At 46.7% G+C, this 71668-nt stretch overlaps 2 protein-coding genes and 3 long non-coding RNA genes across 5 annotated transcripts; 1 reads left to right on the top strand and 4 right to left on the bottom strand.

Annotated features, from left to right (window-relative positions):
- Positions 1-16848: 16848 nt before the first annotated feature.
- On the bottom strand, positions 16849-17523 carry LOC100282953 (40S ribosomal protein S17-like). Its single transcript, NM_001291552.2, has one exon. It carries the CDS (start codon positions 17433-17435, stop codon positions 17007-17009), a length of 429 nt encoding a protein of 142 aa, NP_001278481.2. The 5' UTR covers positions 17436-17523; the 3' UTR covers positions 16849-17006.
- A 4397-nt stretch (positions 17524-21920) lies between these two features.
- LOC103637924 (nucleolar protein 10) lies at positions 21921-37151 on the bottom strand. The gene is made up of 16 exons (XM_008660932.3): positions 36687-37151; positions 36461-36559; positions 36263-36354; positions 35747-35847; positions 35292-35382; positions 34951-35009; positions 34740-34863; positions 34587-34655; positions 27150-27202; positions 26627-26735; positions 24623-24793; positions 24376-24534; positions 23959-24051; positions 23701-23877; positions 23103-23293; positions 21921-22771 (listed from the first exon to the last, which is right to left on the bottom strand). The coding sequence occupies exons 1-16, from the start codon at positions 36820-36822 to the stop codon at positions 22330-22332; spliced, it is 2166 nt and encodes a 721-aa protein (XP_008659154.2). The 5' UTR covers positions 36823-37151; the 3' UTR covers positions 21921-22329.
- Positions 37152-43569: 6418 nt separating this feature from the next.
- On the bottom strand, positions 43570-44719 carry LOC111590111 (uncharacterized). The gene is made up of 2 exons (XR_002749194.1): positions 44544-44719; positions 43570-43609 (listed from the first exon to the last, which is right to left on the bottom strand). It is a non-coding gene; the product is annotated as an uncharacterized lncRNA (long non-coding RNA).
- Positions 44720-45041: 322 nt separating this feature from the next.
- On the bottom strand, positions 45042-45856 carry LOC103637925 (uncharacterized). Its single transcript, XR_558467.3, has 3 exons — positions 45379-45856; positions 45216-45291; positions 45042-45124 (listed from the first exon to the last, which is right to left on the bottom strand). It is a non-coding gene; the product is annotated as an uncharacterized lncRNA (long non-coding RNA).
- A 3008-nt stretch (positions 45857-48864) lies between these two features.
- Positions 48865-50848, top strand: LOC103637927 (uncharacterized). Its single transcript, XR_558469.2, has 3 exons — positions 48865-49225; positions 50264-50336; positions 50421-50848. It is a non-coding gene; the product is annotated as an uncharacterized lncRNA (long non-coding RNA).
- The last annotated feature ends 20820 nt before the right edge of the window (positions 50849-71668 follow it).

Consider the following 71668-nt stretch of genomic DNA (forward strand, 5'->3'; position numbering starts at 1 on the left):
TTCACTCAAGTATCCGTTTTTGGCGATTCATGCCAAAGGGGGAGAAAGTATTAGCCCAAAGCAAAAGGACTGCACCACCACCAATTTTCAAAAATTTGAGTTAAGAAAAGATTTTTCAATTAGTGATTTTTCAATCGGTATCTTATTAGAATTTCAAATTGGTACAACCCTTTCAAAACTAATACCTAAAACCCTCTTGAACACTAAGAGGAGAATTTTATTGAGGGGGAGTTTTGTTTAGTCAAAGGAAAAGCATTTGAAACATGGGGAGAAAATTTCAAATCCTGAAAATGCTTCTCAAAATCTTACTTATTTACCTTTGAGTATTTGCAAAAGGACTTTGAAAAGAACTTACAAAAGAATTTGCAAAAACAAAACATGTGGTGCAAGCGTGGTCCAAAATGTTGAAAATGAAGAAATCAATCCATGCATATCTTATGAGAATTAATTGGTTCAATTCTAAGTAACCTTTGCACTTAAATCATGTAAACTAGTTCAATTATGCTCTTCCATATTTGCTTTGGTTTGTGTTGGCATCAATCACCAAAAAGGGGGAAATTGAAAGGGAAATAGGCTTACACCTTTTCCTAAATCGATTTTGGTGGTTGAATTGCCCAACACAAATAATTGGACTAACTAGTTTGCTCTAGATTATGAGTTCTACAGGTGACAAAGGATCACAACAAACCAATAAAAAGACCGAGAAAGGATTCAAATATAGAGAGCTAAAGTCAGCCGAAGTGTGCCCTGGTCTGGCGCACCGGACAGTGTCCGGTGCACCAGGGACTCCAACTCTGAACTGCTCACCTTCGGCAATTCTAAAAGCCGCTCCGCTATAATTCACCGGATCATCCGGTGTAGCACCGGACAGTGTCCGGTGGCGCACCGGACTGTCCGGTGTGCCAGCGGAGCAACGACTACTTTGCGCCAACGGTCGTCTGCAGAAGGCATTAAATGCGCTACAGTGCACGCCAGAGTCAGAGCAGAGCCAGATGGCGCACCGGACAGTGAACAGTGCCTGTCCAGTGGCCCAGAAGACAGAAGCTCCAACGGTCAGAATCCAACGGCTGGGTGACGTGGCAGGCGCACCGGACAGTGTCCGGTGCGCCATGCGACAGCAGCCTTCACCAAACGGCTAGTTTGGTGGTTGGGGCTATAAATACCCCCAACCACCCACCATTCATTGTATCCAAGTTTTCTAACTTCCCACACCTTACAAGAGCTATAGCATTCAATACAAGACACACCAAAGAGATCAAAACCTCTCCCAAGTCCATAGATCATTCCCAATCAAATAGTGACTAGTGAGAGAGTGACTTGTGTTCATTTGAGCTCTTGCGCTTGGATTGCTTCTTTTTCTCATTCTTTCTTGTGATCAACTCAATTGTAACCGAGGCAAGAGACACCAATTGTGTGGTGGTCCTTGCGGGGACTTTGTGTCCCGTTTGATTGAGAAGAGAAGCTCACTCGGCCTAAGTGACCGTTTGAGAGAGGGAAAGGGTTGAAAGAGACCCGGTCTTTGTGACCACCTCAACGGGGAGTAGATTTGCAAGAACCAAACCTCGGTAAAACAAATCATCGTGTCTCACTCTTTATTTGCCCGCGATTTCTTTTTCACCCTCTCTCTCGGACTCGTTCATATTTATAACGCTAACCCGGCTTGTAGTTGTGCTTAAGTTTATAAATTTCAGATTCGCCCTATTCACCCCCCCCCCCCTCTAGGTGACTTTCAGTGTTCGAACCCCCTAGATGGTGGCTTCAAGTACTAAGACACCTGCCGCAGGCGGTGAAGTATGCAGGCTCACGGTACGGGACCAGGCTGAGCGGCTACATGGCCTCCGGACCCCCCCCCAGGAGACAAGTGCATGTTCTTCAAAGCCGGACCTCTAGGTTGTTGGACGCGTAGGACTATAGTTTTAAATACTAGGACACCCGTCATGGAGTGGTGGAGTGTGCAGGATTTTGGGTACGGGACCAGGCTAACCGGCCACATAGGCTCCGGACCACCCTACGGAATGGGCATCCGTTCTTTAGAACCGACCCCAGGCCTTCCCCTGTAAAGTAATAGATATTATCTATTAAGAAGTATTTAACACTTATCTGTGTGACGCCAGTTCTTGTTGTGTGCGATGTTGTTGACTCCTCCTTAGTACCTGGCCCCCCGCCTGGGATGCAGGCTTAATGTGTTGAGGTTGGATACCAGCGTTTCTGAAAAGGTTGTCAACAATCCTTGGGAGGCAACTCGTCGGGATCTGGATCTATACACAGCTTTTAGCTAGGAAGCATTAGTAGTACACCTCATAGGGTTCTCCATCTGACATTAGTCGCCCTTTGATACATGCTCGGGACCTGTAGGTTTTAGTCTGGGTGGCCAAGTTGCGTGTCCGGACCCCCTTGGGTCGCGGTTCTAGATACTAGGACACCTGTCGCAGGGTGGTGGAGCGTGCAGGCTCACGGTACGGGACCAGGCTGAGCAGCTGCACGGGCTCCAGACCACCCCAAGAGGCTAATGTCCATTCTCTAGCTCCGGTCCCGAGGTTGTCGGACCCACAGGACTTATAACTCTAGATACTAAGTTCCCAACACGGGGTGGTGGAGCATGTAGGCACACGGTACAGGACCTGGCTGAGCGGCTACACGGGCTCCGGACTACCCTATGGAATGGGGTCCCGTTTTCTAGAGCAGGCCCCCAGGCTGTCGGACCTCCCCACTTTCGTGTCAGGGGCCCTAAACTGCAAGCCTGGCTGTTCAATTCGGATGTCGCCATGTCAGACAGATGGAAACCGTACGGGTGGGTTAGCTGAAAGGTATTATCTGAAAGACTGCAAGGTGGGACCATGGAGCAGCAACATGGAACTATCACAAGACCACGGCTGAGGGGGCAGTTTCTTCTTTATAACTTGTCGTGCATGTGTGCAGACCAATAGTCCGGGTTCATGGGGGCAGACCCCACCAGGTTATTATACACGTATGCGTCATTTAGTTATAAAAAAAGGAAACAGACTCGACCCCTTAGTTTTGCTCTATGGATAGAACTTACGGAGATATTTGGCATCGGGGTAAGGTACTCCTCCAGTCGTAGCTAGATGGTTGCCCCTGGGTCGGGCACTCCCGTTACCTTGAAGGGTCCTTCCCAGCTGGGGGAGAGTCGCGGAGCACCTCTTGGTATGGCACTTGCCGTGGGGCTAAGCCCCGACACAGGGTTCCTAACTGTATTTGACACGGGAGCCCTTGTCTCTGGCTGTGATCACTTCTGCATGTACATGTCTGCAGCTCGGACCCGTGGGGGTCCGGAAGGGCCTCCGGAGGAAGGCGTGCTTCAGCTTCGTAGACAGGGGGACACAGAGTTCCCCCGAGGTCCGTCTAGTTGTCTTCACCGGAGTAGGAGCCTTCGGCGAAGATATCCTTCAGGTCCCCCTCGGGCGACTGATACCCGAGGTCTCATCCTGCCGCGGCCACCTCGCTGTCGTCCACCTTTTCCTTGCTGGGCCGGCGGCGAGGCGGGGAGCCGTATTTGGAGGACTGCTCGCGCCGCTTGCTGACATGTTTTGCGAGGTCAATGATCTCGCAACACTCTGCGGCGTTGTGGCGACCATGCGGGTCAGGGCATGAACCGCTGCTACCCTTCTGCGGTCGCGGACGTTTGTTGCGGTCGCCCTGGCCCCCGGTCGCTGTCGCGACCACCAGAGCGGTGGACCGCGACTTCTGGTAGTCGCGGTCCTTCTTCTTTTTCTTCTTTTCGTCCCGGAGGACGGCCCCCGAGCCACCCGACTGGGCAGCTCCAGTTTGTGGGGCCGAGTGCCATGCACGGCCCTCGGCGGCTCTAGCGCATTTGTCGGCCAGAGCGAAGAGCGTGGGACAGTTTCCACGTCATGTGTGGCCAACTTCTCCAACATTTTTTCATCACGTACTCCCTGTCGGAAGGCGGTGATGATAGAAGCATCAGAAATACGAGGTATCGTACCTCGTACCTTGGTGAAGCGGGAGATGAACTTTCGGAGGGTTTCCCCGGGCTCCTGCCTCACTGCATGGAGGTGGGCCTCCACACCGTGCTGCTGGTAAGCACTGGCGAAGTTCACCACGAACCGCGCACAGAGTTCTTCCCAGGAGTAGACTGATCCCGGTGTTGGGGGCCTTCGGCTTACGAAGGTCCTCAAAAACAGGATTTAACAGTATTTCTGGAGTATAATGTGTGAACAGGTATCTTCGGACTCGAGTCGGTATCACAGCAGGAGAAGACCAAAATAATACGAAGGTTGATACAGCGCCGAAGATGTGAGCGGGAAAGCTTCGGCGTGGTAGCAGAAAATGAAACCGACTTAAAGATGAAAAGGCTATTCAGACCTCGGTGGATTACTATAGAATTGTTATCAAATGTAAAGGGCATGAATGTAATTTTGTATGGGCTGTGTCCCGTGCCTATAAATAGGTGAACAGTACCCCCGTACTGTTCACGCTGATTTGGCATTCGCTTTTGCGTCATACCTGTACTTTCATCTCCTTCAAACTGAAGGTACATTTGTAATTCGATGTTATTTCTGTTTCTTCATAATAATAATGCAAAAATAAGTTGATAATAATAAATAATTGTTTATGTTTTCCTTCATATTCCTTATGATTCATCCTTCGTCATTGTATGTTGTGTTTATGAAGATACGTCCTTCATAACCTTCGTCCGAAAATCATTATATCCTAAGGGAAATAATGCTTCGAAAGACGAAGGACTTCATCGATTAACATTTTCTATGTTGCCTTGTTCTTAACTCATAGCATTTGAGAACAAGTACCCAACATTGGCGCCCACCTCCGGTGAACTCACTTCCACTTTTTGAGTTTTTGAACACCTTCGGCGATCATAAACCTTTGTTATGGCGCCGAAGAAAGCTTCAGCAACTGGGGCTGCAGCTCTGCAACCGCTGGACCATAATCAGGAGACAGTCTCCCTTCGGGAGGCCCGAAGCCAGAAAAGGAAGGCTGTTAGCCCGACACCGCCAGAAGATGAGATAGATCAAGAAATCAGAGATATGGAGATGCTTCATCAACAGGTGCAGAGGAAGAAGGAAAAGATGGCCAGGCTAGCTGAGCTGCAAAGGCAGATAGACGAAGCCTCTGAAGAAGTTCGTCATCTTACTCAGGATGAACAACACCGAAGGCCTCAGCACCAAGACCTTCATCAGGAGGGTTTCCTCAACGAAGATGACTGGTATGACAATTTCCATCATGGGAATTTTGTTTTTGATGATGCTTCTCCTCTGTCCGCTGAGCTGCAGGCTACACCTTGGCCTTCGTCCTACAAGCCGCCCCAGCTTCCCATATTCGATGGCCACTCAGACCCGAAGCAGTTTTTGATGAGCTACGAAGCAATAGTATCTTCGTATGGTGGCAATGCTGCAGTCATGGCCAAATCCTTTGTTATGGCTGTCAGGAGTGTTGCTCAAACCTGGTATTCTTCCCTTCGACCAGGAACGATCACTTCATGGCAAAAGCTAAAGGATTTGTTGTTAACCAGCTTTCAAGGGTTTCAGACGAAGCCGGTCACTGCTCAAGCTCTATTCCAGTGCACCCAGGATCACGAAGAATACCTTCAGGCGTACGTCCGGAGGTTCTTGCGTTTGAGGGCACAGGCACCAACAGTGCCCAACGAAATTGTCATTGAGGCCATGATCAAGGGGCTTCGACCAGGACCTTCAGCTCAGTACTTTGCTAGGAAGCCTCCTCAAACTTTGGAGAAGCTGCTCCAAAAGATGGACGAGTATATTCGAGCCGATAATGATTTTCGTCAAAGAAGGGAGGAGGCTTTCAGGTTTTCTGAAATGACCAGGGGCTTCGGAGGGAGGTTCTATCCGAGGCACGTTAGATCAATTCACAACTCTACTCAAAATGATGATAGGGGGAGCCAGCAGCAAAGGCCACAGGGCTCCTCACAGGCTTCGGGGCAACAGCAAGGCTCCTTCTGACCACCAGCTCCGAGAGGCAGAGGTGCCAGGGGCTTCGGCGGAAGATTTGGCGATCAACCAAGAAGAATTTTTTGCTTGTTCTGTGCTGAGAACAAAGGCCATACAACCAGGATGTGCCATGTTACCATCCAGAAGCAAAAGGAAATAGCCGAAGCTGCAGCACAACAGGCTCAGCCGAAGCAGGTCATGCACACTGCTTCGTATCATTCGCCTTACATCCCAGAATATGTAGGCAACCACCCTGCAGTTTCTGTTGCTTCGGCGAGTCAACCTCAAGCTTCCTGGCAACAGCCTCCGCCTCCACCACCGCTGCAACAAGGCCAGCAGCCAGAAGGGAGCCAATATGCTCCACACCAAAGGGACTTCAGAGAACAGTCCGAAGCTCGCACAGTCAACAGCACTATGCCAGAGTCAAAGCACATCTATTGACAAATATCCTACCTTAATAGTAGTCTTTTTCATTCAGTTTTATTTTCTGTGTAATAAAGGACATTGTTTAGATTTCATGTAAATAGTTTCGTTGTTTGCCACAAAGAAAATATATTTTCTTCACAGGCTTAAGTTGTTGAAGCTTAAAGATTTGCGATAACAAAGAGGACCTTCGAATTATCAAAAATTCTTCGAAGCAACAAAAAGTCGTTCTAAGGAACGCAGAGTAAGTTTGCCGAAGTCACAAAATGTCGTTCCAAAGGGAGCGCAGTGTAAGTTTTCTGCTCCAAAGTCGTTCCAAAGGGAATGCAGAGCATACAGCGAAAAGTCAACGCTGATACCGCCTAAAGTAAAAGGCGAAGCGCGAAAAGTCAACGCGAATACCGCTGAAAGTAAAAGGCGAAGAAGCTCCTAAGGGAGGCTTACAGCGAAAAATAAACGCTGATTCCGCTGAAGTAAAAGGCGAAGAAGCTCCTAAGGGAGGCTTATAGCAAAAAGTCAATACTGATTCAAAAAGATTATGTGATTTATCACAGGATGTGTCTGTACCTTCGGAATAAACATCATTTTACATAACATAACATCATCGCATCATTTCGCATAGCATAAGCATCATACATCATGCTGCATATGGCACAAGAGGGGGACACAATATCGATCTTCAGAAGAATGTTTTGAAAAAGGGGAAAATCATGCTAAGTTGCAAGGAAATACACTATTGATCTTCGGAAGTGCAGCTTCGGAAAATATCTTCACAAAGCTTGGATATTATTTATCAGAATACTGCGGATATTGTTGTGACAAATAAAAGTCCTTCTTCACGAAGCATGAAAAGAAGGGAAGGTGTTTTTTCGTCAAAGACTCAAAAACGGTACGTATGTAAAATTTCATGCATCGTAAAGAATTGAACAATAAAAGCAGGTATATTACATTCAGGGTTACAAGATGTTACACATGTTACATTTCAGCAGTTTTTACAATAATACTTAATCTTCTCTCAGAACAACTTCCGCAGCCTCGTTCAGGAGCCGATTAACAACTTCATCCATGATAGCTTCAGCCATCTTTTTAATTTCGTCGTCTCCTTTCAGGTGAGGGCCCGGAGACGCTTTAGTAGGATCTGAAGGAGGACAGGGTACGGCTACATTGCTATTACAAATTGCGAGCGAAGTTTAAAACCAAAAATTACAACACAATAAAAACCATTAGTTAATACCTATTTGCCCTTCGGGCTCTGCGCTTTTTTCGGCAGCCTCAGCTACTTCTCTAGCATCGTGAATGCCCTTCTCGCTTTTCTGGATAATTTCTCGAGCCATTTCTCGACCACCATTATCCCAGACATCAGTGAAAAATTTCCCACCAACCATGCTAGCTTCGGCTGAAGGATCTCTTGCATCTTCGAAGGACAAGGTGTCTTCGGATTGCGCTAAAATCTTTACATGATCGCAGCCTTTTTCTCCAAAATGGTGGCAATTCCCCTGGCACCCGAGAAAGCACATATGTCTCCGCGGCTATTTAAAATTTCCTCGAAGGCCTCAGCTTCGTGATTAATCCATTCGATGGGACCTTCGGGGTTGCCACTTGTAGAGTTTTCTTCGCTCGAGAATGCGCCAACGCTGGCGAAGCTAGCTCTCAACTTCTTAACACACTCTATAGATTTGTTATAGCATCTTTTCTTGGACGAACGAAGCTCTTCAACAGTTCCCTCTAAATGATTGGCCCATTGGTCGCTGAGTTCTCGCTTCGTTTCTTCAAGTATGCGTTCCTCTTTGGCTCTGGCCAGTTGTTTTCGAAGATCTTCAATTTCACGCTTCTGTGCCTCAGCTTGACCCTTAAAAGTAGCTTCGTCTTCTTTTATTCTATTTATCAATGAATGTAATATTTTATCCTTTTCGAGACCTTCGTTCCTCAGTTCAATTACTTCGGAACGAAGGTTGCTCAGGGCTATAGAACACCCTTCGTCTTCGGCATCTTTTTGGGCCCTAAGGGCATTGCTAAGTATAAGGCCCTACAAAGAAAAATGTATGTACGTCAATAGATTTAAGCAAACGAAAAATTTTGGTTTCAAGAAAAAATACAAAGATCTCATTTTTTGCACCTTTAAGCTATTATATGCCAGGCTGTCGGCCAGGTCGTTTTTCGATAGTACTGAGAGCTCGTCTTCTAGTGTTGGAAATCTGAAGCTCTTGCTCATCTCCCGACAGACAGAAATCTCCTTGCTGTCAGGGAGACAATACAAAAAGTCTTCTTCTCCACTGCCGTTGAATATTAATGCCCCCTTTGGATACTTCAGTTTTTGGGCGTAAAGCTGGGCCTCTTGTTTTTCTTTTTCCGATAATTTTTTCCCCGAAGCATGACGAACAATATAATCAAGGACTTTGGGGGATGCTTCGGGGGCGACGGCACTGATTTCTTCAACAAGAATTAGCTCCATTATTTTTTCTCCCTCGGTTTCCAAGGATTTTACTTTCGTGGGCTCTGAGGGTTCAGCTTCAGCTTCAGTTTCTTGCTCTGGAGCCTTAGTATCAGAAATTTCAGTTTTTGCTTCGGAAGTTGCAACAGTCTTCTTCGGAGTTATGCTTGAAGACTTAATTGTTTCCAGAACATCTAACACATTGACCATTCTCTTTCTTTTCGGAGTTACCACTGGACCCTTTTGGATTTTTGTTGACTCAACATCTGCTGAAGGACTTAAAATCTCTAATATTTTTTATCCTTCAGCTGGTCCTTTTGCTTCTTCCATTTTTCTGTCGATGGCGCTTCGGCCATCTCTTTGGTTTCTGATAACAAAATTTTTGGTTCTTCCGATTCTGTTCTTGTTGGCGCTTCGGCCATTTCTGCGACTTCTGGCAGCAAGGTTGGCTTGGTTGGCTCTTCAGCTTCGGTAGCCGAAAAGGTCTCTCCGGTGAACTCAGGCACCGAGGCTGGTTCAATATAGCGTGGCCGGTGTGTGAGGACCTTTATCCTTTTTCTTTTCGGTGCTGGCTCACTAGGAGCAGGTGTAGCTTCTTCTTTCGAAGAGGTTGTGTTTTTTCTTTTCTGCCCTCGAATGGGATATTGATAGTCGGGGTAGACGAACCTGATTGCATCAAACACCCGGTTCAGTCTTTTCTTCTTTCGGCCTCCGAAGGCTGCTGACAGTGCAGTATCTTCGGCCTTCGAATAAGCCCCAAGCAGTTCATCACTTAAATTTTCAATGCTTTTTAACCAGTCATCATCTGGCTCAACGAATTTATCTCCGAACTTGAAAGTATACTTCAGCCTGATAAGTCCACCTTCGTCGGCCTCCTTTATGGTTTCTTGCGGCATTTCCCATTTCTCCGCGAGCGGCCATACTCTGAAGGCAATATGCTCTTGTACCAAATCTCTCGTTCCAATAAAAGAACAAATAACACCGAAGGTTCTCTGGCATTCTTCGGCAGCTTCATTCATTTCAACCTTCGGCCTCCGCAGGCCGAAGCTTTGCCAAATAGGGCGCATAATTATACCTTTGATATCTTCCCGTACTGTCAGGTCATTCTTCACATAAAACCATTCTGTCATCCAGTCGCCAGGCCATCTCTTCCGAAAGGTTGGCACGGGACAGCTTGACCCAGACCGAGAAACGAAACTGTAGCAGCCAAAATTATTATGATATTGTTCTTTACCCCAAGGTTTTGTCTCGTATGATAATTCGTGTATATTGCAGAAACTTTTCGCATCAGGCTTCAGACCTTGGCTTCTCACAGCCCACACGAAGATATTCAGCCTTATGATTGCCTCGGGGGTAAGTTGGTGAAGATAGACTTCGAATATTTTCAGCACCTCTACGACAAAGTTGCTTAGGGGAAATCGTAGTCCAGCTTTCAAAAAGCTTCGGTACACTACGACCTCATTCTCTTTAGGGTTTGGACAAGTCTTTTCTCCTTCGTCGGCCCTCACAATGGACAAGTCCCAGAAATACCTTCCTCTCATATTGACAAGATGATTTTCTTTGATAGTTGATTTGCCGAAAACCGCATGGCTTGGTCGCCAAGGGCGATCTTCGGAGTCTTCACCACCACTGTCCACATCATAACTGTCGCTGTCACCAGTATCTTCAGACAAACCTTCTAAAATCTCTTTGATGATTTTTTCTGTATTGGTCTTCGACATTGCTATAAGAAACCCCAGATTCTTCTCTTCCTCGAGACTCAGCTTCATCTCGGTAGCAACCTTTTTATCTTCAGACATCTTCGGAAACACTAAAAAACTGTTTTCAATGCCGAAGCTTCAAAACTTAAAAGCTAAGCAAATTTTGGTGCGCAAGAGCTAAAAATTGAGTGAGCGGGAGCAGATGGCAAGAGAGCGTGCCAAATGAGCTTGCGGTGTGATCTTATTTATACGCCCAGTGCGTTGAAAATTGAAAGACCCCGCCTGTCAGTGAATGTTGCTATTCTAGCAAAGGGAAGGTGTTTTTTCGGACCTTCGGCTTAAAGCCTTCGTCCATGTCGCAATCTAAATTTATTATTTTAAACAAATTAATATTGCGAGGGGCTACTGTTGGGGGCCTTCGGCTTACGAAGGTCCTCAAAAACAGGATTTAACAGTATTTCTGGAGTATAATGTGTGAACAGGTATCTTCGGACTCGAGTCGGTATCACAGCAGAAGAAGACCAAAATAATACGAAGGTTGATACAGCGCCGAAGATGTGAGCGGGAAAGCTTCGGCGTGGTAGCAGAAAATGAAACCGACTTAAAGATGAAAAGGCTATTCAGACCTCGATGGATTACTATAGAATTATTATCAAATGTAAAGGGCATGAATGTAATTTTGTATGGGCTGTGTCCCGTGCCTATAAATAGGTGAACAGTACCCCCGTACTGTTCACGCTGATTTGGCATTCGCTTTTGCGTCATACCTGTACTTTCATCTCCTTCAAACTGAAGATACATTTGTAATTCGATGTTATTTCTGTTTCTTCATAATAATAATGCAAAAATAAGTTGATAATAATAAATAATTGTTTATGTTTTCCTTCATATTCCTTATGATTCATCCTTCGTCATTGTATGTTGTGTTTATGAAGATACGTCCTTCATAACCTTCGTCCGAAAATCATTATATCCTAAGGGAAATAATGCTTCGAAAGACGAAGGACTTCATCGATTAACATTTTCTGTGTTGCCTTGTTCTTAACTCATAGCATTTGAGAACAAGTCCCCAACACCCGGTGTGAAGTTCATGAGCCAGGTCCAGGCAGGTCCAGACAAGGCCACATGAAAGTATGTTGCCATCACAGTGGTGTTTCCACCTGCTACCGTGATGGCGGTAACGTACACCTGCAGGAACTCTGACGGGTTTGATGTTCCGTCGTATTTTTTCGGCAGGTGCGACCGGAACTTGGGTGGCCAGGACACCACGCGGAGATGGTCCGCTAGTGCGGCGCAGCCTACGCCGGCCAAGGGGACACCCGTTGGGGACCTAGTGTCCATTGGTGTCTGCGGTGCTACTACAGCGAAGTCCTAATCGAGGTCGCGGCCATCGATGTTTTGGCGGCGCTCGCGCACCCTTTCCAAGGAGACCCGGGCGTCTTCTCCCGTACGCCTACGGTTGAGCTCTGCCCGGAGGTCGTCGGTCTGTGCACCCCTTACGGAGGGCGAGCGCACAAACGTCGTCGCCTCGCGTTGGCGCCGGGATGACCGAGGCCTCGACCTGGTTGAAGTAGAATGCGCCATGCCGAGCAGCTGGTCGACGTCGTCGCGCCACTGCTTCATGGCCCCCGGTGATGCCGTGGAGCTAGGGGGTGGCGTAGCAACTCTCTAGCCATAGACAGCGCCGTAGGCGCTGCCCTCGACGGAGTCCGGGACGCCTGCGCTGGTGTGTGCTGCTGCACGGCGTGTACGGCAGCAGTCCCAGAGTTCGGGCGGTCGGCCACTCGTGGCGCGGAGGATGCAACCTCTTGCTCCATCACGAAATCCTCCGAAGTTTCGGCGCGGTGCTCGATGATCCGCACCATCATGCTGAGCGAGAAAACCAGCAAAAACTCGAAGCCTAGCCCCTACCTGGCGCGCCAAATGTCGGAGAGGAAATCCCCAGCCGGGTGGCGGAGTGCACCCGCCCTAAATCCTAAGATGAGGAGGGGCTTAGGCGTTTTGCTTGATCGTTGGAGTGAGGGGGAAGAACTCAAGAACACACAAGGGTTTAGAGTGGTTCGGGCCGCCGGAGCGCAATACCCTACTCCACTGTGAGTTGTATTGCTTGAGAGCTTGTATGAGCTTAGTGAGTCTAAGATTGTGTGTGTGTGTAACGTCGCATGCCTCCCCTTTTATAGCTGAAGGGGGGTATGCACAAAGGGACTGGGCCCCGACATGTGGGCCCAGGAACATAAGGAATATAGCACTTGGAGCTACTAATGCCTGTTGTCGAGACAATCTTCTCGTCCCTGACGCCCGAGATATGCGTATCCTTGGCGTACAGAGGAAGCTTCTTGTAGGAGAGATGTTGAGTACAGTGTGCTGCTTGGCACGACCGTACTGTTCGCCAGCAGACCCAGCAGGCATGCCGCCTTCTGGATTACCTTGACACTGCCTGCCAGCGGATGGGACAGGACGCATTAAATGCTGAGAGGGCACGTCGCCCGTCAGCGCGGTGGCAGGCGGCGCGTCCTTTCTTCAATAAATGCAGGGGCTGCACGACCTCACGTCAGGTTCTGCCCGATAGCTTATGTCATGGGCCACAAGCAGCGGGTCTCCACCTGAGCAAGATGTGAAGGGCAAGGCCCACACACGTGTCAGCACCGGACCCCTGCTCATACCAGAGTTCTCCTCGTTCTGGGACCCTACTAGGGTTCTGGCCTCCGGGGGCTCCGGACTTATATGCATAGGGGTCCGGTGTCACTCTGTGGGAGTCCAGACTTACTGAGATGTGTTGTCTCTCCTTGCCACGTGGCGCCCTTTGGTCTGCCCATACAGTGGGGTCAGGCGTCGTTCCCTGCGTGGCTAGGGGACGTCGCATGGGTGCGGCGTCTTCATGCTGTATAAGAGGATACCCCTAATTTAGGGTACTGACATTTGTATACGAAATATATTTGTATACTTTTATTTGCAATATGTAGAAGATATTTATATGCTACAATTTTACAGAGGAGTAAGCTGAATAGTGTCTTATAAATTGTAGAGTAGAAACATATTCCACTAATAGACAAAATCATTTTCTATTGTTCATCCCATGAATTTGAGATGAGCTTATATCGGATACATTTTGGGTAGCCGTTTTCAAAACCCTATTTTTAAAAAAATGAATTACTCAACTCATTTTTTTTGGTAACTCAAATGTCCACCCTTATATGCTAGGGTGCACTCCGGCCAAAGTGTTGAAGTATGCAAAGCAACATTTTCTATAGACTAAAGTTTAGCCGTGCCACATCGGATGTTTGAATACCTATTGCTTGTATTAAATATAATCTAATTATAAAATTAACTACACAGTTAAAGACTAGAATAAACAACTCGACAAAAAAATTAAGCTTAATTAATCCATAATTAGCAAATATTTAATGTAGCATTACATGATCGAATCATTGACTAATGAGACTTAAAAGACTCGTCTTACTGTTCACTCATTATCTATGTAGTTAGTTTTGTAATAAGATTATATTTAATAAATCTAACTTGTAGTCAAACATAGGATGTGACTGGGCTAGCCCCGCCAAACCAAACACGGCCCAAATTAGGCAATTGTACATTAACCTGATGTGACCCTCTTTAGTTTTCTTATGAGCAGATGACTAGATCTATGGTGCCGTAAGCGAGGAATGAGGCGCAGAGAACAGAGCAAGGACACTGGGCAATCCGGCCGGCCTTGCCGCGGTGCTAGCGCCGACAGCCGGACGACCGACGAGAGTAGGACGCCACGGCGAGAGGCGGCGAGGGGCGCAGGCAAGTTGCCCGTGAGCGCCACTGAGGCGGAGACCTGGAGTTGACATGTAGTCGTCGTCTCCTCGACACCAAAATTTGGCCGGCAAGCCGAGTCGAGTGGAGAGCACCAGCAGGCCGCAACATACCAATCATTTTAGCAAGAGAGGATGTCAAATATTGTTACAATTCACCCATAACCATAATCGGACTGGATTCATCCAACGCTTGAAGCATCCGTGTATAAATGCACGTGTCAAGCTGTATACGCATTTGCAGGCCAGCGACTGTGCAGAACACTGGAGACCGTTACATTTCAACAGTCAACGAAAAAGACAGCTTTCACATGTCAGCAGCCAGAACAATACATACACATGAATAATAGCAAGTGGCAACATCTCATGCTAAGTTACCAAAGCATGTGCGAAGAATATGTCAATCACAGACCAAACCACTCATGGTGTGTTTGGTTTGATAAATCAAAACATCCAAACTACATCCAAATGAGGTGGTGAGATTAACTCATATTAGTACTAACTAACTAACTGAGGAATAAGGTGGTGATGGATTAACTAGGTGGTGATGGATTAACTTATTTCATTCCACAAACCAAACAAAAAAAGTGAGGAGCGAGAAGATGATGGATTAACTTATTTATCAAACCAAACAGTCCATTAACTTTAGCATAACAGGTAAGTTGAACTCTCAATCACAACAGAAGCAACAAAAGTTCTAACACTGTTCTACATGTTTTACTTCCCATAATGAAGCAAACAATAGGAACCATACAAAATGCAAGTTTGGCAAAATCAAATGTTTTCTGACGCAACTTGTGTTATTATTAATTCCATAATTACTACCTCACCCAGCCCTTCGACGATCATCTTTGGTTCCTCTAGTCTGCGCCCCCCCCCCAAAATATATATATATATATATATATATATATATATATATATATATATATATATATATATATATATATATATATATATATATATATATATATATATATATGAACACCTACACTGTACCCAAATAATAAACGGTGGAACAGATTGAACTAAGAATCCAGAGGACCCGAATGCTACCACACCGAGTGGAGTACTGGAGTCTAAAAACTAAGGCAACCGTTCCCAGCGAGAGTCTAGTTCCAACCTGAAGCCAGTGAGACAGGTCTCACCTACCAAACCTGCCCAGAGGAGCACCTCTTTTCAATTCTTGCTGGATAAAATGAATTATGAGGCTTGTTGATATAAAAATGGGCGATAGTTTTCCATCAGTCCAGAACAGGCAGGCCCCCCATTGTCATATTCAACATCTGCTGGCCAACAGAAATGAAGGCAGCAGGTTATTTCACATGTATGCCTTGTGAAACTAATGAGGCCGAGATTCACAAAAAAAATCTAGAAGGTGTCCAAAATACAGCATCACTACACATAAATTTCAGTGATCAAAGAAAACAGGTGGATAAAATTACAATTAGGATTGATTTGGTGACAAGGGGATCACGGGTCACCAAATCAGCCCTTAGAGCTAATGAACTAATTTCTCCCCCAATCCCCTCCAACCCTGTGATCCCTGGTCACCAAATCAGCCCTTAGAGCTAGTTTATAACTCAAATCCCCTCCGGGATTGGAAGGGATTGAGGGGAAAATAATCCTAGAGAGGATTTGAATTTCAAAACTAGCCCTTATAGATTTAAGAAGCAGCAAGTTGAACAATATTAATAAAAAACAGTAGAAACATTCTACAACAACATCTACTGACGAGGCTTTGTGTGGTTACATTAACAAATTCTCAAATCAAAGTACTAATAAACATTCCATTGAATATACTTCAAACGTATGCTACAAAGAAGGACAGAGAAAAGCACATATAATTCAATTCGCATGACATACAAACAAACAATATATATTGGTATTCAAGGGAAAAATCACTTTATCGTTGTTCTAACAGATCACTATTTACTTCTATATCATAGGAACGTTTCAGCCTTTAACAATGAGTTTAAAACCAAGTTATTTAAACAACTACATCAATAGAACACAATTAAAACAAGCCAAGTTTCCTATAGAAACAAAGAAATGAATAGACCACACAGTGCTGACAACATGGAGGACAAGAATACGACAAATATGAAAGTGAAAAATGCTATAATCTGAAGTTGTTGTAATGCTACAGAGTAAACCCAATTTCAAGTAATAAAGAAAGAGTTCAGTAGAGGCTAACAGATATTGCCAATTCAGTACACTAAAAATGTACTAGTTGAATTGAAAATGCATAGCTAAAGTTTCATTGGATTGATAAGACTTCATCGACCGACCCAGATCATATTGGCTCTAGCTAACAGCCAAACATCTAGGCAGCATTGAACTGTATAGCAAATGAATGAAAATAAAAAGAAATTTAATCTGCACAGTACACAATGAACCTAACAGCAACACCAAATTTGAATTACATTTAAAAGCATGCAGCATAGATACAAATCCCTATGTCGCATGCACATATTCAAGATAACTAGCAGTCAAATAAAAAAATATGAGCATCTCATAGTAACTTATAAAGCGCAAGAATATAAATTATCATGTTCATCACACGCAGAACCAAACACTTCAGAATTTATACCATAACAGGCAAGTTCAAAACTTAACCGCCACAGATGCAACCAAAGATCTAAAAGAAGTTTAGCATAGTAGGACAACAACTACGAATAGCAGTGCGATCAAGAGGCAACCACCGCGAAGTCTAAACGCGGTCACGGCGGGGACCACCGTACTGCGGGCGGCCGTAGGCGGGGGCGTTGGAGACCTCAGCCTGGCGCTCAACGCCGGGCAGGTCGGCCATGCCGAGGGCAGCGAGCATCTCCATGGTCTCCTTGTCGACGCGGATCTCTTCGACCTCGAGCGCGGACTTCTCCGGCACGAAGTCCATGCGGCGCTCGCGCTCCTCCTCCTGCAGCTTGAGCGAGATGCCGCGGACTGGGCCGCGCTGGATGCGGCGCATCAGGTGGGTACTGAAGCCAGCCACCTTGTTGCGGAGGCGCTTCGAGGGCAGAATCGAGACCTCCTCGAGCACCTTCTTGTTGGTGTGGAAGTCGAGGGTCATGCGGGAGTAGTACTTCTCGATCACCTGCCTGGAGGTCTTCTTCACGGTCTTGGTGCGGACGCGACCCATGGTGGCTGCGGCGGCGGCGCGCTGGGGCAGGTGGCGGTGGCGGCGGCGGCGGCTGGGGTAGGCTTGGAGGAGAGAGAGTGGAGCTACTTATAGCAGAGGCGGTCGAGTTTGGGCTAGGGTTTCGCTATTTGTTGTGGATCTGAGCTATTCATTTGATATGGGCGGACAGATATAGATGGTGCGAGTGTTGGGCTTTGTTGCCTGGCCTGCTTGTGTCGGAGCTTTGGAATTCTTTTTGGCCCATCAGTTCATACCGGGTTATGTTTGGTTATTTCAATTCTATATATATCAGGGTTTTCGATTTGCTCTCGATCCATATGAATTGAGTGGGATTTGGTGAGTTTAAATCCCAAACAAGTCAAACTTTCTTAATTTTTTTCTAATCTCATACAATCCATGTATAATAGGAATAATCGAATAAGACCTAAATTGTAGTGTATTGGAATAAATAGGGATAGATTTTGACTTACTATGGATTTAAACCAACTCAATATTACGCAATCCATATGGATTAAGGGTGAAACGAATAAGCACCTTGTTCGGTTATTCCAATTTCATGTGGATTGGGGTGGATCGGAGGATTTTGACTTATTATAGATGGGTACAGGTTCACTGTTGATCTCAAGTTTGATCTTTAGATCACTTGAAAGGGGTTGAGTGTAACCCTTAACCAAAAGAGGTCACCACAACGTAGAGTAGGCATTGGCCGAACCACGGTAAAAATCGTTGTGTCACATTTTCCTTTCACTTATTACGATTACTATCTTCTTGGGTTCTCCACTCTCTTGCAATATTGATTCTAAGTTTAATACACATCTTAAAGAAGTAATCAAGAGAAGAGTTCTCTCTCCATCTATCTTCTCATCCTTTGCTAGATTGGAACTGATTTGGATAATCTGCCAAGAAAGTATGTCACCACTTTGCTAGATTCCCATCTAAGTGCATGGATGCTGCCCCATCGTAACCCATAGAGTTGTAGGAATGCTGAAAATGGCGAAGTAAATTGTGACACTTGTCGATCCAAGCAGCATCAAATGAAGGGAACGGCATCTTTGGAAGGATGTGGTGAGGTGAAGTGTCTTTCTTTGACTGTTCATGTGTTGATTTGTGGCGTGTATTGAAGAAGTTTCAGCCTTGTTGACGCTCTCGCCTTTTGCAAGCACATTGGTAAACGGTGCCTCCTCCTCAAAGACCACTGATGAGACAGACCAATACCAACAGATTTTGCTTCGCCCTCAAATTGCCTGAGTGCCAACTGTGACACTCCTTGTCCGATACGCTTGACCGGTTGAGCAATGAACTACCTGCTCTGCGAAGACGAACCTGTTGGAAAATATGCTCGCCACTGGATCCCATCACGCCGCCACCGTATCAATGCTTTTGTCGTTCTGTTCCTTCTGCAATATATTCGTTTCGGTGAGAGAGTGTAAGAGGTTTTACACTCACTAGAGGCTTGTTTGGGTTTAAGACTGACTCCAACAAGATACTTTAAAAGCTTCTGTACCATAATATAGAGGATCAAACGGTTCTCTACGCTCTCTAGCAGTGTCCTCTTAACGATCCTCTATCCATTTGAATAGGACGGGATGGGATGGGACGATCCCTCAAATTAGGTTGTTTGGTTCTGGGTCAAGGGTTGGGACAGTACTATCCTGTGTTGTCCCCTGTTGTCCCTCAAAATTGGAGGGACGAGAGAGGACGTCAGGGGACGATCCCGTCCTAGCTGTCCCACAACCAAACACACCCTAAATTTAGAGGACACTGCTGGATTCTCTATATATAGAGTTTTTCTAGACGACCCTCTATCCATTTGAATACTTAAAATAACTGGTTTAGCAAAACTAAAATATGTATAATACATTTGAGAGTATGATAAATACGTATGTACAAAAGTAAAAAATGTCTTTAATATAGATATTTACGTATATAGGACGTGATTTAGAGGATGTTGTTAGAGAGGAAAAAAATATAGAGGATGAAATCTTTTAGAGAAGATTGTAAAAGACGAATATAGAGAATGAATATAGAGGACGTTGCTGTCCAGCAACCTAAAGATATCAGAGAAGATTGAATGAGTTAAAAAATCTTGTTGCTATTGAATTTTAAATAGCCGGTGAGGTCGTTCGGCGGTAGGAACTAGGAACTTACTTAGCTCCGTAGAGGGTGAGAGCCATGACCATCAGGCCGACTAGCGCCGCCGCCGCTCCAGCCGCGACCTTGGTGATGAGGAGGCGCAGGAACCCCTGGATCGGCCCGTCTCCGGCGACGACGGCACCACCGCCACCACCCTCGCCGCCGGCGCGGCGGTGCGCGACGATGATCAGCGTCATCCCTGAAAAGAACGGCGTTTATCATCCGCTTCATTTCCGAAGATCTCCTTGGATCGGGCTCAGCTATAGCCCTCTCAGTCAAGACATGCTTTATCCGGCACATTGATTTCTTTACCTAAAATTATGCAAACCAAAAAAGATGTTAAACGTCAGTTATAGAAAAATAAATAGCATGAGGAGAAACATATGATATGACTGACGCACAGTGATGAGAAATGCAGTGCGCATCAACAAGAACATTGTTTGTTCACATAGATGGGGGGAGGGGCATTTCTCCTTGGTACATTCTTAAAATGTTAATGATTATTTTTGCATGTCGAGGTCACCTTGCACATGCTTCTGATATTTTGTTTTTAATGGTTATGATGCTCCACAGCCAAAATTTAGTTCTCAACTGTTTCTGTATATGCCGGGAGGATACTAATGTTTTAGTTGTTATGAACCGCTGTCTTTTGATACATGAACTTGTGGATTACATTGGCTACAGGGTTCAGTGGTGAGCAATTCAAGAGTATTCAGTAACACACATTATACAAAGAGAACCGACTCAGTTTTAGTCTAATGTATTGGATTATGCATTGGTCAGGGTCAATAAGGGAAAAAAATATTTAGTATGCTATATTTACAGTTATGTAAGGCCAATAATAACTAGAAAGCTCAGGAAAGTGAAATCCCAAATGTAAACAATGAACAACCAAGAAACAAGGCAGGGCCAAGGAAAAGTGGAAAATGACTTCGATTTGCGAAGGAGAAGGAATGATACGTGGAAGAATTGCAATGGCACGGCTTCACACCAACATATTAAACAACCTATCATCTTACAAAGCATGACATTGATATTTGATGAAATCAAAGCTACTTTAACTGTTGTTACACATGGCATCAACATGATTCTGTTGCGTGAGAAAATGTGCTGTTGTTGGCAGTCAGATACCTTGGAAATTCGTTCTGGATTTGGGAACCCATCTGATTGCAGCATCTGACGCTGTGTCATTAGCATGTTCTTTTCCTTTAGAAGAACATACCACATCTTCTGAAGATCATCCCAAGATTTTAGTCGCAATTCAGAAGCCTTCCAGCTGCGACCTAACGATTGATGCAACAAAGAAAAGGGGGACAGTAAGATTTCTAGAGAAGCAATGTTCAGACAATAAAAAAAAATATGCAGAAACAACAGCGTATCTAAATGACTAAATCTATGAAATGGTCATAAACCTGTCAACAGTTACATGAGTAGTACTACCTCCGTTACCTCCGTTCTTGAAAATTTGTTGTCCGTTAGTTCATTTTTTACTAAAACGCGACAAATCATTTTTATACTAAAACACGACAAATAAAAAAGAACCGAGGGAGTATTTGTCGCAAGAACACAGGCAGGTACAAACATTTCTGTAACGCAACCAAATAAGCCCTCTCGATGACATGTGCATATCCTGACTCCTGAGGGTTACTTGAACAAAGGCAACAGCAGGCCCATAATTTACCCAGACCAAACAAAGCCCATTTGCCAACACCACATTAGAAGTTCCTCACACACAGGACATAATCTTCAGGTATGTCTAGTGTTTATCAAAGGAATAGATAGAAGCATACGTACTGCCCTAATGTAATGGGGCCTGCAACTAATGATTCAGATATAGTAAATGCCAGCCAAGTATACAGCTACGTTTACAACTAGTGATTCAGATATCGAAAGTCAGCCAGGTAGACAGGACAACAACGTTAATTCCCCAAAAGAACGACCTATGGGCATACTTGCTATAGATTAGAGCGGATGCAAATGAGTGAGCATTGGCCAAATCGAACTCACATCAGGGGGCAACGGTGCAATTAATTCAACAGCATACAAGTGAAAAAGGTTGATAACAATAGCAACAATATTAACGCGTCTAGAAAAGGAAGGAATATGACTCTTGTTTTCAAAATTCAGATTCGACCGACAATGTTAACGCGTCTAAAAAAAGGAAAGAATATGACTCAGTTTTCAAATTCCGATTCGACGGTTTTTTCAAACAGTTTTAGATTCAATCAAATCCATACAAAAGGTATACAAGTATATTTATGACACCAAAAGGTATTATCAGATTGATCATATAAAACACATTATTACAGCAAATCTATTTCTAGACAGAAATGTCGATACTGTTTTTCCGCATTAAGTTAAAGTATCTTTTTATAGTAAATCTATTTTTAGATATTAATATTGGTTCTGTTTTCTATGAACGAATGTCTACTAATCATGGCTTTGGAGAGCCTTCAGTACTCAAAAATGAAAATGCCAGCAGTTATGTTGCCTATTACAAAAAAAAAACGCTATACCGTACCCATAGACACCCACCAGAATGCAACAATCCGTTACAAGGTAGACCAAAAGATATGTAATATTGTCTTCTAACAAAGTTCTCTTCCCAAAAATTCTGAAGCAGCAATCCTCAGTTACTCTAGCTCTTGCCTATGTTGTGAAGGAACACACTTTCTACCCACTGCATGTGCAGGATCCATCCATTTCAAGCTTACCAAAACCCCTGCAAAGGCAGGAACGGGGTCAATGTTACAGGCCCCATTCATCCTCTGCCCCTGCCCCTACCTCCACCTCTTCCTCCTCCACCTCTTCCTCCACCTCTTCCTCCTCCACCTCCACCTCCACCTCTTCCTCGGCCGCTTCTACCTCTGCCACTACCGCCTCTACCTCTGCCACGATTTCCGCCAAACATATAGAACTCAGCTTTTCCCTGCTTCAAGCCCAGCGGCTGCACAGCTCTCTTTTTGACACCCTTGGGTTCGTCGTCGCTAGACGACTCTTCCTTGTGCCTTCTCCGGCTTTTAGAGAAAAACGAAATCTCTCGTGAGCCACCAGGCCCGTACTTGACCGCATCAAGTGCTTTGGAGTTCTGTTTCCTTTCCAGGGCAGCTATCCTATCCTCAAGGGGAGCAGCATCCTCGTTTGATAAAGAGACGCTGTTCAAAAATGCTTCCGCATGGTGTTCATCCTTGACCTCGTATAACCTGAAATATAAAAAGCAGTAAGCACATCTTCTGTGTACCGGTCAAATAAGACAGAATAGTTTAGCTACTTCAAATTTTGAAATGCAACAGGTAAGCACGAGACTGGACCAAGAACTCTGTAAATGAGAACTGCAGTTTTTGTTTCAGGAGGTTAATATTTGTTCATGTACTTTCACTTTCTTTATGAATTGGAGATATGCACTGAATATACAAGAAATGCTTCTTCTTTTTTAATAAAGATCACACCTTCTAGTACCACAGGCAAAATGGCAAAAGTCCAAAATGGGAAATGCATAGTTCACGTTGTAACCAAAATGAAGCAAGATCTCACCTTATACGCTTTGAATTATGCATGACATCATCACTGTCAGATTCCGCTAGAGTGTCAGATGTGTTACCATCAGATTGTTGGTCGTCCTCGCTAACACTATCAAAATGTTCTTCAATCAGGCGAGGCTCCTTTGTGGCTGCCTGAGGATGAAGTGCGAGGTATTCTTTTGATTCTTCATCAATTTCAAAATCCTGTACATAAGATCAATGGGATTAGAAATCAAGTACCACAAAAAATAGTACTGATTAGCTTACAATATTACAGAAAATTAAATAGCACAAGTAGGGCATAGACGGGTTAGATCCAGAAAGTAGTTAAATTACAGCTCAAATTCTCCATATTCTGTAAAAACTAAACATCGCATCATCATCAGCTCAAAATTAAATAAAGAGAATGTGTACACGAAGTTTCACATGCTAAAACAAACAGCAGCAGCATTGCACAGGCATAGGATAGGATCAGATAAAAATCAGGATAAAAGGATTGAGATATGTTGTAATTTCTTTTTATATACAACTACCAACATGGACAGTACAAATCTGTGTGCAAGACTGCAACCTAATAGCAGTACGGAAAAACAACCAGTAAAATTCCACACCTTATTCTCAAACATTTCTTTGAACCGATCATCATCCAAAATGGCCTTATTCAGTTCTAGTTTTCTTTTCTTCTTCTTAATACTTGATTTATCAACATTCTCCATATCAAGATCTATTTCATCTTCCCTTATACTGTCCATAATCTGCCTGTTAACCTTCGGTATTTTGACGACTTGCTGGACGAGAAGAAGAAAAATGAGAGTTCATCAGGTTTGAGATATAAAGCCTGTACCAAAGATAAGCAGGTGAAAACATACCGTTATACGAGATTTTCTCTGAGCTTCTAATTTCTTTTTCTTTATCTCATCTTTAATTGTCTCGTATTCAACAGGAGCAACTGCTGCCCGTTGCTGCAAAGAAAGAGAAATCCTGGTAAATACTGTTTTGCGTCTTTTCTGTAACTCATCTGATCATACAGAAAAAGAATGTAACCAGTCCATGATGGAGATCAATTATATAGTTAGATGCCTAACAGAGTAACAGAGATGAGAGATCTAATTTACAAAGAACAATCTAGTGTGTCAAACAAAGGAAAGTACCTTAAATTCAGGAATTCAAACACCTAGTCGTTGGCAAAACTAAATGAATTGCTAACTATAAAAAAATCCAGCACAAGATAAATGTGTAATTCATGTAATGAGTTGTATGTAAATGTGTAAAGAAGCCAAATTTACCTTCTTGTATAGTTCATAACGTACAATAAATCCATGTAAATATGCTCTTACAGCACTGCTGCCAATGTATTGAGTAAGGTTCAGTCGCTCCATCTCTTCTTTAGTCAAGAACTTGTACTCATCAAACAGTGTTGTATCTGGTTTCTCTTCCATCTCCTCCTATAAATGGAGGAAGGCAAATGATGAAATGTTCAGTTAAAAATTATTAGATCAATTACTAGAAGCCAATTGATGCAGTCTCACGCACAGTTAAGTTATCAAGATGTGAACACCACTTTGGAGCTGGGCCGAGCGCAGGAATGAAGTGGGCAGGTATCTGGCTATTGTCCAGGGCTAATAGCACTAAACCACTATTCCGGAAGACACAGACATCATTGATAGCACCACCATCTGGTTCAATGCTAGTCATGTTATTTCCCTGCAGAAAAGATTTGAGGGCATCATAGCACCATCCAATAAAGAAATTCAAATAATGAAAATGCATAATGCAATTGAAAACATGTAAAGGAATGAGTTTCACCAAAGAAATTAAAAATTAAGAAATTATACAGGTTTATAAAGGACTATGGCAGCCCATGAGATATTGTTATGTTATTTGCAAATTACGGTTAAAAAAGACATGAACTTTTTCAAGCATATTGGCTAATTTCTAATAAATCACATTGTCTACTGATGGTGTGTTTGGTTTGAAGAATGAGGTGATCCATCATGTACTCATGATTCCTCACCTTTTTTTTTGGGTTTGTTATGTTATTTGCAATAGAAAGGAATGCTGTCACCAGGGTGGGTGAACTCTCATAGATATCAGGTGTCCACATATATAGAGTCAAGAGAGAGATTGAGTCCGAGGGAGAGGGGGGTTTTCTTGGGGCTCGAGAGATTGAATAGATAGGGCCCCACAAGTTGGTTAATTCGCCGCTGGGGAATTCACACAAAAGGGAAGGACTTATTCTCAACGAAAAAAGTGCTCTCTGAACCGAACGTGAAAGTTGTTTTCCATCAGACGACTGTTCACGTAACTCCACTCTCGGCTTGGATTATATATCCATTTGGTCCGCTCTCGGCCATTCCACACGCTGCCTAGCAGAGACGTGGTTATCTGAAGTGGATTCTCTCTTTTCTTTTCTTTGGGTGTAGTCGGACATTCCACTTTGTTAAGTTCTTTTCTTTTCTTTTCTTTTGTATTCTAGTAGATGCCGAACCTGCTTCTCAGTGGGCGGGCGCAGCAGCTACATGGACCCTCTCTTTATGTTGTTGCCAGTGCTTTCCCGGGCCAAGCCGGAATTCTTTATTAGAACGTCGGCAGGCAAAGCCCGAAGGAAGGCTGCTATCCCCTCAGCCTTCTTCCTTTTCGATGAAAAACAAATCAATCTCCGAAAACGTTTGGGGGGGGGGGGGGGGGGGGGGGGGGATGAGTGCTCATTCCACCAAATTAATGTAATGAAATCATGATGCACCACCTCATGAAGCATGGGGTGATTCCACAAACCAAACGCACTGTAAATGCATAAGAGCTCCCATGTCCTTGAACGGTTCAGAGCAAGAGTCAAACAGGTATGAAGACATAAAAGTGTCATTTCAGTTTTCCTATCGCTGTGTTGTAAAAAAAGGTCATGTAGTTCATGTGTAAAATAAATATTCCAGAATACAGACTATCAAATTTAGTGTTATAAAAAATGGAATAAAGTTTAGTGCCGTGAGAAACATATTCCTCATAGACATAAATGTAGCCTGGAACCACAGATAATTTGGTAAAACTGATAACTCACATATTCCCTAAGAATTTGCAGATATGTTGGAAGGTAGCTGGGTTTCAAGTGCTATGCAAATACATGCTTCCCAAATAAACCCAAAGTCAAACAAGGGTAAATAAGGAATAAAGCTGTCAGCACAACCTAATATACAAAAATTGGGTTCTATGCTAGTAACTTCCCTAATTTGCTTCAGATAGAGGCTATGGCATGCATTACCAGTACGGATTCAAATGTTACAGCCTTACAGGAAGACTTCAAGATACGTTCAGAATTTCAGATTGCACCATAATAGAAACTAGCTTAAAGCCTTTTAAGGTATAACCACGGCCATGTTTTACTTCAAGAAGGCGAGCAAACCAACACCCAATGGATCATAAAATATCAGTAATGTCTTAAATTAGAGTTTGCTTTAAATCCACATCAAACCCAATATATATGTAAAATTACACCATGAATACTAATAAACATTTGAACAAAATGGAAAGGAAGAAACTCACTGTATTAGGATCCCAGATTCTCACTATGTGCTTATCAGCAGTGATCAGTTTAGGTTCAGTAGAATTAAGTGTCTGGTGCCATTTGATATTTAATATTGGGCTACCATACCTGAAACAGATAACAGCAATTACATGCCCAGTGAAAGGTAGTAAGGTACAATATGTAACTCAAGAAGCATTCAACTATTGATTGCATTTCAAAAGTAATAGAGATTTGGACCCGCTGTTTACAGCTTATTCTTCCAAGACACATTAATAAAACATACAGATTCAAAAACTTATTGCAGCAGTTGTATCTGTTTTTTTAACAAAACAGGCAGAATGTGTGTGAAATGGCATGATATTAGGATGGAGAACCAAGAAAAGGTAAGGCCCTGTTTGCAGAAGGAAGTAGAGTAAGAAAAACCCATCCAATGAGAGAATTCCTTCAGAAGATTTATGTAGAAATGGTTGATTGGCTGGAACTAACTTTTCATAAAGATTAACAAGTGAAAACCCTTCACAAGAGGAAATAGAGACTTACATGTGATCCTTAACTCTCAGAGGAGAAGACATGCGTAAATCATATATTGATATCTGCAGAAAATCCCAAAAATGTTGATGCATACTGAGATTAAAAAATTAATGAAATAAATATAGAAAATTTTAAAGGGATAGCTGTCATGTTTATATAAAAGAAAAAGTGTTAGAGGTAAATAATTGTATATCATTAGGGCTAACCCTAGAGGGTAGCTATATAGTGTTTGTACATGGGCCATATGGGCCTAGCCACATGGGCCTAACCACATATAATCTAACACCCCCCCGCAGTCTGAACATCCGTCGCAGCGGAGTTTACAGACTGGATCCAAAAAGAAGAAGTACATCACACACTAGGATCCCCCCACAGACTCAACTAGCCACTACTGATGTTGAGGCTGGAGCGAAACTCGGCGAAGGTCGAGGACGGGAGACCCTTGGTGAAGATGTCGGCAAACTGGGAGGTGGTCGGGACGTGGAGGACCCGAACATCACCGACGGCGACCAGATCTCGGACGAAGTGTAGATCGATCTCCACATGCTTGGTCCGCTGGTGCTGCACCGGGTTGGTGGAGAGGTAGACGGCGCTGACGTTGTCGCAGTAGACCAACGTGCTCCTGGAAAGGGGACTGTGGAGCTCGGCGAGGAGCTGCCGGAGCCACGCAGCCTCCGCCACGCCGTTGGCCACGGCACGGTACTCCGCCTCAGCGCTCGAGCGGGAGACGACCGGCTGGCGCTTCGACGACCAGGACACCAGGTTACCGCCTAAGAAGACGGCGTAGCCGGAGGTGGAGCGCCGAGTGTCCGGGCACCCAGCCCAGTCAGCGTCGGTGTAGACGACCAGCTCGGAGGAGGTAGAACGGTGAAGAAGCAGCCCGTAGTCGACAGTGCCCCGGAGGTAGCGGAGGAGGCGCTTGAGAGCCGCGAGGTGGGGCTCTCGGGGGTCGTGCATATGGAGACAGACCTGCTGCACAGCGTAGGAGATGTCCGGCCTAGTGAAGGTGAGGTACTGAAGGGCACCGGCAAGACTCCTGTACCCGGTGGGGTCCTCGACAGGGTCACCCATGGCCTCAGAGAGCTTCGCCTGCGTGTCGACTGGGGTAGAGCAGGGCTTGCAGTCAATCATCTTGGCCCGCTCCAGAATGTCAAGAGTGTACTGCCGCTGGTGAAGTAGGAGTCCTGAGGGGCGAGGCTCAGCAGTGACCCCCAGGAAATGGTGAAGCACACCCAGATCCTTGACCGGAAACTCCCGCTGAAGTGCGTCGACGAGGCGGCGAAGAAGTGACTGACTGGAGGCGGTGAGGACAATGTCATCCACGTAGAGGAGCAAGTAGGCAGTCTCTGCTCCATGATGGTGGATGAACAGAGACGTGTCTGACTTGGCCTCCACGAAGCCCAGTGTCACCAGAAACGTAGCCAGTCTGGAGTGCCACGCCCGGGGGCCTGCTTGAGGCCGTAGAGGGACCTGTTGAGGCGGCAGACCATGGTAGGGCGAGAGGAGTCGACGAACCCCGCTGGCTGACAGCAGTAGACGGTCTCGGTGAGAGCGCCGTGCAGGAAGGCGTTCTTGACGTCGAGCTGGTGAACTGGCCAGGAGCGAGCAAGGGCCAGCGATAGCACCGTGCGGACGGTGGCCGGCTTCACAACCGGGCTGAAGGTCTCATCGTAATCGACTCCGGGGCGCTGAGTGAAGCCCCGAAGAACCCAGCGAGCCTTGTACCGCTCCAGGGTACCATCGGCCCGCCGCTTGTGCGTCCAGATCCACTTGCCGGTGACGACGTTGGTGCCGGGCGGACGAGGCACCAGATCCCACGTCTGGTTGGCGACGAGCGCCGCGTACTCCTCCTCCATCGCTCGACGCCAGTGGGGGTCCAGCAGGGCGGTGCGAACGGAGGAGGGTACCGGAGAAATCTGCGAGTCTGCGGTCGTGGCCGCCAGGACACGGGGCGGCAGGGTACCAGTCGCGTGCCGTGTCACCATCGGGTGGACGTGCCGCGGGTCGCGGTGAAGGAGCGGTGGGTGGTACACCGGCGTCTCGACACGGGCCGCGGGTGGCCGAGGCGGAGGTGTGGGTGTCCCTGGCGGGGACTGGGCCACCGGCGGTGACAGCGGCAGGGGCGGCGACGGTGGAGGTGCGAACCCCGGCGGCGGCAGCCGGCGCTGGTAGACCCGCACCGGCTGGGCGAAGCGGGCCGGAGGGGTCAGAACCGATGGCCCCGTAGGCGGTGCAGTCCCACCACCCTCACTCGGCCCGGGGGCGATCGGAGACGGGGCTCCGCGGAGAGGCGACGACACCGTAGGCGACACCACCGGACCCGAGCAAGGTACCGGGCCGGGGGTAGGACCGACAGGTGGTGAGCGAGTACCTGCAGAGAGAGGAAGGAGAGGTGGCTCGACCACCGTGTCAGTCGGAAAGAGAGTGAAAGGGTCAAGGTCAGGGTCGGAGGAGGGTGGTGTGGTGGACTGGTGGTGGAGGAGTAGGGAAATACGGACTCATCAAACACCACATGGCGAGAGAAGAGGACCCGGCGAGAGCAGAGGTCAAAGCAGCGGTAGCCTTTGTGGTCCGGGGAGTACCCGAGAAACACACAGAGGGTGGAACGGGGTGCTAGTTTGTGAGGAGCAGTGGCAGTGGTGTTCGGGTAGCAAGCACACCCGAAGACACGGAGGTGGTCATAGCGCGGAGGGGTACCGAAGAGTGCCTGGTGAGGAGTGGGGGCCGGACACGCAGTGGAAGGGAGACGGTTGAGGAGGTAGGTAGAGGTGTGGAGGGCCTCGGCCCAGAAACATGCCGGAAGGTGCGCCTGGAGAAGAAGAGTGCGGATGGTGTCGTTGGTCGTGCGAATCATGCGCTCAGCCTTGCCGTTCTGGGAGGAGGTATACGGGCAAGACATCCGCAACTGCATCCCGTGGGAGAGAAAGAAGTCGCGGGAGGTGGAGTTATCGAACTCCCGACCATTGTCACACTGAACGGCCTTAATGGTGAGGCCGAACTGAGTGGACACCCAGGCGAAGAAGTGGCGGAGGGCGGGGAAAGTCTCAGACTTGGCACGCAAAGGAAAAGTCCACACATAATGAGAAAAATCATCAAGCACCACAAGATAGTATTTGTAGCCTGACATACTGGTAATGGGTGAAGTCCACAAATCGCAGTGTACAAGATCAAAAGCATGAGTAGCATGAGAGGAAGAAGAAGAAAAAGGAAGACGAACATGACGGCCTAACTGGCACGCATGACAAAGATGCTCATCATGGGATCTAGTACATGGGATAGTGGCACTACGAGTAAGCTGCATCAAGGCATCGCGTCCGGGGTGACCAAGGCGACGATGCCAGGTGGTAGAAGACGTGGCGGCAGCAAAAACAGCAGATGTGTCAGGTGACGAAGACGAAGAAGATGTGGCGTGCGGAAGCCGAAGGGTGTAGAGGGGGCCGGTGCTGTCACATCTGAGGAGGGGGCGCCGAGTTGCCGGGTCCTTCACAGTAAGACCAAAAGAGTCAAACTCGACAGAACAAGAATTATCAACAGTAAACCGACGAATAGAAAGAAGATTGTGGACCAAAGAAGGAGCGACAAGAACATCGGGAATGCGAAAAGAGCCGGGAGGGCTGGCGGCACCCACAGATGTGACAGGAAGACATGAGCCATTCGCCACCATGATGGACGAAGGGAGAGAGGAAGAAGGAGGGCGAACAGAGGTGAGTATACCAGGGTCGGGGGTGGTGTGGTAGGTAGCACCGGTGTCCGCGATCCACTCGGGACCCATCGGCGGAGTCAGAGTAGGAGTCTGAAAGGCAGCCAGGGTGGCCGCGTCCCAACCAACCAGCCCGGACGGAGGAGTAGCCGGTGGCGTGGGCCACGACGAAGCGGCAGGTGTCGAGGTCCATGGTGACGGGGAGGCGAAGGCGAACCCTGGCTGCGCACCAGCGAACATGGCCACCGGGGACCGAGCCTCAGAGCCTGGCCCCTAGAACGGCCACATGGAGATGCGCCCTGACCACGGGTGGTGAAAAGTGGGCCAAGGCGCACCCTGCTGGGGTCCCGGCGTCGGTGCGTGGCCACGGGCACCACCCCCGGAACCACCACCGCGGCCACCACGGCGGCGACGACCACCACCGCCCCCGCCTCCGCCACCTCGACCCCCGCCGCCCATGCTCGGCCCGGGAGGGCGAGGGCCAAGGGCAGACTGTGACGGAGTAGGAGGACGGGTCGGGGTGAAAGCCGCCAGTGCTGTCGAAGAGGACGAGGACCCCGTGCCGGAGATCGATGCAGCCTGAGCGCCCAGAGTGATCTCCTCCAGGGCGAGGTCGTCGCGAACCTGGAGGAAGGTAGGAAAGGGGCGCTGGCGCATGATCAACGACCGGAGGTGGGTGTAGCGATCGCCGAGGCCGCGGAGGACGTTGAGGACTAGGATGCGGTCCTCCACGGGGCAACCCAGATCGCCAAGAGAGTCCGCCATGGTCTTCATCTTGCGGCAGTACGCACTGACACTGAGGTCCCCCTGGACGAAGGTGCGAAACGCAGCGTCGAGGCGGAGAGCCCGGGCCTCGGCGTTGCCCATAAACTGGCCCTCGATGGCAAGCCAAACAGCCCGAGCGTGAGGAAGGTTCCGGAGGAGGCTGTGGAGGTCAACGGAGATCGTCCCCACGATCCAGGTGAGTACGATGCTGTCAAGGCGCACCCACGCGGCAGTCGGCGCCATGCCGGTGGGGTCGCAGAGGACGTGGTCGTCCAAAGCGTAGCGACGAAGGGTGAGGAGGAGTAAGTCCCGCCAGCGTGCATAGGACGGCGACTCGGGCTCCAGGACGACAGGAACCATCAGGCGAATGTTCTGGACACACCCAGCCTGAAGGTGGAGCTGAGCCACTAGCGGGTCAGCCGGGTCATGCCAGAGCACCGTGGGGATGGTGCGGGGCCCGGTTCCGACGGTCGGTGCGGTCGGGACCCCGTACACACCGCCCATGGTGGCAGCAGTGAGAGCGGCGACGGTGTATCCCTGGTGGGTGATCGGTGGAGGAGGTGGCTGATCGACGACCGGAGGCGGATCAACGACCAGGGACGGGGGAATTGGCGGGGGAGGGTCCTCCGGACCGGCAACCCTCGCAGGAACTGCATCCGCCACAGCCGCAAGGGCCGAGGCGGTGCGCGCAGCGGTGAGGGCCCCACCGGCGGCGGTGGGCCCGTCCCCCCACGTCGGCCCGAGCGCAGGGGAGGCGGGCACGGACCCCCACGCCCCTGCCACCAGCGCCTGCGCACCTGCAGGGGAGACAGCGGCGGCGGCTGGGAGGGGGTGGGGAGGGGCCAGGGGGAAACGCCCACGCACGGTGGCTGCAGCAGCGGCAGGAGAGGCGGTGCCGGCGGGCCTGCCAGGGGAGACAGCCCGCGCCCAGAAGGAGAGGGGAGGGAAAGTGGAGGGGGATAGAGGAGGCTGCTCGCCAGCCATGGGAGGGTCGCTGGCGTGCAGGGGCGGCGCGCGGACGGCAGGCTGGAGGCGCGGCCTGGCGCGCAGGGACTCCTGGCGGCGGCCGCCTGGCGCGGAAGCACAGCCGGACGGCAGGACGCAGACGGCGGCGCGGATCCCTGGGCGGCGCCCGGTCGGCTGGCTCCGGGCGCGGCCTGGCGCGCAGGGGCTGGACGGCGGCGCGGAGTCCTGGGCGGCGCTTGGTCGGCTGGCGGCGCGGCCTGGCGCGCAGGGCTCCTGGCGGCGGCGACCAGGCACGCAGGGGCAGGTCCCGACAGCGGCGCTGGGGGCGCGCGGCCTGGCGCGCAGGGACTCCGGGCGGCGGCCGCCTGGCGCGCAGGGCAGATCCCGACGGCGACGGCTGGAGAAACCCTAGCAGGGGCTGCCAGGCGGCTGGAGGAAAACTAGGCTAGCTGATACCATGTTAGAGGTAAATAATTGTATATCATTAGGGCTAACCCTAGAGGGTAGCTATATAGTGTTTGTACATGGGCCATATGGGCCTAGCCACATGGGCCTAACCACATATAATCTAACAAAAAGATCTACAAACACCACTAGAATAGCATACAACACACTGCTGTTAAGTACAATAGTCAAACTGAAGAAATGGGAAGTTGTAGAGCACATAACTTCTGTTCAGAGTTTTGCTTAATGTAAAAATATTTTCCTCAAAACCCATTGGGATCTAAATCTCTTACGGTTTGTGGCTGGCCGTTGTCATCTATTGCCTTGCATCAAGTTGATTGCATAAGGCTGTTTAAGTCATCTTTTTAGTGGTTGTTTTGGTCACGTAAGGTTGTTCTGGTCATGCATGGTCATGTAAGGTGTTTGTTCTGGTTGTCGTGATAGTGTAAGACTTTAAGGTCATTGTACTTTGCTATTTTGGCCTTACTTTCTCTTAATGCAATGACATGCAGTTTTACATGTTCAAGGAAAAAGAACTAAGCTAGAAGGTGCTGACTGCTAAGTAAATATGGTCAGTTATTTGACTGCCCAAAAAAGCTGTCTTTAAGACCAAACTCCCCATTTCTATGTTGGGTATTGAAAACAAATAGGATGGCCTGGCCAAACACCATGTAAGGTCCACCCCAGGACCCCACTGTCTGAACAACCAGTAATAGCAAGAGGTGAATAGAACAAAGGAAGAATGCATGATGCCATCCCCCCCTCCTTTTGGTCCTTAACCAGAAGCTATGAATACAACACGTGTGAAAGGGCCTCTAGAGTTGGTTAGGTGGTCTGAGTAGCACTCTTCGGGTCCTAAATTCGAGTTCGAATCCTAGTGGGAGCGAATTTCAGGGCGAGGTTAAAAAAGGTCACTCGTTGGTTCTCCCGGTTGTGTGCACACGAGATGGATTGATCTATGGAGGGCGGATCCTCGTGTATAGGCTGGGAGGGCTCAAAGCACGAGTAAAGATCTAACCTATAGGAGGCGGGCCATAATGATGCACGAGGGGCCAACTTTCATGACCTTTCTCAGTCGGGGCTCCGATTGAGCTTCTTCTTGATATAATACCGTGGGGCGGTCTTTCCCAAACCGGTCGAGTTTTATAAATACAACACATGAAGTTGTATTGTCCAACTTTGTAGGTTACAACATCAATTAGCACACTTCAGAAAGAACATAAAGGTCAAACATGCAATAGCCTGTAATGGCACAAATATCATGGCATAATTTTATTTGAAGTTGCAAAGGTCAAACAAAGTAGCTATCACAAACAGGTGCACAATCAAACAAATGTTAATCTACATAGACTTAAAGCAGAAAACAGAGGCATAAATGGAGCAAAACGAGTTAAATTGTTGTAATAAGGATAGAAAAGGCACAAAATGTACTATGCATAATGCAAAATACTGGCACATGGTACTTAGATTCTGTCATGGTAGTAGGGGAAATAAAAAATAACTAGGCAGATTAAGAGAGAGAGAGAGAGCAGTGAAAATCAAGCAGAAAAACAGCTCAGGACAACATATACCTTTCCTGTACTGGTCCCCACTGCCATAAAGTATCCTTGATCTTCATCAAATTGCAAAGACGTGACCTCCTGCAGTTTTAAGCATGAGAGAATGTTACAACTTACAAACTTAAGCATCAATTTACTAACTTGCTGTCAAAGTAAAATGTGAACCTGAGAATAATCTTCAGAACTAACAGCTGGAATATTAATTCTGCCAACAGAAGTTTTTTTCCTCATATCAAAACACTCAACTGCACCATCCTCACCACCGCAAGCAACAAGCCCATGGATCTTACTGGGAGCACAGCAATTAATCTTGGAGTTAACAATACTCGATAATCTAGTCACTAGCAAGCCATGTAAGTTAATAAAAAAATATTACCTTCGTGTAACCGCATTTATTGCTGGTGATTCGGAGGAAAGAGAAGCAAGGAATCGTCCCTGCAGAAGTGATTGGGAGGAAGTGAATTCAATAAACCAACAGAAGGAATATGTGCATATAATGCAGTCACAACCAGAACTGATACCACCAAAATCAAATAAGGCATATGTCATATAGCTAAGTGGAACACCATTCAAAATAATATGTAAATATGTTTATGTTGATCTTTGAATCTGTATTGGGTGGCAAATAAAAGTGTAAAATATGATGTTTTGCTGATGACTAATACAAGATAAACAAACAACTAATATTGGTATGCCTATTAAGCGCTGAAATTAGACCTGCTCTAGGTTTATCCTGTACAGATCTGGTGATGAAGCAGCACATAGCAAGTCGCAGGACCAGCAATCGTAGGCCATGTCCCTTCCCACTCTGTCAATAAATAATTGTGGGGATTGGCAATATGTCAGATAGATATTGGACAAACAGTATTTACAACCTTTACAATGATTCCCTACTAGTAGTTGTTAGCATTAAAATTTTAACTTCTCTGTTTAGACTCGGAATCTGATAACAAATACAGTATGTGTTAAATCAGTACTGGATATTTTATAATGCAGAAAAACTTATATTTCCCTAACCATAAAGAGGAAGACAACTAAATCCATAGAGGTGAGAAGTTGATGTTACTACCTCATAGGCACACCTCACGTATTAAACTATAAATACATATCTATGATCGGTCATTGCAAGTTGCAACATAGAAGTCTGATAGTAGCCTAGTAGAGATGCCAACCTTGGAATTCTCAAGCTATAGTGGCTTCCATACTTAGCGTGCAAATTTACAGAACGATCAGCACACAAAAACGCGAGTTTGGAATAGTCATCACCAAGGATCTGAAGAAAGAAACAACCAAGCTTGTTAGACAGAAAAATACAAGAGCAGTTCTAGTTGGTAATAAAAGGGAAGAAACAAATGGTTGACACTTTAATGAACTTATTGTTTTGAGCGGTGAATCTCCGATGGATACATCAACTGGTAACAAGACCCATATTGCTCAAGGAAATGTACACAGCATTGATTTTAGCAATAATAAAACATTAGCTCCCCTGGCACTAGATAAACGACCAATGTGTGTTCTCCACCATCCCACAGTTACTTCTACTGTGTATGAGGAAAGCTAAAACCACACTCTATTGTGTATAGAAGTCCGGAGTAGTGATCAGGTGCAGAAAAAAGAGTGCACCTTGAACTTCATCGACAATTCCTTAAAACGCATGTGCCAGTAAATGAGCTTCCATAGAAGTATACCTGGAAATCTACAATTTCTGAGATCATGTGCCGCTCGAACTTCATCGACAATTCCTTCAACTCGTAGACTTTAACTTGCGGGGGGTAAATACCTAGCACAAAATAAGACATGCATAAACAAGCATGCCACACTGACACCCCTTAACAGCACGCAGATTAAGCTAAACATAGCCGTGTGATAACAAGCTTAACGCACACCTGAGGCGATCAGGTACTGGTCATCGGGCGTCAGCTTGATCTTGGTGGTGGCGGTCTCGAACCTCAGGTCGTGGATCAAATCCAGCCTCCGCTGATACTCTACAGCCAAAACAGCGAAGTTTCCCTTCATTGCTGCACCTAATATCTCCACAAACGCGCGCGCGCGCGCGCGCGCGCGCACACACACACACAGAAGGGAACGCCTGCGTGTGGGTTCCGGAGGTACCTTTGTCCTTGCGGAGGGCGCGCTTCTTCTTCGCGACGACCCAGGGGGCGACATAGCGGCCGCCGGTGAGCGAGTAGAGCTTGACCCCGTTGATGGAGGTGGACTTGAGCGACCCCGCGCCGTGGCTCGCCGCCATCTCCGACGCGGTCGCCGGAGCCCCTCTACTCCGCGCTCCTCCTCGTCGGCGCTGGTTGCCTGCTGCTGGCGCTAGGGTTTAAGGAAGTTGGATGGAGTTGGCGGCTGTCCCGGCCCGGCGCTCGTCGTGCGCGCGCAGGGGAGAGGAGACTGTCAGGTGGCGGCGGCGGCGCGACGAGAGCTCTCGCAGCCGTTGGATTGGGGTTGGGTTCTGGATCGATCGATGGGGAGGGGATGGCCCGCGTGTCCTCACTCCTCAGCTCGTGCGTGCTCCGTCCCCACGCGCGTCGCCGTCCGGAAAAAAAAAGGCCCCCACGCACGCATTAGCGAGTGATGAGTTGGCTCTAATTATTTGAAAATTAAAGAGAGAGAGAGAGAGAGAGAGAGAAATTCCTCTTGTAGCCTAAAAGGACCGCTATCATTTGAACATGATTTAGGCTTGGGTTCAGTTGGGCCTGCACGTTTGTCGAGTTTTAAATAGAACTCAACAGAAAGGCCCAGTGGTGGTGGGTGGGGGAGCGAGCGGCAGTGTTGGGAGAGGCGGCTCACGTTTGCGGAAAAACAAATTCAAACGGCCATGCAAAAAGATGGCGAGAAAAAGAAAATAACTGATGGAGACTGCGCCTCAAGAGCAGCAGTTATGGTGGGTGAGGGTGGGGGTCTTTGCATCTGCGAGGAGATTTTCTTCGAGTTGTCTGTGTGAGTATGGATGGTTTCTTTCTTAAATGCTAATAGGTGAGTGCCCGTGCGTTGCAACGGGGACATATGATATTACGATAAGTTATAAACTTAATCAAATAATCAAAAATAGCAGTCTGCTTGGATTTAAAAGCACACCAGTGCAAGAATACATTTGTAAATGATAGATGTTGTAACTGGTTTGCCGTCCTTATCTCCTAAATCTAGAGCTAATCCAAACAATCTAGATTAGTCCACAGTTTATGGTATGTGCTCGTGCGCTGCGACGGTGTACAAATTATGAATATGAGATCCCAAAAAATTTCAATTGTTAACAAAACAATCTCCCTCCCACGAAAATTCTAATGAAAGTTGCAGTTAGTAGCTTTTTATTAGCTGGATCCTGAGTGGTCCGTTGGATAGTTCAAGCTCAACCATAAACTGTGGACTAATCTAGATTATTTGGATTAGCTCTAGATTTTAGCACCTTTCTATTAGCTATATTTGATAAAAAAGGCCATAATCACTTCCTACCGAGTAGGGTGGCAAGATCTTATTGAAATCCTTTAAGCCAAATACACATGTAGACTTTCAGACACCAAGAGCTAGGGAAGAAACTGTAACATCTAGCTATCTAGGAAAAAAGCTACAACAAACAAAGACACCAAACAGTTGTGTCAAGTCTTCCTTTCAACACTACAAAGATCATATCTTGAATGATTTTCAACTGCACTACAAAGTATACACAACATGAATGAAACAACTATGCATTTACACATTTAAATAAGTATTGCTTTAAATATATATAGGTGGAACAAAATATGTCGCGGTAGTGGAAAAGTTCAGTTAAAATTTGTGAATTCTAAACACCAAAAGATTGACAGTTGGCACCTCTTTAGGTAGAGTATCCATCACATCTTTGAGAGTAATGTCATTTGGTTGTTCCGTAATCTTCAGCCATTTGTTTTCTTTTCCCCTCATTATCTAATGGCGGTGGAGTAGCTAGAAGTACTGCTGCTTGCAAGCCTCCTCTTTGCATCAATGTTAAGAATTGGTGGTAGCTTCCTCTGTTATATATAACCTCTCTCTTCACAAGAAAGTTACCTTAAAAATACAAAAATGTCACATTAGCGTAGTGGGATATATTAGATATAAATGAATCTAACAGTTAATTCTTATTAAGATAAATTTCGATGGCCTAGTTAGCATTCTCTATGGTATAATTTATGAGGCTGCAAACTTTAACATCATTCGCTTACATGTTATCAGAAAGTAAAAAACCAGAGGTGGAAAAAAATGCAGATATGACAAGCTGTGTAACATTGACCAATTACTTTATTGCATTAAGTTGAGCTATAGAACAAGTAACATTTATATATAAACATTAAAATACCAAAAGAAAACAATACATCTACATCAACAGCTCTAAACGTCGATGCAAACCTAAGAAGTTTGAGAGAATGGAAAACTGAAACCCAGTGAGATAAGATTCTTTTCAACTCATGATTCTGTCGAAAACATTATATATACGGAACACTTTTGCAGTAAGCCCATGCATTAGATCCTTCAAGTGAGCATTTAGCCTAGATATATCAATATTGTAAATAGATCTTGTCCTATCTTCTTTCCTATAAGATTAGGAGCGAATGATTAGGGAAGAGATAGAAGAGATTCAAAACAAAAGGAAAAATGTGATTTATATGAGAGAGATACCAGCACAGAAACCCTTAATTGCCTTGTACACAAGCTCTTCAATCTCTACGATGTTAAAGTATCTTATTGAATCTTTACCTAGAAAGTCAAATTGCAAAGTTGATTACAATTCATATACTCAGAATTCTAGTCATATTTATTCTAGTCATATTGAGTGAAAATATGGCAAATAGATGTAGAAAATCAATACCTAAATCTGTTTTGGAGGCATACATGTAACATTATCAACCTTCAGCGTACAACAACCAATAATATCAGTGTCATCGTCGTCCTTAAAATTGTTTAAAATAATAACCAGAAATAAGTTATGTTGGCATATTCCAAGTAAGCTCAAAGCCAAAAAAGTAATTTATAAAGCGTACAACAACCAATAGTATCAATGTCATCGTCGTCCTTAAAATTGATTAAAATAATAACCAGGAATAAGTTATGTTGGCATATTCCAGAGAGGGGAAAATCTGGTATTCACATTACACAGATCATTAAAGGCTCAGTAACAAATCATGAAGATAATTAGTTACCTGAAGGCATGGCAAACGACCAAAATGAAGTGCCTCTGTTCCTCTCCAGAACTCTTCATTCTCAACAGATAGCAACGCAAGATCGCATTCAACACCCCTAGCTAGAACCTGTAAATCACTTTATCAGTTTGACTTCTTATGAAGTCAAGTTTTAAAAAATTAAATAAAATAATCAAATACCTTGCTCAAAAAAAATACAGCACGTGGTAACTTTTAATGTTGATCTCAAAAGAGTAATATTGAAAATTGGAAAATAATTACGATTATGGTTCTTTTAAGAGTTCCCAAGTCCCAATAGTGGAGCTTCCAATAATCCAGTCCCACCAGTACAGTGGAATATAGTTGGAAAGATAAGTTGGTTTGCAAAGAAAATGAACAGGAGACTGACTCAGGAATCCAAGACTTCAAAACTCATAAGCACAAATCTTTTTTTAGATAATTCAGATTCACAATAAACTGGTAGTTACCTTGCTTCAAGAGAATTGCAATGTTCATTGTATAAAAATTTTGATTGCGCACTCAAGAAAAAAGTGATAATTTGAAAAACCTTGAAAGCTGCATTGCTATAGGAGATTTACCTTGCCAAGATACTTTTTGTCATCTCCCCTTCTATCTACTTTGACCTGCACGAGAAGCGGCATTAGCTTAACAAAATAACTTGCATACCTCATCCATAGAAAAATTAATGGTAAATCGATATCAGCACTTTATAAAAAAATTAGTTCATCCTCAACTGCTAGTAGCTCAAAACTTTAAATCAAAATAGTAACAGAAAAAAGAGTGACAAACCAAAGCAAAATAAAAAACATGAAAAGATAAAGTTGTCCAGTAGAATAATCACCTGGTGTCATGCTCAACGCAATGCGCATTTGTCAAGAGTTTACCATCCCCAATCATAAAAGCACTGTGAAAGGACATGTCTTGTAAGATACACAAAGAGCCTCTAAGTTCAAGATGTGTGAAAATTGTAATCTTCAAAATGAGTGGCCTCATCCAAAAGATATGCATAAAGTTCAAAACATATAAGGAATGAATATCTGTCATAAGATAAACATGTCATAAGATAAACACAGGTACCAAAAAACAACTAATGTGATCACAAAAGTTCTAGCTTTTTGTTGGCTGCCTGGGAAATCTGGAAGCATCAGAATGATTGTGTTCGAAGGGCAACGACCTGGTGTTCATACTGTTTTGCAGGTTGTGGCCAATGAATGTACCCTTTGGTGTGCTGTGGGTGCCTCTGCTCTTCAGGAGCTCCTCACTCTCCAACCCGCTCTTAGGGAATAATTTGGGTCGCTGATAGCTGTGTGGCCTGTGTAGGTGTGTGTTTATGTAAAGTGGCTGTTTTGGGGGCTGTTGATGGGCATGCACATTTCTGGCCTTCTTTGTACCCGGTGCTAACTCTTCAGTCGCTCCATTTCTGTTTGTCTCATTTCTTAATGAATTGACTCACAGATCTTCTGTGACGTTCTAAAACAAAAGTCCTAGCTTGTTGAGGACTAAAGCAGGATGCCTATCAGAATGAAACAAACATCATTATGTTTACAGCAGTAAGCCATAGTCTCAGGTAGTCTAATCAGTACAAGAAAGGAAATGCTGCAGTTTAATCTCTACAAAATTATAAAATCGCTAAATGCATCATGTTAATATGGAGAAGTAAGAAAGTAGTACAAATATGACAAAGCAGTACAAGTAGAGCACTGTGCTTGACATAATATACTGAAAAGGAAGTTGCAATACAAATATGACAAAGCAGTACATACTACATAGTGCACACATAAATATATCTTGACAAAGCAGTACATACTACATAGTTCCAGAGAACATTTTTTGCAGAAACACATGATCCACTCAAAATAATCATATATGATGTAGTCCATAACAGCAGCCAAATCAGTGAATATGAAGGTAGGTGTACTTATAGTATTGAACATTATAACCATCAGATACGCATAATAAGTAGATGTAAAATATCAGTGCCTTCACAACATTGCGGTAGGGTCAGCCGGTCAGGTGTGCAACAAAATATATGAACTAAGATAAATAACTGGGGAAATTATGGTGAGTTGGACCTCGTGACACATGTGGATCACTGGTGTTTACTACCTTTGAACCTTCAACTCTGACAGCAAACATACATATGGAATAATATTTATCGAGGAAAAACATATGTCTATTTAGAATTTTAGATATACAAACTTTGCAGCAACTCTTAGATAGCAATATTAATGGTTGAAGCATACATAGTGACTGCAACACAACTAATGTGTATGATTTCACGAACAACATAATTGCCCATATGAATGCAAACAAAAAATTATTGAGATGTTTCCTCAGTTGCATTTATTTTGTTACCTGAACAATATCAGCATATCAAGCAAGTCCCCATGATGCTTCCTTCACTGTAGGGAAATAATGGCACTATCCCAAAGTATGAGTACATGTTTGCCTCATCCAGAAACAATGACACTATCCTGAAACAATGGCAGTATGGCACTATCCCAAAGTCTGTCCTTATGATCTCCATATAACAAGGAAAGAAAACAAATGTTGTCATGAAGAGAAAATAAAATTTCTAGTTACCTCCTGTTTCTAGATATCATTTCTCTTTAAGGTTTTGTTTCAAGATGAAATATTATATAGAGATCGCTAAGATATCTGAAATACCATGAGGAAATGGTAGCAATTTAGTAGCAGAGAAGTGACTATTTAAGCAGTCAGAAGAATAGGAAGATCAAGAACACAATTTTTATTTCCTAAGCAAAGTTGCAAAGTTAAGAGTGGAACAGAGCACTTGTTACACATACACATGCAAAATATTATCAAGTTCTCTCACAGTATCCCTTCTTTCATATTTAATCATGAGGCTGGAATTATGTTCGAGCTTGATCATTATGCTGTTCCAGAAAATATGGACCAAGAAAATATAACAGTGTGCATTTCTCTTTTATTTGAGCTTTCAGGTTTACCTGATGACACAAATGGCTTCCCTAAAACTGCTGTTGCACAATTCTCAAATCCTTCATAAAAAAGCAAAATGGAAGCAGGTTCCCTAATGCAAGCCATGACGAGCTACTTCTTTGACGACACAAAAAATTCTTGACTGAACCAACTCAAATGAAGAGCACTCTCATGAGGAGAATATAAGTCTTTGAGGAAGACGATGCAGCTGACTGCTACCTCAAGAAATTCCACAACCACTTGTTCTATCAGATCCATAATTCCCTTCAGGTAAATCCTTCAATCTGAAAACAATTCAAAAACTTTTGTTAAACAGAGCTCTTGCTTGATTATAAAGCTGAGAAATAGAACTTCAGATATAAATCAATTATGAGTATATGGCCAAATACATAGGCACGAGAATGTGTAGACATCTTAGAAGGAGATGCCAGGTTCACGGAAGAAGCAAAGATATATACATGGTTGAAAAAGATGCCATGCCTACGCATGCTCGTGCTGAAGGCGAAGAATGGGGGGCGTGTACTTGGAAGAAGATCGGAAAGCAGAAATTAAAGCAGCTCGTCGTCCCAAGCAGCACAAATTGGAGCGCTGGCCAGGAAGAACGTCCCGACGGTAGCGAGGAGTAGCGACGCCCACAACAACACAACGCGCGGTGGTGCGCCTGGGCCTGGGCAACGTGGTCCAGATTGGGGAAGGGGTCTATGGAGAGAATGGTGGCGATGGGGAGCGCGGTGTAGGGGACACCGCTGACGAGGCCGTAGGGGCGTGTGGAGGAGCGAGACGACAACGGAGAGCAGGTGTCCATCCTCAGCTGAGCAACAGCGGCACTGCAACACCTGCCTCTTCCATCCTCCCACCAAACTCGACCTCTTTGAGGCCTTCTGCCTTGCCTCAGTTACTTCCTCGTGAACTTCCCTGCAGATGTACCACATCGCACAAGTCAATCAAAAGGTCACAACACGTCATTGTACAAAATCCAAAGCGACCACATTATATCGCCACGAGAAATCAAGGTGTTAAAGTCGAGAAGTTCAATAATATATTACAAAGAGAGGAAAATGTGCTGAAGCCAAGAAGTTCAGTGATATATTGATATCACTACTGGGCTATTGGCAATGATGTTCACTGATCTCACCATGTCATGAATATTGTCCGAAACTGATATCAAGCAAGTATCAAACAATAGGTATCATGGATTTTTTTACTTGAGATCTCAAATCAGGTACCTAATAAATTAATGAAGTGTCTGAACATAAAAGATAGTATGTCAAGGGCATAAATTCGATGGCCCTTAATCCAAGCAGTGCACTTATGCCGATTCCCAGCAGCTACACCGCAAGGACAGGAATAGATAAGGAGATAGTCTAGATCCACTTATTTGTCATTTCTTGATTAACCAGAATTCCATCCTCACATGGATGGGTAACTTGTCTTTTAAGAGACCATTCTCTAAAATCAAGGAATCAACTCAATCTAACCTTATCTTTAAATAACAAATTTAATCCTAAGAACACCATGAACAGTACCTCACAACATGAAAAATATGCTGGTCCTGGCATAGCCTAGGACTGCTCCGTTTCATGTGCCTACTGGTATACAATAACCCAACACCTAAAATTTCAATATCTTATATTGAAAGCTCAATTCATATTCATCGTGATGTCTGCCTATGCACTAAATGCTCAGATGCTATGAATATAGTACCATTTTTGTTTCATTCTTCATCTGTCGATGAGAAATCTAAATTACTCCGATTTCTATATCTATAGAATAATTAAGGGAAAAAGTGCTTCATGCAATATAACTTCATAAGAGTGTCAGTGCAGATACTGCACATAGAAAACAGTACCTCACAAAGCGCTTGTGTTCATCTCTGTCGATTGTAGTGCCTGCTTGGCCAAGGCCCAACGGTTTGGCATTAGGCATAGAATCTTCATGATCGTTTACTGGTTCCGCACCATCAGTGGCTCTATGGCTACACTCTGGTATCTGAGGCTCATAGACACGATCGAAACCTTTTTGGAAGAAATCCACATAGTATTTCTCCTTGTCTTCTTCATCAGGTACCTTGCCTCTAGATAACTTTTCATACAACTCTGCTTTCTTTTCCAGAGCAGCATAGCTTGCAGAACCGTCTTTCACGGCTTTAAGCTCCAGCTTATCCCTGTGCCCAAAGTGCAATGACAGAGGAGGCATTTAGTTTTGGTCAATACTCACAACTCAAAAGCATGAAAAAAGGACTTATGGCTATGTGAGGCTGAAAGCACAAGACAGTTGCATTGAAATCATGGCAACTCGAAATTTTGTATGAAGAGTAAAAAACAACATGACTCATGTTGAATGGAAATGCAGTAACAAGGGTGAGTTCCCATCCTGTAGGATCAAACCCCTTATCTTGAAATGCAGTGTTACCAGTTGTGGAAGCCCCATCTGATGAAGATGCAAAAAAGAACCAACTGGTTAACCAAAGATACTTGACAGGTACTCCACATGTGCTAGGAATTCAGTGGTAACAGACTACCTGTTGGAACAATAGCCAAGGCAAGAGCATTGCTTTCCTCTATAGCTGATACAGCAGGATTTGGATCATTTAAGCCCTATGAGCAAACAAAACTTCAGAGTTCAGATTGTAGAAACAAGCACATAAGGTTTAGACCATAATATTAACATGTTAGTTTACCCACCAGTAAGTCACCAGTATCGGCCACCTCGGTCTTGGGAGGTGAAACAACTTCAGTAACATGTGGTACCAGAACAGGCTCTTCAACTGGTGCATTTTCCTCTTCAACAGAAGCAAGCTCAGGAATGTCCTCCGATTCTTCAGGTTTGTATGTAAGAAGAAGCCTCTTAGGAAGTTCCTAATGAAAAAGTGACCTTATTCCAGTACTCAGAAGAATACCTAATGCGAGAAATAAACCATAATACCTCAAGGTAGTTAACACAAGGCTGAGTGTGAAATTTAAGTTTAGTAATAGAAGCAAATGCAAAAATTAGTTGTGTAAACCAATAATTGTGTAAAAGGAAGTTATGTTGTTTTAAAGACATGTGGTATCTCAAAAATGAAAACTGTTATAACTGGTGAAGAAATTATGAAGGTTAAAGCTATGTGTGCTTGAATTGATATATCTTCACATCAACAGTCTCATCACAGAAAACAGGAAATATAAGGAAGTTTGACTTTTACTGTCTACTTTTCTACAAACTTGATCGAACTTAAGGAAGTTTGACTTGTCCCAAACCCACAATTGCATTCTTTTTGGATGGAGGGAGTAGTCATGATCACCAAACAATAAGATAGAAACTCCTCACCTGACTTCCTTTTAAGAATGGGAGCCCCATTCTCTACATGACTGATTGCATTAACTTCCCAGTAGATAAATACAAAGGAATTGTCTGCAAAAGCAACATACAACTTGAATAGAAGATTTGAAACATCAATCACAACATAGCAGTAATAAAATGCCACAGAAACATTATGATAAACTGAACACAGAGAACAATAGTAGCACACAGTGCGTAATGAATACCTACCCCAGTAAACCCAGTATGAATGAATCAGAATTATTCATAGGATATTACCGTCATGAGGAGGTGATGATAATGATATAATGTCGCCATGATTAAGCTTGACCGGGGATGAATTTTTCTTGGCCTTTTCCAGTTGATGAATGTGCCATTTGAGCTACATCAGAGATTAGTTCAACAAATGTAGGAAAAGAAAACAGAACTGACAGATAGAGGAAGATTCAGAAGAAGAAAAAACACCTTGTGTCCTTGAGGAAAACAGGCACAGGCTCGTGGCGGTTCAGCTCCCCTAAGACAGTGTCCCTGTATATCTTGCAATGCATCCCGCTGATCAGCTGGGCCGCCACACGTCTTGCAATGCGTTGCAACGGAATCAATATGAATACATTGATATACAATGTCTCACAATCTAGCATAAGTAGGAATAATTGTATAAAGCAGCTGCCGCTATTAAACAAAGATGGGATCGATAATAATACATGTTGCAAAGACCATCCCTTTCATCAGTTCTAGGCTATCAGGCTTGTCATTGCGTTTCCTCGGTCCATGCGTTAATCCTGCAAAAGTAGAAGTCCACTTATTCATAGCTCATGAGAGATGAACTGAATGGAATCACTGGTAAGGAATACAAGATATCTGGGGATCACCTTTCATCGAATGCTTAAACCAGATCTTCAACTCAGTTTTAATACAACAAACTTGGAGTTGGAGAAATGAAACTGTCCAATACAGCAATCGATTTGTCTTTGGATTGAATTCCTCAACCATAACTTTGGGACAACAACTGAATTATCTACAAGGTAAGTAGACAGCAACACGAATCACTCGTCTTAATCCCTAATAATCGCAGCGTACCGATCGCACTAATCGCGTGTGATCCATCCACAATGGGCCCTACTAACAAATCGCTCGCGCTCATCAACCCTGATATCCGAACACCATGTCACAAAATTCGAAGCTCAAAGCAACAAAAAGGCGCAGAATCTTACCCAATCGCGTTCATGGAGTTCGTCTCGATCCGAATCGTGGTGCCTCCTGTCTTGATCATGCTCACGGCCGCCGCGGCCGTAGTCCCGGTCTCGGCTCTCCCATCCCAGCGGCGGTCGCGGTCGTCCCTCATCGGAGCAGGAGGGGCCGCATCAGCATCCCGCTCGAGCTCGAGGCGGAGGTTGCGGGCATGGTCGGGGTCGTCGGGGCGGGCGAGCCCGGGGAATTTGGCCGACTCCGCGCCAGCAGGGCCCTCGACGATGGTGGCAGAGCTAGGGTTGGAAGCAGTAGGCTGGAGGATGGCGTGGATGATGGTGAGGAGCGTACGGACGAAGTAGTCGGGGAAGTCGGCGCCCTTCTCCTTGAGCTTGGCGTCGAACTCGAGGACGGTTGTGGAGTCGCGGCCGAGCTCGGTGATGAACTCGGTCAGCACCTTGTCGCCGATGTCGATGTGGGTTTCGAGCTCGGAGCAAGGATTCTTGCCTTCTTCGACGGCGATAGCTTCATCGTGCTGGTGGCCATGGCTCTTCCATCCGTCCTCGCCGCGTGGTGTAGTGCAGGTCGTGCGTGCGTAAGTGGCGGAGCGGTTGAGGTTGTGCTCGTGGGGAGGAGGTCGAGGAGTGCGGCGCGCCGTCGTGGAAGGGAGGCCATCGCCCACACCGAGGATGGCAGGCGCGCTGGGCTGCACAATGGGCCGCACGAAACACTGGGCCGCACGAACACTGGGCTGTATAAACCGCGGCGCTGCTATGGGGTTTTTTTATTAGTGCCATACCGCCCACGGAGAGTATCGAAACGTGGCTTATAAACGTTAGTGTATGTTGTCTATTGCTCAGACTAAAAGCATTAGTGTTGTCTGTTATTCAGATTTTTTGGCGGCGCGAGGCTGTCCGTTCGATGGCAGAACGGGTCGGTGGCAGAACAGGTCAAAGGCAGAACGGTCAAAGGCAGACTACTATTGCTTACTTAATAAGTAGTAGAGATTACTTCGTTTTTTTATTTATCGTGTTTTAGTTTAAAAATAAGTTAATAGACGACAAATATTCGAGAACGAAATGAGTACTATAAAAAAGTTTTTTTTTAATAAGCTATAATACGGGGCGTGGTTGCAGTAGTAACAAAAAAAAGTTGGTTGTTCGATGATTCGTTGTATTGTTTATGTGCTCCCTTGATTTCCCAGGTCATGGTTTACTCTTGCACAAGATCCTGATGAACATCGTGTGAAAATCATGCGGTTGTGTTCGGGTATTTGATTATACACTTCATTCAGACAAAAAAACACACACGGACGCACACCTTCCTTCTGGATAAAGAAACAGAGACCGGGAGTGAAGTGTACAGCTCCCCATATTCTCTTGTCCTGCGATCCACTGGCGTTTTTTTCTGCAAGAAAGTCCCATGAAGATCTTCTTGACGCAAAAAGATAGTAGTATCTCCTTACACTAATAATAGGATACGGGTTTTATGCCAAATTATATTCTCATTAAAGCATGTGGAGGAGAGACTGGAAGGCAGTGAAGTACCACTTGTGCAATGCAAACAGAAGTGTTTCTGGTTTCCTCTTCTTTGAATCCCCCTTAGGCCTTATTCGTTTAAGCTATTCCCGGCGGGGTTCGGACCGATTTCCCCCTGGATCAACCCGGTCTGGAAAGATGTCGGCCCACAACAAAACAATTGTTCGTTTAACCCCGCCCGGGCGTCGACCCCAGTCCACCCCAGCTAATCTCAGCCCAACCCTCACCGGGAAATCTCCCTCGTCTCCTGGTAGTGGAACGAAACCACGACAAGCGAGCGTGTGATCCCTACGACACAGCCGCGCAACGGCGCGAGGTGGCGGCGGCTACACGGTCGATGGAGGCGGCTACGACATAGATCCGTGCAATCGAACGAAACCACGACACGTGAGCGCTACGACGCAGAGACGTGCGACGGCGTGAGGTGGCGGCGGCAGCTACGACGGTCCAGGGAGGCGGCTACGACACGGATCCGTGCAATCCCTTTGGTGCCTGTTTCTCGCTGGTACTCACATCCTCCTCTAACTCCTTTCTTTCTACCACGCACTAGAAATCTTGGTGCTAGGGTTCTTAAGTCGATGCAGAAATCTATTTTTTGGGCGTTAAGTTCTCGGTTCGTTGTGTTCTTGGGTTCTTGAGTCGATGCGGAAATCTTGCCACGCCGACAAGTCTGGTCTGCCACTTCCTGCTGCAGGACCACATCGTCTGGACTCGCAGCGGCAGAGTCGGCTGGATGACCTCCGTTTGCTGAATATCAAGCTTGGCTGGATGGCCTTCATTTCCAGTATTTGATACTAAACATAAACAAGCTTATGTTTCCAGCTTATGAGCTGACCTCCGTTAGCTAGATGGCCTACGTTTAAAATACTGAACATAAACAACCTTATGAGCTGGCCTCCACTTGATAATAATTGCCAATGAGTAGGCTGAATGGCCTCCGTTTGCCTTGAAGCTTGTTTATGTTCATTATCAAATTCGTATGCAATTCTTATTTGATTTCATTACTATGTTCAGTATCACGAGCTTGCTTATGTTTCCTGTATTTGATGCTTTTATGGATGGTGTAGGTGTAGCCAGCCAAGCCAGTACCAGTCACCTGTTTAAAACCAGTTGTATAGTTTTAAATAAACAGACAACATGTTTTAAATAAACATACAATCTGTTGTATCAGCCAAGCCAGTATCAGTATTTGATGCACTGAGAGCAGTAACTGAATTTAGAGGTTACTGCTTTCAGCCTAAACGAACCTCCATTGATCCCATAGCAGACTACGTAGCCATCTAAATTCAGTCACCTATTATGGCATGGCAAATGAGCTACACTTAGTTCATTCCATAGCACGACAGCACTACCATTACAATACTTTATATGTTTCCTCTTTTGTTTATTATTATTGGGCTCTCATTTATTCTCCCAGATTTCGTTTATTCTATTAGATGTATCTAATAAATAACAAAAAATGTTTAATGTTTCGATTCAGAGTACATATCTTTACTTGTACTTGTCTAGATGTATTTCTAACAAAAACCTATTATATTTCTAGATTATCCCTGCACCAGTTCGAGTTGGAGAAGACGAACTTCCACTGTCTTGGGACTCTATACTCTCTCTTTTAGGTACTTGTTATATCCTAAATGTTCTCTATTATATCATGTTCTGTTTTTGTTGGTATTTATTTTCTCTTATGAATTTCTTTTTAGTTACCAATTGATGTGGCACTAAGAGATCACCTTAGAAAGAGAAGAGATGAGGATGATGATGATATGATACTGTTTTCCCCTATGCTACATATATTGGGCTCTAGTTCAAACATAGCAACGGAAAAGAAGCGAAGGCATACATCAAAGTTAAGTGGTGAAGAACATGTTCAGGAGTTGCTTTAAGGTCATTTGAACAACTGTCGGGTAGCGTTCAAGATGGAGCCTGAAATTTTCAAATCGTTGGCAAGTTTTTTTTGCTCTACATTGAGTCATGTGGTATATACTAAATTGTAAAGTTGGTTCTACCATGAGGTACTTGTTTTAGTCATTATGTTCATTGTTTTTAAACCAATAAATTGAATATTCTCCTTGTTTAAATAGCTTATAGTTGCTTATATGTATTTACAATGGCATTTTTCTTTTTATGATAGTTCCCGACTTCCAAGTGTCTAGTCATGCATGAAGCAGCTCCAATCTTTAGAGAAAGAATGTCTTCTCAATGGTTTTTATGTACTTGTTCTGTCAAAGAGTGAATCATTATCTGAATCTATGATGTCGTCATGTTCAGTACACTGGCGATGTAGTATTTTGCAACTTATTAGTGTTAACAGACCATGAGATTATTGTGCTGGTTGTTTGAAAAGGCATTGCACATGACCATGAGATTATATGTGGTAGTTGTAGTCCTAATAGACACCTAAAATTGCACTATACAAACGGTTGGTTCCAACCAGCAAGCTTCCACGACAAATCTACTAGCTATTTAGGAGGCATTTATGATGATACGGTCGTACCTCACATTTGACTCTTTGGTCTCTGTAGAGAAAAGAAGGGACAACTGGGGCTAAAGATACCAAAACGCTCGATGAAGCTGAAGGTGCAATCTTGGTTTAGTTAGTGCCGCTTGTTTAAAGTATTTTCTCTATCACTGGATTAACCGAACAACATTTTAGTGCCAGGGATTATAATCCGAAGGGGATTATACCCCAAGGGGTTTAAGTGACATAAGGGGATTAACTCAATCCCTCTCTGGAACAAATTCCTCGCTGGATTGTTTCCCGGTGAACCGAACATGGCCTTAGGGTTGTTGTGGCGGTTGCTTCTTGTGACTTGTTGCTAGCGATTGGAGTGAGCTGTGATCACACTTAGAGCTTTTGTGTGTTTATATATTATGGTCGAAACTTGCCTGCGTGCATGTACGTGTGTGTGTCACCATTTCGTGCTATCAGACGTACGACATGGAAATGTGGTTGACTATTATATATGGTACACTAGTAGGTTACATATACGTTGCGACGGCTCATAATAATACTCACGTAAATTATCCACCAAAAAGATTTTAAAATTTTTTATTGATTATCTCCACTCTTCACATAATATTTTTTATGAACGCACGGGTACCATAGACATCAAATCAGAGACCATCATCCCTTGCCTCCCTCACTTCCAAGGTTTCGTAGAGCAGGAGGGGAAGGGAAGATGCGGGCATACTTGTTTGTTGCCGGAGAAGGACATGACGAAGACCTAGGCATCTGGAGGCGACATAGGTAGTATACCGCTAGATATATAGGAAGAGAGCACGCAAGCGGAGAAAGAAGCTCAGCCGGAGCAGCTCCAAACCAAGAGGCACCCGCACCAGACGTCAGTCCGAGAAGGGCGAGAGAATGCGAGTGCCTTCCCAGCCTTGGACCCACCGAAGCGACACGACACCATCACCAACTCCAAAGCATATGACGACTGCTGCCACGCTACGAGCCTTACTTGTCCAATATCTCAGACCTAGACTCCTCATCGCCAAGATAGCCTAAGCGTGGCAGGCGCCACCATGTCCTCCTCGACGGCACGCACGGAAAAAGGTCAGGAGCATGACCGACTCGCCCCGTACCCGCGTCGATGAGCGTCGGTCGGCTCACGGCTGCGAACATGGGCGGGGGCAGCAGGTTGGGGAGGAAGAATAGGGCCAGGAAGACGAACAGGACTCCGACGACGGTGAAAACGATGGTGGGCGCATGATGTGAAACGTCCTCGTGGACGTGCAATAGCCACTGCGCGAGTCGGTGTCGGGGCTGGTGTTAGACGAATACGGGAAGGAGGCACCTGCTCCTACGCCCTCTGCCGAGAATAGGGTGGCACGGAGGTGGAGACATGAGGGGAGATAGAAAAGAAGTAGAATGACAAACGAGGTGGTGTCAACTGAGATGAGGACCATTATTATCGTGCAGAGTTATAGATGGTCAAATGAGTCGTGTCTGGCGAGCCGGCCCGAGGCACGACCCATTTAATAGTGCCTAGGCCAACCCAGCAAGAGCGTCGTGCGGTGCTTGGGCTGTAGCCTCGGCCCATAATGCTGGGCCGGCCCAGCACGATTATTTTTTTATTTTACAAAAAATCATATATATATATATATAATTTATATTCAATATTATAAACACTTGAGTATGATGTTCTACTGATTAGACAGCTTCATCCAGTGTCTTGCATCCTTCTTCCGACTTTTTTTGTAAAAATATGACGCATGACGGCCATTAAAACTGGTGCTTTAAGTATAGTAGAGATTTCCTATTCTATATCAATCATAATATATTATATTATCCAACCACGTTCAACTACTCTCGAATGATCTACATGTCCAAGCACTATGTGTTGGGGACTTGTTCTCAAATGCTACGAATCAAGAACAAGGCAACACAAATGTTAATGATTAAAGACCTTCATCCTTCGAAACATTATCTCCTTTACGATATAATGGTCTCCAGACGAAGGTTATGAAGGGCATACCTTCATAATTTCAGTATGTTGGAATAACAGCAAGAACATATAACACATAGAAAGAGCATGACTAATTGTGTTAAACCAATAGATTATCAATATTTTCATTATATGATTATGAATAAGCATTAATAATATTGAGTCACGTTAATATCTTCGGCTTGACAGAAGGTATGAATCCGAGAGTGACGTGCGCGGGATTGTCAGATAACGTGAACAGTACAGGGTTACTGTTCACCTGCTTATAGGCCCGGGACGCAGCCCGGTCGAAATTACATTTATGTCCTTGATAACTAATTACAAACATGACACAAAGTATCATGGACTTAACGGTCTTTTTCTCTTTAAGTCGGTGTTGCCCTTCGTCTCAAGGCGTGTCGTCATGCCGAAGCTTCCTGGATTGCAGCTTCAGCAAATACCTTCACGTTTGTCTGCTTGCATATCGTCCTAACGAAGGTGTTTTTGCTTGGAGGACCTTCGGCGAAGAAGAAGGCCCCCAACAATAGTCCCTTCGCGGTGTCAGATCATTTTTCGTAATGAGCTCGATCCGCGAAAACACGAAGGCTTCGGAATGCCGAAGGTCCGAAAAACACCTTCCCGAAGCTCGTTGCCGAGAAACGATTATAATATTCCAAGCGTCGGGCGGTCCACCGTTCAGCGAGCGCGTGCGGCCTAACGATTTGCCTTCCCAGCCTGTAGTACTATATAAACAAACGGGTTGGTGAGAAGTTACCACAGCATTCATTGCCATCGCACTGTTATACTGTTAAAAAATTTAACCACAGCCAAAGCTTTTTTATTGCTCTCTCGAGCAAGCGCTTCGTCATTTGAGATTAGCTTCATCAAACGGATTAGCTTCGTCAAACTACAAAAAAATCCGTCAACTTCGTCAAAACCGTGAAAAATCCATCAAAAATGGCCAGAGTGCGATCGACTGCAAGGGTGTCTCGTGAGGGAGAAGAAACCGAGGTGACTGAGACCGCACCAATTTCCGAAGTTATGAAACAATTAGGTCTAGTTGTGACAGAGGGAACTACTGACGAAGGTGCTCCTGCCGCCGAAGCTGAACAGACCACTGTTGAGGAAGAAAATGTTGACGAAGAGGAAGAAGATTATAGTATTTTGATCCCAACAAAACCCAGCCATCTAGATTTTGGGAAATCTACTATGTCCGAAGCTGACATGCCCATGATGATGAAGCTGGGCTACTTTGGGGAGGCTGAAAGCAAACTTATCCGATTTGGCGGAGAAGAGACCACCCCAGCACCGAAGAGTGATCAAGTAGTTGTTTTTAAGAGCTTCTTCAGAGCCGGACTGCGATTCCCCTTGAACGAGATGATAGGGGAAGTCTTGAAAAATTTCGAAATATATCTTCATCAGCTGACCTCTAACGCCATTGTTAGGCTTAGCGTCTTCATCTGGGCCCTCCGAAGCCAAGGGATGAGCCCAGATGCCGAAGCGTTCTGTCGAGTGCACGAGTTGCACTACCAGACAAAGGCCAGGGCAGACGGTCTTCACAAAAATTTTGGACGTTACAATTTTGTGTATCGCAAGGATACGAAGGCCCCAGTTCTCAGCTACCGTATAAAGTGGCCGACTGGCTGAAAAGGAGAATGGTTTTATATTAAGGCTGATGAGAAGAAGAGGGGGAAACTGATGAGGATGGTCATGTGCCCACTGTCCTTAAACTTCGGAATGACTAGGCCCCTATGCAACATGCAACTAGTGTCAGCATGCTAGCTAGCCGCAGCAGAATTCAGGGTGGTTGCAGAGGAAATTAGCACCAGGGACTTGGTACAGGAATACCTGGCCAACCAAACGTTCCCAACGTCGAGTGGCTGGGGAATGCCGAAGATGAAAGGGACGAAGAAGAAGCATAAACTTGTTCGACTAGCTTATCGTTTCAAGTTTGAAAAACAGTTCAAGGAGCCCTACCAGGAATGGCTAGAGATGATTGAAACTGTGTGTAATGAAATATTGGGAAACTATACCATGAAAGAAGACCAATTGATGACAGCAGCCTTTGGCACCCGGCCGAAACGAAGGTTAAACCGGGTGATGGATGCTCTGCAATTTGAATACCCTGATTATAAACAGCTCAGCAAGGGTGCCAAAGGGACAAAAAGAAAAAGAATTGTCAGCATTCTGAACAGACAGGCTGCCAGAATAGTGAAGGAGGATGAGAAGGTTTTAAAGAAGAGAAAATCTATTCCTAAGCCGAAGGTGGCAGCTTCGAAGAAAAGAAAAGCTGAAATTCTAGAGTCGAAGATGGCTGAGGTAGAAGAGGAGACTCCCTCGACGCCTCTTGCTGCCGAATAGGAGAAATTTTAAAGGTAATGACTGAATCTCTACCTATCAAGTTGCTAAGTCCTCTGGGGCCGGAACTGACGAAGCTTTTACAAAAGAAGGGCGAGCCTTTGGCTGCAAAGAAGGCGGATGGGCAGAAAAAGAGAAGAATCGTTACTGTAATGCAAGTCATTGGACGGACAACACCGTCGGCCTCGGCACCTAAAATAATGCCTATTGCAAGTGCCGAGGCCACTGCCGAAGTTGCAGCTACTGCCGAAGCCGCCAACCTTGAGAGTACACTTTCTGGAATTGATAAACTGCTCTTGGATATGGCTGCGGAAGAGGCAACTGCGGCTAGAGAGGAGGTCATGGCCACAGTGCCTGACAAAGGAAAGAAGATTGCCGATGCTGCTTCGGAGGAAAAATACTTCGACCTTTGGAACCTGGTCGGGCAAGAATTATCCGAGGCCGAAAAGGAGCTACAGGAGTATGGTATGTCCTGTGGCTACCAGCCAGGAGCCATGCTCTTTGGTGGGATCGATGAAGGGGCCTTAGGATGCATTCGCGACCGCACCAGGGCAAAGATAATCAGCACTCTATCAAGAGTGTTGGTTTCCCGAAGCTCGAAGCCGATATTAGCGGCTACCGGCGACAACACATCGTCGACAATTTGTTTTATTCCAACTTCAAGGTAAAATTCCTTTTTAAGGTGAAGCAAAATTTTATTTTTGTGATGAAGCAAAATTTTCTGATGAAGGTTTATCTCTACAGAGTATGTTGCTAAGCAAAGCACTGAGGATGCAACAGGACCTCGAAGACAAAAAGAACGAAATCATAATCGAGGGTTTAGAAAAGAAAATTAAAGAGTACGAAGCTACTATTGAGAAGAAAGATTTCCTCCTTCAGACAATGGAGGGTTCAGTTGCACAAACCCAAGCCGAAAATGCTAGATTAAGCGAAGAACTTGTCCAAAAATCAGAGAGCTTTGAACAAGAGAGAAAAGATATGTAAACAAAATATGAAGCCGAAGCTGATAAAAATTCAAAGCTACAACAATCCTTGAAAGAGCTTCAAAACATTTGTTTAAGCTTTGGCAACCGCTGCGTGCAAAGATTAAAAAAGATTTTCGGCTCTGTTGGAGCTAGCTCTGAAGAGTTTACCCCTTCGGCAGAAGACCTGCCAAGCACCTTCGAACATATTGAAAACGAAGTTGAGGCGCTTGATGAAGTGATAGCCGGGCACGGTGACTTCTGTGCCCTGCTAGCTTCTCGCGGCACAGCTGCGGCATTTACGAAGGCCGGTTGTACGCACGGGAAAACAGTAAATATACCAACTTTCAATTTGTCTCCTCAAGACTTACTTGATATTCCCAATGAGGTCCAGAGCATTGGAAATAGATTTATAACTCAGATTTGGGCGAAGGGTGGGTGAGACTTGGCTGGTGACGAGGCCCGAAGCTTGCTTAAGCCGGTATGAAATTTATACCTGTTGTTTGCCATCTCTTGTAGTTACCTTTTACCTTATACTGCATGTTTGTCTACAGGATGGTGGTGCCGAAGATTGATACTCCGAGGCAAATTCCGAAGGCTGCTGAAGCTGTTTCTTAGGCCTGCCTGTATAAAACTTAGAAGCATTTGTATTATCTTTGTAAAGAAATTGTAATCAAGAATTGAACAATACCTTGTATACTTTGTTCATACCTTGTAATATACTTTTACCTTTCCACCCATGTATAAATTGCTTTGCTGTGGACGAAACTTGTATCTTTTGAGCCGAAGGCGAAAAACACCTTCCCTTCTTTTCGTACACAACAGAGTGTATCCTTGCTTCTTTGTGTTCATCGAAGCATTATTGTCAAAGCTGGAATATTTCTGTTTGTGTTTCATGTTATGATGATGATGAGCCTATGAATGTCTACATGAATGTGTATGAATGCAATGAATGATGTATTGTAATGTGCAAATGAATGTCCCCAACATGCACACGAAACCATACCTAGACTCTGCATCCCCTTAGGAACGACTTTTGAGTCTTTTAAGCTCTGCATCCCCTTAGGAACGACTTTAGAGCTTCTTCACCTTCTATTTTGGTGGCATTTAAGTTCTGCATCCCCTTAGGAATGACTTTTGAACTTCTTCACCTTATATTTCGGTGGTATTTGGCTCTACATTCCCTTTGGAATGACTTTTAAGCAGAAAACTTACTCTGCGCTCCCTTAGGAATGACTTTTGCAGCTTCGTCAAATTTTTGACTCTGCATTCCCTTAGGAATGACTTTTGAGCAGAAAACTTACACTGCGCTCCCTTAGGAACGACTTTTTGCAGCTTCATCATGCTCTGCATCCCCTTGGGGATGACTTTTGAGCTTCTCCCTGTTTTTCTTTTTTGCACTCGATGGTGCGGGCTCAGATTTTACATATTACATTCTTTGGGTGATTTGGCCCTCGTAGGGCTAAATGATAATGAAAAAATTAGAAGCTATGGCCCCATTAAAAACCTTTCTCCCCTCTTTAAAGGAAAAGGGTACCATAGAAAAAATGAAAAAGATTACTTCAAATTACACATAGTACCGCCGAAGCTCATCCGAATTCTAAGATTTAGGTATGTCGTTGTCGTACATATCCTTCAATCTATAAGAACCGGGTCTTGACGAAGATATTACCAGAAAAGGACCTTCCCACTTCAGTTGCAACTTGCCCATTGTATCTGGGTTGGCCACTCTCCGAAGGACTAGATGTTCTGGCTTAATGTTTTTCAATCGAACTTTTCTATCACGCCACTTTCTTGTTTTGACCTGATATTTATTGATGTGCTCTATAGCCTGAAGTCTGGTCCCTTCTATAGTATCTTTTGTTATTTGATAATCAACTTTGTCTTCTGTCGAAGCTATTGTTCTTATTGACCCTGTTTTTGCTTCTTCTGGAGTTATTGCTTCGTCACCAAATAAGAGCTTGAAGGGTGTAAATCCTGTTAACCTTGACGCAGTTGTATTATGGCTCCATACCACTTTAATCAACTCATCTGGCCACTTTGCTCTGGGCTGGTTGAAGATTAGCTTCATTATTCCTGTCATTATAATGCCATTTGCTCTTTCTACCAGCCCATTTGATTCTGGATGCCTGACTGATGCAAAATGAATCTTCGTACCGATTCGGTCATAGAAATCTTTGAATGTTTCAGCATCGAATTGTGTTCCATTATCCACAGTTATTGCCTTCAGCACACCGAAGCGACAAACAATATTCTGCTAGAAAAATTTTTGGACCGCGATCGAAGTTATTGTAGCCAAGGGCTTCGCTTCAATCCACTTAGAAAAATATTCTATTGCCACTACAACATACTTCAAGTTGCCTTGTGCTGGCGAGAGTGGACCTAACAAATCCAGGCCCCATCTTTGCAACGGCCAGGTTGGCTGTATTAACTGAGTTAGCGACGAAGGTTGTTTCTGGTCTCTTGCACATTTTTGACAATTTTCGCACTTTTGAACCAGATCTGCTGCATCCGAAGCTGCCTTCGGCCAATAAAATCCTTGTCTGAAAACCTTCCCCAGCAAAGGTCTAGACCTAATGTGAGATCCACACAGACCTGCATATATTTCCTTCATCAGCTCTACACCTTCGGTTCTGGATAAACACTTTAGAAGTGGAGAGCAGACTCCATGTTTGTATAATTCCCCTTCTATTATGACATATGGTCTTGTCCTTGCTTCCATTCTTTTATTATAAACTTCGTCATCCAAAAAACAGTTACCTTGGAGGAAAGATATGATTTCAGTCCTCCAATCTTCACTATGTATAGGTGATATTGCAAGCACTGCTCTCTCCATAAGTTCAACCGAAGGTGCTTTTATTATCTCAAAAAATACTTCCGAAGGTAGAGGGAGCCCCTGTGCCGCTAACTTGGCTAGCAGATCTGCAAGCTCATTTTCCCCTCTTTGAATATTTTTACAGAAAATCCTTCGAAGGAAGCCTCCAATCTTCGGACTGTATCCAAATATTTTTCAAGCTTCGGATCTCTTGCCTTGCTGCTTTTGTCTATATGACCAGAAATGACTTGGGAGTCAGTCTTAAGGATCGCCCTTCTTATTCCCATTGCCTAGCTTCCGAAGCCCCAACAGAAGAGCTTCGTATTCAGCAATATTATTTGTACAACTGAAGTCCAACCTTGCCGCGTAACATGTTCTAACTTTAGAGGGCGCTACTAGAACAGCAATCGTTCCTGCGTCGAAGGTTCTCCAAGAACCATCACAGAAGACTGTCCTTGCTTCGGCGTCTTTTATTACTTCTTCTCCCTGAGCCCCTGGCATCCAATTAGCAATGAAGTCAGGTAACGCCTGGGACTGGATTAAGGATCTAAGTACATAATCAATATTGAATTCATTGAGCTCCGCAGCTCATTTTCCAATTATTCCAGTAGCTTCTCTATTTCTCATTATGTCCTTAAGAGGTTGTGATGAAGGAACAATTATATGATATGCTTGAAAATAATGGCGAAGCTTCCTGGAGGCCATCAACACAGCATACAATACATTCTCCAATTCTGTATAATTTTTCTTTAATAAACTTAGAACTTCGGAGACAAAGTATATTGGTGCTTGTCTTTGACTTGGCCATCTTGCTTCTCCTGTACAAGTGTCGCACTGACTGCAGAGTGAGATGCTGCCACATACAGGAGTAACGGAGCCCCTGGCGAAGGTGGAGTTAGAGTTGTCAAGTCTATCAAGTATTGCTTTAACTCTTCGAATGTCTTTTGTTGAGCCGGACCCCATTGGAAAACTTCGGCTGACTTTAATATTTCAAAGAATGGTAGATTCCTTTCTGCTGATCTTGATATAAATCTATTTAATGATGCCAACCTTCCTACCAATCATTGAGCCCCCTTCTTTGAATTTGGTGGGTCCATTCGAAGGATAGCTTCGATCTTATTTGGATTAGCTTTGATTCCTTTTGTTGATACCAGACAGCCAAGGAACTTGCCCTTCTTTACTCTAAAAACACACTTTTCTGGATTTAATTTAAGACCAGCTTGCTTGAAATTGGCAAATGTCTCTTGCAAGTCAGCAATATGATTCTCTTGCTTCATGCTTTTTACTATGATGTCATCAACATAAGTCAACACATTCCTGCCTATTTGAGAGTGAAGGACCTTGGTTGTCATTCTGCTAAAGCTTCCTCCAGCATTCTTGAGCCCCTCAGGCATCCGAAGGTAGCAATAAGTACCACTGGGAGTTATGAAGCTAGTCTTTGGCTCATCTTCCTTTTTCATCCAAATCTGATGATAGCCTAAGTAGCAGTCTAATAAACTCATGAGCTCCGAAGAAGCTGCTTCATCTACAAGGTAGTCTATTCTTGGTAATGGGAACTCGTCTTTTGGACATGCTTTGTTGAGATCTATGAAATCAATACACATTCTCCATTTGCCATTAGCCTTCTTCACCATAACAGTGTTGGCTAGCCATTCTAGATATGTTACTTCTCTGATAACACCAACACTGAGAAGTCTCTTTACTTTGTTCCGAGCACCTTCAGCTTTATCCTTAGATATCTTTCGAAGTCTTTGCTTCCTTGGCCTGAAAGATGGATCCACATTAAGTGAATGTTCAATGACATCTCTGTTGACACCACAAAGATCATTAGCTGTCCAAGCAAAGACATCTTTATTGTTGAACAAAAATCTTAGCAGAGTCTTTTCTTGCTCATTAGATAGCTGAGATCCCAGTAGTACCCTTTGATCTGCTATATCTTCACATAGGAGCATAGGCTTCGGCTGATCTGCCGAAGCAACCTTCTCTCTTTGTGCTTATATTGTTGACAAGCTTCGACTTCATCTATGTTATGGATTGCCTTTGAATCTATCCAACTCCCTTCAGCCCTTCTGGCAGCTTCTTGACTTCCATGGACAGCAATGGTCCCTTGTTCTGAAGGTATCTTTGTGCATAAGTACGCCGGATGAAGTATGGCTTCGAAGGCATTAAGCGTCACTCGGCCGATGATTGCATTGTATGGGTAATCCATGTCAACAATGTCAAAGATAACCTGCTCAGACCTTGTGTTGTGGACATAATCGAAGGTAACCGACATTGTGATTTTGCCAAGTGCCACAATCTGCCTTCCTCCGAAGCCACAAAGAGGGTGTGTAGCATCATGAATCTTGTCCTCTGGTTCTTGCATCTGTCTAAAAGCCTTTGCAAATATGATGTCTGTTGCACTGCCTGTGTCAACCAAAACATTGTGGACCAGAAATCCCTTGATAACACAAGATATAACCATAGCATCGTTGTGAGGATAGTCTTTGAGCAGAAGATCCTCCTGGGAGAAGGTGATTGGGATATGGGACCACTTAGATCTGATGAAGGGTCCTTGCACCCCCAACATGTTGTACTCTTCTCTTTGCTTCCTTCTTCTGCTTCTTGTTGGCTGGCTCTGAACTTGAACCGCCCGTGATTGGGAGCACCAGCTTCGTGACCGAAGATGCTACAGCTTGGTCGTTGAACGAAGCCATCGTCTCAACAGTGGAAGTGAGTTCACCGGAGGTGGGCGCCAATGTTGAGGACTTGTTCTCAAATGCTACGAATCAAGAACAAGGCAACACAAATGTTAATGATTAAAGACCTTCGTCCTTCGAAACATTATCTCCTTTAGGATATAATGGTATCCAGACGAAGGTTATGAAGGGCATAACTTCATAATTTCAGTATGTTGGAATAACAGCAAGAACATATAACACATAGAAAGAGCATGAATAATTGTGTTAAACCAATAGATTATCAATATTTTCATTATATGATTATGAATAAGCATTAATAATATTGAGTCACATTAATACCTTCGGCTTGACAGAAGGTATGAATTCGAGAGTGACATGCGCGGGATCGTCAGATAACGTAAACAGTACAGGGTTACCGTTCACCTATTTATAGGCCCGGGACGCAGCCCGGTCGAAATTACATTTATGTCCTTGATAACTAATTACAAACATGACACAAACTATCATGGACTAAACGGTCTTTTCCTCTTTAAGTCGGTGATGCCCTTCGTCTCAAGGCATGTCGTCATGCCGAAGCTTCCTGGATTGCAGCTTCAGCAAATACCTTCATGTTGTGTCTGCTTGCATATCATCCTGACGAAGGTGTTTTTGCTTGGAGGACCTTCAGCGAAGAAGAAGGCCCCCAACACTATGTGAGACAGAGTCGATAGCGCAGCATCCGTACACGCGCTATTCTTAGCGTACCAACACCAACACGCTATTTTAGCGTCGTGGATATCATGCCCTAGCGTTGTGGATATCGTGCCCCAGTGCAGCGAATCCAACTGCAAAGCATTACAGCAGTAGGCTTTAGCGCTACCCAATGTGCACAACCTTATATATCTCTACTACTCCATAAGTCTCTAACATGGGCGTCCACCACACCTTCACCGTGCCCCCGCTCCCGTGATCCACGCCCGTCCGCATCTTCCCCTCTGCCGTTGTCGCGATACCCTGCCCCCGCTCTCGTTCGCCGCCGCATCACCCCCCGCCTCCCCCCCGCTCAGCCCCTCCGTGCCCCCGCCCGCTCGTCCCCTCCCCCTCCCTCGCAGCCACTGCCCCCTCACGCTAGCCTCTGCTGCCCACCCCCACCGGAAATCCCATCCCGCCGCCCACCCCACCGGCAGATCGCAACTCCGGTTCTTCTTCCCACCCCGCGGTGAGACCCGCCCCATTCCATGGAAGGCGATATCCACGGCCATGGTATGTGCATACCATTCCATACTTGGCGGCCATGGCATGCACACCTCGTCCCTGCCCTCATTGCACCGTGATGCCTCCCTCCCCCCATTCGCGTCGATCCGCCAATCCCGCGGTAGGAAGGAGCCTGCCCCACCCCTTCGACGCACGAAGCCAGATCCCCTACCTCCGTCTCCCTCCCATGTCTCCCATCGTGCCCCCGTAGCCCCGACCCCAGCGTCCCCATGCGCGTTTCTCTCCCCGCCCCGACAGAGGCCGCTCACCTGTGGTGCATATCTCGCCCTTCACCTTCTCTGCCTTCGGCATCGCCGTCTCCATCACTGTCTCAGTCCTCGGCATGGCATGATGAGTCACAATGTGCCTCCACACCCTGTGTCGCCAGATCTGCACGGTGTTGGAGGCTCCAGTGGTGTCCTCCATGGAAGAGACATCGGTGAGTAGACTACCACCATCAGTCCCCATCTCTTTCTGTTATTCTTCATCAAGGTTTTTGGTTACTGCAACAGCCATTGCTCGTATTATACCACTACATGTTTAAATCGACCCCTTCCAAGTTATAAACATATGCCCCTATTAATTATGTTTCCTAGATTTTGAAAAGAGAGAATTTAATTATTTATGATTGGACTAGAGATTTTCTTAACACCCCCTAGGATTGAGAAATCTGCACCTATCTTCCTGATGGATATGAATTAATGATCCATCATTAGAAGATGTCCGGCATGTTCTCAATCCTAGGTGCTTCTCCGTTGTTTACAACATTACATTCCAACAAAACTTAATGGCTTTGACGGAGAAGGCTGTTAATTGGCCTACAGTTCTAACAGGTTCACTAAATTTTTTCTTTTTAATTATTTTAAGAAAAGAAAGTGTTCAATATCTCTTAATATAGGCAGAGATGGATTGGACTCACCCAAGCTTAGCCACTGGTGGATGCCTAATGTTAATTGTATCATGAGTATGTTGTTTAAAATAACTGAAATATCTTATGTAAGCCAGATGAAGTATACCTACAAAAATCTCTCTGAATTTCTTTATTTTTAAATTATTTTAAGAAAAGGAAGTGTTCAATGCCTTTTATTTTAGGAAAGAATTAGTATAAGTTCTTGGTTCATATGGTCTTTTGTATTGTATGTCGGAGAGAAAATCCTCTGACCGGGTGGCGGAATGCACCCGCCCTAATCCTAAGATGAGGAGGGGGCCTAAGCGTTTTGCCTGTTAGGTGGATTTGGGATGAACACAGGAGCACACGAGGGATTAGAGTGGTTCAGGCCGCCGGAGCGTAATACCCTACCTCCACTGTGTGTATGTTGTATTGAGTCTGAGAGTCTGTGTGTGTGAACTTGAGAGCTTGTGAGCTCGTCCCCTGTAACGTTGTGTGCCTTCTCTTTTATAGTTTAAGGGAGGCACATACAAGGATGCTGAGCCCCGACATGCGGGCCTAGGGGCATAACGGAAGGAATACATTATGTGAGTAACTAATGCTAGTAACGCCTGAGCAATCACCGGGAGTCTTGATGACCGCAGTCCATGCAGCATTGATAGCCGAAATGTGTGAGTAATGGTGAGTAACAGCACGGCACACGTATCATGGACTGAGCACGCCGTCTGTCGGTGGAATGGACATGCGCACGTCTTATCCGCAACGAATGCGAAGGCGCGCGTGGCCCAGAGGCGTCATGCTAGGTTCCGCCTGTTAGCTTAAGTCGCGTGCAGTATGCCATGTGGCAGCATCGGGTCTCCACCTGAGCGGGGAGCAGGAGTATATGCGGACAGGTCTTGAGCCCACCAGACTAGGTCCGGACACGTGTCGGCACCGGACCCCCGCCTGGGTCCTGTTCAAGGCCTGAGTATGTTCTGTCCTGGGACCTTGGGACCCCATTGTGGGCGGCCCGGATCCCATTCCAGGGGTTCGGCTTGCACACGTGGAGGTCCTGTACCAACCTTGGAGGTCCGGACTGTATATCGAGGGGTCTGGTACTCTCCCATGGGGTTCCGGACTCACTGTTGATGACTTGGAGTATATCACTTTCTCTGGACACGTGGTGGCTCTGGACCCGCCCGTGTGGTGGGTTCCGGCGCTATTGTGGACCCAGAGTAGTCGCCCGAGACTGGGGCGAGTCATGGCTTGGTCCCACACACAACACCTCTACCACGCGACTAAGAGATAGTCGCGTGGGTACTACGTCTTTATACAGTAGAAAGGGGTACTCTAGTTTCAGGGTACCGACAGTGGCCCCCTAGGCCCACCTCAGGGAGGATGCGAGCCTGCAGGTGGGGCCAAAGCTTGTACTTTGCCTCAACACGGCCTGATTGGTGATTGGCACACCGTTTCAGCACGTCTGCTGACGCACCCTCTGTCAATCTCCTTCGGTCACGCCAACTGCCATATCTGTCCCCGCGGCTGACTGACCCACGGCCCCCACGCCTGGTGGTTTCGTCGGGCAACACGCGGGGCGGCTCGTTACCGCTGCATTGGTTTAAAAAATTACCTTCTGTCTTCTGCAGCGGCCCCGAGGAGGCGCACTACCGGCGGGTGCGGCGGTTCGCTCTTTCCGCACCCGAAATCCGCCTCGCAAAGTGTATGACCTGTGGACCCGGGCCCTAGTGTCATAGACTGGGCTGCCTGGATCTAGGTGCCCGTCGTGCGTGATCTCCTGCGGCGATTGAGGGGCGTGCGGCAGGGTTTCCCTGAACGAGGACTCAGGTTTCCTTGAAAAAGGATTCACCCCCGCGTGCAGCAGTTACCCTTTTGCATTCTCTTCCAATTGACTGCGCCCTTTCGCCTTCGTGCTCTCTGCGCCCCTTTGCATTCGCGCTCTTCTGCTCTACACCCGTGCCGCCGCAGATGCCATGACTTCGCTTGGCCATCCCGACCGCTTCCAGTCTGAGGAGGTGCTCAATCTGGTGCGTGGCCTGCTTGAGTGGAGCACGCCAGGGCTCGCCGGAAGAATCCGCGTCGGCTCCGTTCCCCTTGGCAATCTCGCCGCCGGGGAGTTCGTGTTGTTCACCTCCTACATCTCTTGCGGATTGGCGCTGCCGATCTTGCCCTTCTTTCTGCTGCTGCTAGAGGAGTTTGGGCTTCAGCTCCAACACCTCATGCCCCACTGCATCCTCCAGGTGGCCATCTTCGTCCACCTATGCGAGATGTTCATAGGTGTGGCCCCCTGCACTTCTCTCTTCCGCTACTTCTTCGTGCTGGTCAAGTCGTGGAAGAACAGGGACCACATCAGGGCCTACTACTTCCAGACGAAGCCAGATCCAGCCGTCATCTACATCACCACCCTTGGTTGAGCGAGGTGGGAGAACTGGCGCAGCGACTGGGTGATCGCCAGCGCCGAGGCCAACGACCTTCTCGTCCTGCTGTCCGATGGGCCAGCCATCGACCGCAAGCAGTGGAGGACCAAGCCGTCCCTGTCGCCAGAGCTCCTGCCCATATTGGATAGGATCAAGGCCTTGGCCACGGATGACCTGACATTAATGCACATGGTCGGCGACCTCCTGAAGCGCTGGATCATGCCGCTGCAGAGGAGGTCGCGCCTGTGCTGCTGGTTCACCGGCCCGAACGACATCGGCAGGATCCAGCGTGGGCCGGGGACCGATTTGTCCTGGGACAAGCTGGCTGTCCTGGTGGGAGGGATTATCGGGGAGACCTTTGTCCCTGAGTCCCTGATTCTCCCCCAGGCCACCCCAGCGCTCTGCGACGACCCAGACCTGAGGATGGCAATTTTGGCCACGCTGTCGACCCTCGATGAGAGAGGCGTGGCAGTTTGCCAGACCGGCGGTCGAGACCCCCTCCGCGGGATCTGCATCTCCGATGCGCTGGCTGGAGGTCCCCAGCCCACCGGTGCGCCCCCCAACGCCAACCCCGCCACGGCCCCCAGCCCCTTGGACAAGGGCAAAGGGGCTACAAGCAGTGCCTCCGCCCCAGGTAGCTCCAGGGGGTCGGAGGAGGAGAGACGACGCAGGCTGCAACAGGCTGATGGGTCGCTTGTTTCGAACCCCCCAGAAACGCCAGAGGACTGCTGGTGGGTCGAGGAGGCCAGCTCCCAGGCCCATGGTGCGCAGAGGCGCGTTAGTCCTCCGGCCCCGCCGCCACCACCATCCTCTGGGGGTGATCACCTGTAACACCCCGTCCAATCCCTAGATCGGTGGTACTTACTCCTGGCAGCTCTCTAGGATCATATATCGTCCCCACAGACCAACACGAGTCTTTTGTGCGCACTTTGTCCTCACTCATGCGCACCCGAGAAAACTTCCCGATCGGTCACCCATCCCAAATTGCTCCAAGCAAAGCACGCTTAACTTGGAGGTTTTTTCGAGATAGGCTTCCGAAAAAGAAGATGCACCTTATTGATATGATTACTCTATTAAGTCTATTAAGCCTTGGGCCAGGATATCCCATCCCAGGGGCCAGGATATCACAATCCACCCCCTTAGAAGACCGCCGTCCTCGTCGGTCAACCCCAATCCAGGAACCTCCCCTCTTAGCCACGTCTGTGTGTCTAGTGTCGTCATATGCCATGCCATGTGACCACTCTGGGCCCACATGCGCCATGCGCCATATACCCGAACCCCCTATCCCACACACGCCCGTGAAACCTCGAGGGTCGGCTCTGATACCACTTGTAACACCCCGTCCAATCCCTGGATCGGCGGTACTTACTCCTGGCAGCTCTCTAGGATCATATATCGTCCCCACAGACCAACACGAGTCTTTTGTGCGCACTTTGTCCTCACTCATGCGCACCCGAGAAAACTTCTCGGTCGGTCACCCATCCCAAATTGCTCCAAGCCAAGCACGCTTAACTTGGAGGTTTTTTCGAGATAGGCTTCCGAAAAAGAAGATGCACCTTGTTGATATGATTACTCTATTAAGTCTATTAAGCCTTGGGCCAGGATATCACATCACCCTGAGGGGCACCAGCAGCAACAACAACAACAACAACCGTAGCAGCAGCAACAGCAGCAGTCACCCCGCTTCCAGGGTCGCTGGAAAGTCCAGGGCCCCAAGTAAGTATAGCCCCTTTTTCCATGAGTCCATGAGTCTAATTATCATGCCGACAAGTCTTAACTCATCGTCTGTTCGCCAGGGCCTCTTCCTCCGTCGCTCCGAAGGCCAGACCTCCTCCTCCTCCGCCAGGTACCAGGCCCACCGATGGGTCTGGCTCTCAGCAGTAGGAATCTACTGGGAGTGGTGCTGGCGGTCCGCCTCCAGCCGCTGCCCAGACAGCGCCAGCGGCTTCTCATGCCCCAACCGGGGGTCCGGCGGCAGCGGCGCCAGCATCAGGCGACATCGCAGCGACAGAGGAGGTCCCAACTGGGGGATCCGTGCCCGCCTCCGACATCGCGCCCACTCTCGACGCTGGGGGTGACACCGGAGGCGCGTCCAGCTCCAACCCCCCGCCTGCACCGGAGGAGATGGAGGTGGTGCTTGGGCGACGGCTTCGGTCAGGTGCCGAGGAAGAAGCTGCGCCAATCCCCCTCCCTCGCATGCTGTCCCGCGCCCACCAGGTCCTTAGTGACACTGGGGCGGCAATTTTGCGAGAGTGGGAGGCGCTTGAGGCTGAGCACCAGCGCCTCAGCGACTGGCGCACCCAACTGGAGGAGCGCACCAGGACGGTATCCCGCCAGTTCATCTCCGAGCGGTCCCAACTCGAGCGGGACCGCAAGGACTACAAGAAGGACCTCCAGAAGGTGTATGCCAGGGAGCTGGAGGCGCATCGGAGGGAGAAGAAGGTGGCCAAGAGGGAGGAGGCCTTGAGCCAGAAGGAGGCCCTCACAATAGAGCTTCAGGCCAAGCTGAATGCCCTAGACCAGACCCTGGAAGCGCAGCGGGTCCAGCAGGTCAAGGTTGTGGAGAGGCTGCAATAGTGTCGGGGACCATAATTAGGGGTACCCTCAAGACTCCTAAATCTCAGCTGGTAACCCCCATCAGCACAAAGCTGCAAAGGCCTGATGGGTGCGATTAAGTCAAGGATCGGTCCATTCGAGGGACGCGATCACGCCTCGCCCGAGCCCAGCCTCAGGCAAGGGCAGCCGACCCCGGAGGATTTACGTCTCGCCCGAGGACCCCCTCCAGCAACGGACACACCTTCGGCTCGCCCGAGGCCCAGTCTTCACCAAGAAGCAACCTTGGCCAAATCGCCACACCAACCGACCGAATCGCAGGGGCATTTAATGCAAAGGTGGCCTGACACCTTTATCCTGACGCGCGCCCTCCAGTCGACAGAGCCGAAGTGACCGTAGTCACTTCGCCGCTCCACTGACCGGCCTGACAAGAGGACAGCGCCGCCTGTGCCGCTCCGACTGCTGTGCCACTCGACAGAGTGAGGCTGACAGCGGCCAAGTCCGGCTTCAGGCGCCATAGGAAACTCCGCATCGCCCGACCCCAGGGCTCGGACTCGGGCTCAGCCCCGGAAGATGACGAACTCCGCTTTGCCCGACCCCAGGGCTTAGACTCGGGCTCAGCCCCGGAAGACGACGAACTCCGCTTCGCCCGACCCCAGGGCTCGGACTCGGGCTCAGCCCCAGAAGACGACAAACTCCGCTTCACTCGACCCCAGGGCTCGGACTCGGGCTCAGCCTCGGAAGACGACGAACTCCGCTTCGCCCGACCCCAGGGCTCGGACTCGGGCACAGCCCCAGAAGACGACGAACTCCGCTTCGCCCGACCCCAGGGCTCGGACTCGGGCTCAGCCCCGGAGGACGACGAACTCCGCTTCGCCCGACCCCAGGGCTCGGACTCAGCCCTGGCCTCAGCCGACGGTCTCCGCCTCGCCCGACCCAGGGGCTCGGACTCGACCTCGGCCTTGGAAGACAGACTCGACCTCGACCTCGGAGGAGCCTCGACCTCGCCCAACCCAGGGCTCGGACCGACCACGTCACAGGAGGCGCCATCATTACCCTACCCCAAGCTGACTCAGGCTACGGGGAACAAGACCGGCGTCCCATCTGACTCACTCAGCTAAACAAGTAATGATGGCGCCCCGCACGCTCTATGACGACGGCGGCTCTCAGCCCCCTTACGAAAGCAAGAGGACGTCAGCAAGGACCCGACAGCCCCGACAGCTGTCCTTCCGCCAGGCTCCAGCGCTCCTCCGACGGCCACGACACCACACGAACTGGGTGCCAAAACCTCTCTGGCTGCCACGATGGCATGTACTTAGGGCACTAGCTCTCCTCCGCTAGACACGTTAACACACTGCTACACCCCCCATTGTACACCTGGATCCTTTCCTTACGCCTATAAAAGGAAGGTCCAGGGCCCTCTTATAGAGGGTTGGCCGCGCGGAGAAGGACGGGACGGCGCTCGCGTGAGGCCGCTCGCTCCCTCTCGCGTGGATGCTTGTAACCCCCTACTGCAAGCGCACCCGACCTGGGCACGGGACAAACACGAAGGCCGCGGGTTTCACCTCTCACGCCTGTCTCCCTCCGTCTTCTTCCCCCCTTCGCGCTCTGTCTCGCGCTGACCCATCTGGGCTGGGGCACGCGGCGACAATTTACTCGTCGGTCCAGGGACCCCCTGGGTTCGAAACGCCGACAGTTGGCGCGCCAGGTAGGGGCCTGCTGCGTGTTGACGAACAGCTTCCCGTCAAGCTCCAGATGGGCAGTCTCCAGCAACCTTTCCAGCCCGGGACGGTGCTCCATTTTGGGAGTCTTGAGTTCATGTCCCTCGACGGCAGCTACGACATGATACTCCTTCCCCCGCCGCGTGACAGCGACAATGGCGGCCGACAACCCGCCCGCCGGCGGCGGAATCGACGATGTCTTCCCCACGTGGTGGAAGAACAGCATTCGGGCTTGTCCCGTCCCCTCCCCCGCCGATGGAGGAGGAGGCGGGGCAACCAAGGCCAAGCAGGAGGCGGCACCTCGTCGGCTGTCGAGCGAGTCGACGGCGCCGGCGCCCCAACGGGGGGCACGTCGGGCATCGACCTCGCGTCTGAGACAAAGACGAGCGCCGTCTCCCTGCAACACGCCAACTCCAAGCAAACGGACGATGCCAGCACGCTCGCAAAGGACTTGCTGGGCGTCACCCTCGTACCTGAGACGACGGTGCAGTCAGCCCCTGACGTGACTTCGTCACCGCCCGTCGACCAAGAGGTACCGACCGATTCCCATCTCGTGCCTTTTGGATTCGGCCTCGACCCACCAAGCGACTTCGCTTCGGCGGACACTCTCATAGAGGAGAGTCCAAACCCTCTGAGGTATCGTATGCGGTCACCCTGGGACCGGCTGACGGGCGTCTCGACCTATGGGCCCTCGGGTTTCGAGGAAGATGACAAGCCCGACTTTAGTTGGGATTTCTCCGGACTTGGTAACCCCAGTGCCATGCGGGACTTTATGACCGCGTGCGACTACTGCCTTTCCGACTATTCCGACGGTAGCCGCATCCTCGGCGACGAGGACTGCGGCCCAAGTCGTGAATGTTTCCACGTCGATCTAGGGGGTCCCGATGAAGGCAAC

Source organism: Zea mays, chromosome 9, assembly GCF_902167145.1.
Source record: "Zea mays cultivar B73 chromosome 9, Zm-B73-REFERENCE-NAM-5.0, whole genome shotgun sequence".
Classification (NCBI taxonomy): Eukaryota; Viridiplantae; Streptophyta; class Magnoliopsida; order Poales; family Poaceae; genus Zea; species Zea mays.

Excerpts from the sequence above, each read along its gene's own strand:
- LOC100282953 (NM_001291552.2), bottom strand. The coding sequence starts at position 17,435 with ATGGGTCGCGTCCGCACCAAGACCGTGAAGAAGACCTCCAGGCAGGTG.
- LOC103637924 (XM_008660932.3), bottom strand. The coding sequence starts at position 36,822 with ATGGCGGCGAGCCACGGCGCGGGGTCGCTCAAGTCCACCTCCATCAAC. Across the intron at positions 36,355-36,460 it reads CCAGTACCTGATCGCCTCAG|GTATTTACCCCCCGCAAGTT; the intron begins GTGTGCGTTAAG and ends ATTTTGTGCTAG. Across the intron at positions 23,878-23,958 it reads AGAGAAAATCTCGTATAACG|CAAGTCGTCAAAATACCGAA; the intron begins GTATGTTTTCAC and ends CTTCTCGTCCAG.